Genomic DNA, 72,089 nt, shown 5'->3' on the forward strand with positions numbered 1-72,089 from the left:
AATGGATTGAGTTTTCCCTTTGAAGTTATCTTATCGGATTGAGTCTTTAATGATTTGAGAACACTTGATGTATGTCCTGCCGTGCGTATCTGTGGTGACAATGGGATATCACGTGATTCACTTGATGTATGTTTTGGTGATGAACTTGCGGGTTCCGCCTATGAACCTATGCATAGTGGTTGGCACACATTTTCGTCTTGATTCTCTGGTAGAAACTTTGGGGCACTCTTTGAGGTTCTATGTGTTGGTTGAATTGATGAATCTGAGATTGTGTGATGCATATCGTATAATCATACCCACGGATACTTGAGGTGACATTGGAGTATCTAGGTGACATTAGGGTTTTGGTTGATTTGTGTCTTAAGGTGTTATGCTAGTACGAACTCTAGGGTTGTTTGTGACACTTATAGGAATAGCCCAACGGATTGATTGGAAAGAATAACTTTGAGGTGGTTTCGTACCCTACCATAATCTCTTCGTTTATTCTCCGCTATTAGTGACTTTGGAGTGACTCTTTGTTGCATGTTGAGGGATAGTTATATGATCCAATTATGTTATTATTGTTGAGAGAACTTGCACTAGTGAAAGTATGAACCCTAGGCCTTGTTTCCTAGCATTGCAATACCGTTTGTGCTCACTTTTATCATTATTTACCTTGCTGTTTTTATATTTTCAGATTACAAAAACCTATATCTACCATCCATATTGCACTTGTATCACCATCTCTTCGCCGAACTAGTGCACCTATACAATTTACCATTGTATTGGGTGTGTTGGGAACACAAGAGACTCTTTGTTATTTGGTTGCAGCGTTGCTTGAGAGAGACCATCTTCATCCTACACCTCCCACGGATTGATAAACCTTAGGTCATCCACTTGAGGGAAATTTGCTACTATCCTACAAAGCTCTACACTTGGGGGCCCAACAACGTCTACAAGAAGAAGGTTGCGTCCTAGACATCACCGGCCTCTCCCCGTGCCTCTGCTCCTCTGCTTCCGATCGGGGAGACGGCGAGGAGGAAGAAAGACCCTGGACAGGCGGGCCCCACATCCCACGAGACCCCACCTGGCAGCCACACGCATTGACCCCGCCCCGCCACGTCAGATAAGTGGAAACGGACTTCCGATTTTACGTTTTCAGTGCCTGAAAGCGTACTTTGGTCTTAGTTCTGTTGAAAATGCGCTTTCCTTATGGGAAGGCATATTTTCATTTAACTTCGGCTAAAAATACGTTTCCTCTGTGCAGAAGACGTATTTTCGAAAATGCGCTTTCTGTTTTTCCTGCGCTGGGCTTGTTTGTGATGATTTCATTACAGATAGGTCCCTGGCAGAAAAACAACTATAACTTTTCGACCACAACTCCAAATGAGGTGAATCCAAAGCCCACGTCTTCGTTTTGTCGAGCCCGTTCTTTTGGTTTCATTTTCCCAATAGTTTGACACTGTGAAAATGTCCTTTTTGCCCTTGCCATTAATCAGCCCCCTCCGAGAGAGAACGTTTTTCGGCGATTCTTTCCGCAAGCTTCTCGCACTTTGTCCCGGTGATTTCTTCCACCCTAGGAAAGCCACACCCTCCATTTGCATGATTGCAATGCAGTGACATGGTTTATTCATTGCAACTTGTTTAAAATATTGCATTAGCTATGTATGATTTGTTCATGGCATTTCCCGAAGTATTGTTTTGATCTTGATATTGCCATGATATTGCTTGGAGTTCTAGGAATTATGGTTTGATGATTATGTGGATGACATGTTGCCTTTGGATTATTAGTGGCTGTTATGATTATTTTCATGATGGCATCTGGTATTATTTTGGAGTATTACTTTGGATATCATCTTGCCTTTGGATTATTAGTGGCTAGTGTTAGTTTCATCATGATGCTAGTTGATATTATGTTTCGGAGTATGATGATGGAGATGATGCTTGCATGTGGACCATAGTTGGGTACCTAGTTCTTGATATTTGAGTAGTAGTATTATCGTTCTTGGATTCATCATGATAGTAGTGTTATGCTGTCTTCGGAGTATTTTGATATGACGATATTAAGCTTTGGATTATTTGTTGGATATTGCTATGACTTGGATTATAGGTTGATAGATGATATCGGAGTATTAGTCATTACTATTATATTTTGGGGTTAAATTCCGTCATTAAGTTGGTCAGGTGCCACCGAACCGGGCTTTTTCCAGTGCAACCACATTTGCCTTTTATGGGAAGGCCCAAATGCGGTCTATTGTCGTGCCTCTCGCCGGTGCCTCCAACGAGGGAAGGTTATGGGCGTGCGGTACCCTGGCCTGGTAAGCAGACATAACCTTGTGTGCCCGTTGTTGTTGTTATGGACCCGGGTCCCCGTTTGGGACCATTTATGTTTTGGCCACGACGGTGGTCGTTGTATCTTTGGTAGACCTGGGGCCACCCAAGACTAGCCTAGTGGGGAGTGAGTCGGAGTGGCCGGGAGAGTGTCATGGCAGTAGGTCGGTTTTGTCGGAATGCCGTTGGTCCACCCGAATGGGAGTGCGAGGCCATGGGTTCCGTGGTGTGGGTAAAGTGCGCTACCTCTGCAGAGTGTGTGTGTTTAATATATCGATAGCCACATCCTCGGTCATGGGCATAAGTTCGTACTAGGACACACCGTTCGATCAACACTCACATGACGGAATGACTTATAGGTGATATATATTTATATGTTGATATATGTGAGCAGTAATAGTTTGGTAGGATGTTGATGATGATGTTTGAGACCAAGTGTTGGTCATAGTAGTGATCGACGGAAAGATCACCGTTTGGTTTTGATCACGAGGTGATCGAGAATGTATATTGCTTGGCCGGTTAGCCAAGAGAGATATGGTTATGGAGATCTGAGATGGTGATTTATCAGTATTGTATCAGTTTCATACCATGCTTAGTAGTTGTTGTCGTATCATGGTAGATATTAATTTAAGTAACCTGCTTAATGCTATGTTATTGTCTTGCCTTGATGTTTTTGGTTGTTGTGAGCTTGCAAGTACATTCAATGTACTGACCTGGCGTGTCATGCCAAATTGCAGGTGATGCCATGATTGCTTGATTTCTTGTCGAGGTTGCCGTGCGTGCGAGCTAGATCGTGTCCCAGCCAGAGTCCCTGCGGAGTGGAGTTCACCACCTTCGTCGTTGTTCCGCTGCTAGAAGTATTCCGCTGCTACGAGTTGTTTCGCTGCTAGCATAGAGCAAGTGTAGTATCGCAGGCATAGTGTCCCCGTGCTGATGCGCTTCTTTGTAACATCAGACCCTTGTATTATTATTCTTGTATAAGAGCTGATTTGTTCTATGTCAAGAAGTGACGTATTCCAGAGACTTCTCCTCGATCTCTGGGCTGGAATATGGGGCGTTCCGGTTTCTCTGAGCCGGGGTGCCACATATGAGAAAAAATCATGATAGAAAATGGGCTTTTCATCCTGGGCGGGCCGGAGACGCAGCTGCATGACATTCTTTTGGCCATGCATGACAGAAAAAACCATGGTAGAAGCGAGGGCAAGGAAAATATCTAGGAGTTCCCGGTTACGGTGGGTGGTCGGGGGCTGAGCGATGCGCGTTTCTCTCGTACACATACGCGCGTGTGTGCGAGGCGTTGCGCTCTAACTGAACCCGAGCAAGGCGTTCGCCTACTGAACCCGAGAGAATGCACTGCAGGCTACGCGTTACTGAACCCGAGCGATTGATCGATGCCCGTTAACTGAACCTGATCGTGCGATTCCTTCGTTACTGCTGCTAACTAAGCCGATCGAACATGCTGCCTCTTGATGAACAGTGAGCGTTGTTGGGGGGGGGAGGTTGGATGAACAGTTCCCGATGGGGGGTGGATGAACAGGACCCCGTGGTAGTAGAGACCGTTGCCGCTGGATGAACAGGACCCCGATCGATCGAGCCAATTGGGGGTGGATGAATAGGACCCCGTGGAAGGCTGGATGAACAGGACCCCGTGGAGAGCTGGTTGAACAGTAGCCCGTGGAGGGCTGGATGAACAGTAGCCTGTGGAGGGGTGGTTGAACAGGACCCCCTGGAGAGGGCTGGTTGAACAGTAGCCGGTGGAGGAGCGGTGGAGGCTGGATGAACAGGAGCCCGTGGATGAACAGTCGCAGGTGGAGGCTGGAGGAGGTCGACAGTGGATGAAGAGTAGCCTGTGGAGGCAGTCGATGGTGGAGATGAACATTATCCCATGGAGTCCTGTTTTGCGGTATGCCACACCCCTCCCGATGAACAGGACCCCCGTTTCGACCGTAGCGCTCCAACACAAGTCTGTTTCCTCTGTTTTGCCGTACGCCACACCCCTTCCGACCAACAGGACCCCGTTACGACTGTAGGAGGTCCAAGAGAAGTCTGTTTCCTCCGTTTTGCGGTCCGCCAGACCCCACCGGATGAACAAGATCCCGTTTCGACCGTGGCCTATCGAACACAAGGCTGTTTCCTTCGTTCTACGGTACGCCGAGCCTCGTTTCGATCGGCTGTTCTGTCCAAGCGGTTGCATCCCGATGAACACGACGCATTCCGTTGCCTCCCCATGAACACGACAATGATGATGCAGTTTCTCCGTTCCGACACAGCCATGTACACGAGCCCTGGCCGTAAGTATGCGCGAGTAGGTGTTCGAGACCCCGCCCGTATGTACGTACGTGGCCGTATTTACTTTCTTGCACCCTGGCCGCTGTATGTACGTGTACATGCTACGTGCGCGCCTCTAGTATGACACGTGTGCGCCTCTACTACGACACGTGCCCTTCCTTACACGGCCATGGTTCATCGCTGCAACCTGCAGACAGATCGATCGACTAGTATGTACGTACACGTTCGCGACCAGAATGACAACGCTACGTACGCTTCAACCAGGTGGGTCCCTACTGTCAAGCACTTCCTTGCATGCGAAGATGTAGCTGGTGGGTCCCAACAGTCAAGGGGCGAATCATTTTTTTTGCCCGTAATAGGGACGCACTTCCTTGCATGCGAAGATGTAGCTGATGGGTCCCAACAGTCAGGGGGGAACTTTTTTTGGAGAAATACGGTGGTCCGTCCAGTGGGTCCCTGCTGTCAGGTGGAGGAATAATTATTTTCCGCGTAATAAGGAGGCACTTCCTTGCTGCAGCCGTGGACCCAGCTGTCAGCCTCTCCACGTACAGTACTCTTCCGATGGAAGTCGTTCGTTGACCACATTGACCACACCGCGCCGAGAGCACCAAGGCGGTGGACGACGGCGAGGCCTAGGAAGGGGACGACACGGAGCCGGGGAAGATGCGACAGTGGATGCCCACGTGGAGAGGAGTACGAGGGTTCACTGGTTCGGCTGCGATGTGAGGCTACCATAGCCGCAGAATAACAGGGGGTGTGGGTGAGTAGAGGGATGGCCTGGCCAGCGGTGGGAGTAGTAGGGGCGATGAGGCCTCCGCGGCAGCACAGCTGGCCACGGGAGGCAGGAGCAGGCGGCACGACCGGCGCTGCTTTGGGCGGCTGGAGCAAGAAGACCAGAGTTTGAAGAAGCACTACGGCCGTTGGATGGACAACGTACGGTCACTGCAGCTAGAATCGTTTATATTGACTAAGTTGACAAATCCCTTGGTACGCGTCAACTTAGTAGGCCCGCAGGTCAGCCTCCGAAACGGTGCACCCCAGATGTCAGGGGGAGGAATCATTTTTTGGGCAGCTGGAGCTAGAATATCCAGGATTGAACAAGAAGCATGACATCCGTTGGATGGACATCCAACGGCCACTGCTGCAAGAACCGTGTGTTGACTATAAGTTAACAAAGCCTTGCATACGCGTCAACTTACTTTTTTATTGAGGGGACGCGTCAACTTAGTAGGCCCACAAGTGTGTGGCAGAGAAATTATAGCTCATTTGCGATTTGTAAGATGTACAACCCATTTTTGAATTCTAATGGAATTTACTACATCCCATTTACTGTTTGTTAAAAGTACAGCCCATTTTCTAGCTAGGACAATGATTAATAATTTCAACCAACCACTCAAAACAGAATTCAATAAAATTTGCCACATTTTGATGGGATCAGAAATAATTTTATCCCAAAATTTCTAGTCATATTAAATACAATTTCAATATAAATTTGTATTACGTAAAAATCCAACGAAATATTGCGCGCGCAACAATTAATGAAATTAAATTTTCAAAATCCAACAATAATATTTTATAAACTAATTATGTGTTTGGTGCATTTTTTCATAGTTACTGCCCAGTTTTTATAATTACATCCCATTTATTATTTCTTAAAGCCCATTTTCTTGTTAAGCCTAATGCATCCCTCATAAGAAAGATTTGCAGCCCAGCGGGGCGGAGAATAACAAGTTGACCTTGCGTGGGTATTTCTCAAAAAAAGTACAGATGGGCTAGCCATTTTCAGCTTGAAAACAATTAATATCTGGGCTGGATATCTAGCCTGGGCTAGACGGGCCACAGCCCGCCCAGTTAATACCCTGCTCTCCTCTGAACAACTACGAAATTATCGCTCAAGAAAAACTCTGCAGTGCTCACACCTCAAAAACACAAATACTGCTCGAGCTGCTTGGTCCCAGCTGTCGGCCGCTCCTTGTGCAATTCTCTTGTTTATTGACTACATAGGTCGAAAATGGTGTGGGACCGTGATGTCAGGTGTCGGTGTACAAAAGTAGGGGCTCTCCTTTCGACCCCTTTACTTGTGCACGGGCAGTCAGAGCCGCGCGCCACGGCCACAAATAGCATGGCAAAGGAGGGAAGCCAGAGAGAAGCCGAAGCACGAGACAAACAAGGCAACGCCAAGGCCAAAAACACACAGAAGCAGAGAGGCGAAGTAGGTTCCCCCAGCAAGACCATTGCCGGGGGCAGCCTCAGCGGCCCCGACAAGACCCTTGCCGGGGTGGCTCGTCCTCACCAACAGAGTGAGCCACGACGATCAGCTCGTCGGGAGCCGAACGGCTCGTGCCAGTGTGGGCGAACAGCGGGCCGGTCGCGAACAGGACCCGGGCCGCGGTCCGCGAGCACCAGCATCGCTCTGGCAGTCAGAGCCTGGCGAGCGGCGTTGCTCATGCGCCAGACGACGGACTACACGCCGCCAAATCCAAAGACGGAGCCTGGCCCCCCGCAGGCGGCGCGGGGCCCTCCAGGAGTGTTGTTGTGCCACCCACGGGCGGCGCAGCAACCTCCAAGACACCCACACCGGCGCCCATGGCGCGCTCTTCTCGGGGTGCGCGCGATGAGCAGTGCCACCACGCTGGAGACCCCGGACACCGCCATGGGAAGAACCATGTACATCGTCCGCGGGTCGAAGGAGTCCAGCATGCTCGTCGAAGTGCTGGCGAAAATGGCAAGCAATCGCTGGGCCGTGGTAGAGCTCCTTCTAACGTAGTTAGAAGTCGAAGCGCGCCATGATCCACGCAGCTGTCACCACCACCCACGCCAGCAGAAGCTTTGGCACGCGCACAAGTGCTCCTCGACTTCCCTCCTGCTGCGGAGAAACTCGACGAGTGGAGAGCCACCATTCGGAGCCTCGTCACCGTCGCCAATAAAGACGACCCGCGACCGGCGGGGCCTTCGGGCCGGCGCTCCGTCGAACCACCGCATGCCAGCGGTGGAGGGGCCGGAGGTGCGACAGCCATGGTGCACTCTCCTCCTCCACACTGGACACCGCGGGTGTCGGTCCGTCGCGATGACGCTTGTGATAATATTTCCATAGCGTCGTCCGACCCACGGACCCACCGCGACCAATGCCAAGTTCTTCGAGAGCGAGCTCACGAAGATGCTCGAACCACTATTGAGCGCCATCGGACAAGCGGGCGGGACCCGCTATGGACCACCCAGCACCGTGGGGCTCCGGCGGCCTACCTTACGAGGTGGGCTGCCCAGCCTTTACCCGTGAGCTGCGGCAGTTCCAGTGGCCATCCCACCGCACGTTCAAGCCCGACGTCGGCGAGAAGTACACCAACGCGATGCAGGCTGCCGGAGCTCGCGACGACAAGGTGCTTGCCAATTACTTCCCGTTAGCACTGAAGCCCAATGTCATGTCTTGGTTGATGCACTTGCCGGCGGATTCCATTTCTTCTTGGTCGGATCTGTGCCATGAGTTTGTTGGCGCCTTCACTGGAGGCCACCAAGGTCATGGCTAGGCCAGTGATTTTCATATCATCCCAAGAAGGAAGGGGAAACCCTGCGCAAGTACATCCAGAGATTCAGCCGGGTGTAGTACAACATTCCCGACGTTCATCCCGCAGCCGTGATCAGCGCGTTCCATCAGAACGTGTGCAACCGCAAGATGCGCGAGGAGCTGGCGATGACCAAGGTTAAGGATGTGGCCGAGCTCTATGTTCTGGCCGATAGGTGCGCCAGGGCTGAAGAGGGAAGAAAGTACCCCGGCGAGGATGCCGGCGCGGAAACCGATTCTACTGATGAAGACACCGCCGCCCCGACGAAGAAGGGCCGGCGTGGCAACAGGAAACGCAAAGGCAAGACCGTGCTTGCCATCGAGGGATCCGACAGCACCGGCGCTGCCAAGAAGGCCAAGGCAGATGACCCCAGCAAGGAGATTGCCGGGTGCGCCGCCTTCCGAGCCCTGGCAGCTGCCGACAAGCCAGGAAGCTCTGACAAGCAATACTGCAAGATCCACCGCACCAGGGGCCACGACCTCCAGAACTGCCGATAAGTCGAGCTGCTTGCTGAGAAGCAAAAAGCTGAATACGAGAGGCGGGACAAGGAGAAGGGCCAGGATGGTGCCGAGGGATCCAGCAAGAAGCGTGGCGGCCAGGGAGGCCACCGCGGCAAGGACAACCAGCAAGAGAGGCCCGCCTGGGGCCGTGACAAGAAGCAAGAAGACGAAGATCATGACGAGGACGATGAGTCCGGCGAGCAAGAGTTCCAGAAGGCTACGGAGGCCATGCGCGTCGATGGCGGCGCCTGGCTGCATACTTCTCACCGCCAGCTCAAGCAGTGGGCGTGTGAGATTACAGCAGCGGAGCCGTCGTTCGATGCTCAGAAGCAGCTGAAGTGGTCCAGCACGCCCTCATCTGTAACGCCGAGGACCACCCTGACCGCACAACCGCGGTCGGGTGTTTGCCGTTGTTGGTTTCGCCAACAATACGCAACCTCAAGGTGAACAAGATGTTTGTCGATGGCGGTGCCGGCCTAAACTTGATCTCGCCCGTCATGATCAAAAGGTTGCAAATTCCCGATGGAGACTTCGAGGAAACAGGCACGATTCAAGGGGTCAATCCGGGGAGGAGCCAGCCAAAGGGAAAGGTCACATTGCCCGTGACGTTTGGAGGAGAGTTGAACCACAGGACAGAGAGGATCGTGTTCGATGTGGCCGAGATCCCCTTGCCTTACAACGGGATCCTCGGCCGCTCGGCACTAGCTAAGTTCATGGCGGCGTTGCAATACGCCTACAACATGCTGAAGATGCCTGGGCCGTTGACCATCATCTCCATCCCCTCCAACAAGAAGGACGCACTGATCTGGGCCGACCAACTCTACCGGGAAGCAGTCGCAGCGGCTGCCGCCAAGGCACTTGCTCCTGCCGCTTAAGCCCCGGGAGGGAAGAAGAAGCCTGGCAAGACCTCTCGCACCCACTCCGGCAAGCGCACCTCTTCGGAGTGTTGTGCTACCGTCGAAGACGTGCCAGAGAGCTCCACCGGCAAGAGCAAGAAATCCAGAGCTGAGCCACCGCATACCAAGAAGGTGTCCATTAGGGAGGATGGCACGGGAGGAGCTTTCAACATAAGCTCCGCCCTCGACAGAAAATAGGAAGGCGCGCTCGTCACCTTCCTGCGGGCGAATGTCGACGTGTTTGCATGGCAAGCATCCGACATCCCCGGCGTTCCCAGGGAGGTGATTGAGCACCACCTAGCTGTCTGTCCTCATGCGTGGCCCGTCGAGCAGAAGGCCAGGAAGCAGGCTCTGGAAAGGCAGGAGTTCATCACAGAGGAGATCAGGAAGTTGGAAGCGGCAGGTTTGGTGAGAGGAGTGCTCCATCCGACGTGGTTGGCCAATCTGGTGGTGGTGCGCAAGGCGAATGGGAAGTGGAGGCTGTGTATTGACTACACAGATATCAATAAGGCTTGTCCCAAAGACCCCTTCCCGTTTCCGCGCATCGACCAGATTGTTGACTCCACGGCCGGCTGTGATCTGTTGTTATTCCTCAACGCCGACTCAGGCTACCACCAGATCTTCATGACAAGAGAGGATGAAGAGAAGACATCATTCATCACCCCGTGTGATATGTATTGCTTTTTACGGATGCCTTTCGGGTTGAAGAGTGTTGGCTCAATGTTTGCAAGAGCGGTCCAAATTGGCTTTGAACCCTAGCTCCATAGAAATATGGAAGCATACATGGATGACATAGTGGTCAAAACCAAGGACAGGGCCACTCTTGTACAAGACCTAGAAGAGACGTTTGCCAACCTGCGCAAGATCAACCTCAAGCTGAACCCTGAGAAGTGAGTCTTCGGCGTTCCGTCCGGCAAGCTTCTTGGGTTCTTTGTGTCGTAGCGCGGGATCGAGGAAAACCCAGACAAGATCAAGGCTATCGAGCAGATTGAGGCGCCCAAGCGGATCAAGGATGTGCGTCGGCTCACTGGCTGCGTTGCCGCCATGAGCCGATTCATCTCCAAGTCTGCCGAGCGCGCCCTTCCTTTTTTCAAAATCTTGAAGAAGGCAGGCCCAATGGAGTGGACCCCAGAGGCCGAGGCGGCATTGCAGGATCTGAAGAAGTACCTTTCCTCCAAGGCAATACTGGTTGCGCCTAAACCATAAGAGTCGTTGTTGCTGTATCTAGCGGCAACGAATCAAGTGGTCAGCGCCGCACTGGTGGCCCAGAGGGAGGTCGACGAGGAGGCAGTGTCGACGGCAGGGCCAGCGGATGGCAAGCCAGAGATTCCCTCGGCAGGGCCTGATGCTGGCGAGGCAAGGTCCCCGGCAGAGTCTGACGCCATCGGGGTGGTGCCCGCACGGTCAAGTGAAGTGGTGCAGAAGAAGAAGATGATGCAGCACCCGGTTTACTTTGTCAGCTCCCTCTTGCAGGGGGCTAGGTCGAGGTACTCCGATGTGCAGAAATTGCTCTTCAGCATCCTTATGGCCTCGAGGAAGCTGCGTCATTACTTCCAAGCCCAAGAGATCACCGTCGTCACCCGCCTCCTGTTGCAACGGATACAACACAACCCAGATGCGACCGGAAGGATTGTGGAATGGGCCTTGGAATTGCCAAGCTTTGGGTTGAAGTTTGAAAGTACCTCGACAATCCAGAGCAGAGTCTTGGTGGAGTTCATTGCAGAATGGACCTCAACGCTCGACGAAGAAATCCAGGAGACCGCTCTCCCTGGCAAGGAGGCAAGCCGCAACTGGATCATGTACTTTGATGGGGCCTTCTCCCTGCAAGGCGCCGGTGCCGGTGTGCTGCTTGTCGCACCCACCGGAGAGCACCTCAAGTATGTGATCCAGATGCACTTTCCCAGGGAGATGTCCACAAACAACACTGCTGAATACGAGAGGCTGCTTGCCGGTCTCAGGATCGCGACGAACCTCGGGGTGAAAAAGCTCATTGTCAGGGGTGATTCACAGCTTGTCGTCAGACAAGTTAACAAGGATTATCAGAGTCCATTGATGGAGGCCTACGCAGATGAGGTGAGGAAACTGGAGGAGCGCTTCGACAGTATACAAGCAGCGCCCGTTCCCTGAGCGGAGAACGACATCGCTGACTACCTGTCAAAGCGCGCTGCATTCAAGCTACCTCTGGAACCAGGTACCTTTTTGCTTCGGTTAACTCAACCATCTGTCGAGCCATCAAAAGAGCAGAACAAGCGGAGGAAGTCAGGCCCCGGCAAGTACTTTCCTGCCGAACCCCCGGGGGCTGCCTACAACGGTGTTGCCGCGGATCCTAAGCCCGCCGAAGGACGACTGACTCCGGCAAGGCACCCAGCCCTGGCCGTAGAGACGGCTGCCCCCATGGCGGAAGAGATGCGTTTGGTCCTTGCCGTCGAGCCCCAGGCTCCAGCATGGGCACAGCATACCATCCATTTCCTCCAGACAGGGGAACTTTCTGAGGAGCAGGAAGAAGCAGAAAGAGTAGCCCGTCGGTCTGCCCTGTACCAGTTCGTCGATGACATCCTGTACAGAAGAAGGCCGAACGGTGTGAGATTGAAGTGCATCCCCCGGGAGGAAGGACTGGAGCTGTTGGCAGAGATACATGGAGGCATATGTGGCTCCCACATAGGGTCAATGGCCCTTTCCGGCAACGCATTCCGGCAAGGCTTCTTCTGGCCCACCGCCCTCCAGGATGCAACGGCACTAGTAACCAAGTGTGAAGCGTGCCGGTTCCATTCAAAGAAGCTTCATCAACCAGCCCAAGCCCTTCAAACAATCCCTCTCTCCTGGCCATTTTCGGTCTGGGGGCTCGACATACTGGGCCCCTTCCCCCATGCTGTCGGGGGCTTTGAGTACTTGTACATCGCAATCGACAAGTTCACAAAGTGGCCGGAGGTGGAACCGGTGAGGAAGGTGATAGCACAGTCAGCCGTCAAGTTCTTCAAGGGACTAGTCTGCCGTTTTGGTGTGCCAAACAGAGTCATCAATGATAACGACACGCGGTTCACAAGCCACACCTTCATGCAATACATTCAAGACCTCGGCAGCAATGTCTATTTTGCTTCCGTGGCACACCCCCAGAGCAACAGCCAAGCGGAGAGGGCAAATGCTGAAGTGTTGCGAGGCCTAAGAACGAAGACTTTTGACAGGCTGCACAAGAGCGGAAGGCGCTGGATTGATGAGTTGGCGGTGGTTCTTTGGTCGTTCAGGACGACGCCAAATCGAGCCACCAGCCAGACACCCTTTGCCCTAGTATATGGGGAAGAGGCAGTTCTCCCCATGGAACTCATATACGGGTCACCTCGAGTGCTCGCTTATGATGAGCTTGAGCAAGAGCCGCTGCGGCAAGATGACGCAACGCTCCTTGAGGAAGATCGTCTTCGGGCGGCTGTGAGAGCAGCACGCTACCAGCAGGCCTTGCGCCGCTACCATAGCCGCAAGGTCCATGCCCGAAGCTTTGAGGAAGGCGACCTTGTTCTTCGGCGCGTTCAGTCGGCCAAGAATTCCAACAAGTTGACGCCGAAGTGGGAAGGCCCTTATCGGGTAATACGAGTCACCACGCCTGGCGCAGTCCGCCTGGAGACCGAAGATGCTGTCCCAGTGAGCAACTCTTGGAACATCGAGCATCTTCGCAAGTTTTACCCATAAGGCGCGGCTTGCTGGGCCCCCGGCAAGCCACCTTTTGTACAAGCCTTGCTGGCAAGGCATGTAACCCTTTGTACAAAGCCAGGCGCGGACCCTAAGCACAAATATACGAAGCGCTGCCGCCCTAAGTTATAGCATGCATGCTAGGTCGAGTCTCTTCCTTGGTTAGGGTTGATAGTGGTTAGCGGCGACTAACCCCTAGCCTAGAGGTCGAGTGCGCGTCTCTCTATTCTTTTCTGCCCTCCTTTGGTTCACAGGGCACATGGGCACTTCTGCTGAGCTACTTGGGAGAAAGGGAACGGACCGGCGTCCCGACCCCGGCAAACCAAAGTTGCCGGGGGCTGCAAGTACAAGGATCCAACCGCGGCAAGAGAAGGTTGCCGGGGGCTGCAGATCCAGATAAGTCTTTCATCCTCTCTCATGCATTTCGGTACGGAACTGGGACATGTGAAACCTTGTTTTTTCTCCAGGCTACCATGCTCCCCTTTTTTCTATACCTAAGGATTATCTCCTGGGTCCGGATTTGGTTGTAGCCACGGCGGCAAGGAGATAGAACGAGGAGCCTAAGCCCACTTCATCCCTGCCTCCTCCAAGGGTGCGAGAATGGTCGAGCGAAGTGGGGGGGACGGCAAGGCCTGTTGCCGGGCGAAAACTGTTTATCTTAAATAGTAATAAGGATTCGCTCCTTGTCGTGAGTTTCACCCACGAATGAGAAACCCGGCAAACATCCCTTTTTCATTAAAAACATCCCACCCAGGTATAGTTCATACAGAATGAAAAACATGAGCAAGGGGATTACAAGTTTTAAATTTAACGAAGGCCCGAAGGCTTACAGACTAAAAAAGAGATGACATGCCCGTAATCCCTTTCTTGTCCCTCTCCTCAGGAGGCAGGTCAAGAAGGCGAAAGGGCAAAAGGGGCGCGTAGGTGAGCTACGAGCAGCAGAAAGCACCAAGAGAACACCTCGGTAGCTGCCCAAGGGTGGGCCGGTGATGAGGGTGCCGGTAAAGGAGCTGGAAGACGAGGCGGCAGGTCACCAAACACGCGATGAAGGCGTCAGTGTCCGCGTACTCCGAGTTGACGGCCTTGCCGCCCGCCCTCTTCCTCGTCTGCAGCCTCCCGACGCCAGCCGCCCAAGGAGACGGCCCCGAGAAGTTCAAGGAGCTGGCCCTCCTCCGGAAAAACTCCGCCGAAGGAGCGGCCAGGTGCAGATGCTGCTGCTGCCGCACCCGCCCAAGTGCGGGGCATCTGACGCCTAGTCGGACTCGTCCCCGTCATCTGCCCCGCTGTCCTCCTCGTCACTTTCGCTCCAGGAAGAGCTTCCATCGTCGGAGTCTCCGTCGGAGGAGCTCTCCACGCAGCACTTCAGGCGAGTTCCAAGATCTCCGAAGACCTTGACGGAGAGCAGGCCGTCCTCCATTAATTTCAAGTAGAGGACGAGCCCCGCCGTCAGGCTGTGGATGCGAGCGAACGTCTTCCATCCACAGCGGAGGTACATGATCCGAGGAGCCGGGAAGTCGATGTCGACCCGCGTGCCCCCATTCCCACAGCCCCTCATGTCCAACCTGAGGGTCTGGGACGGGTCGCGCTCCATCTCCCGAGCAAACGGGGCAGGAAGACGAAGACGGCGACACGGAGGCCGGCGCAGCCTGATGAAGAACTCGCGGGGCTGGTCTCCAACGTGGCCCTCCGTCGAGAAAGGCATCATTGGCCTGGGCGAGGCCGGCGTGCCGCCCCGTCCTCCTTTTCCCCGAGCACCACGACCTTTGCCACGGCCTTGCCCACGGCCTCGCCCCCCTTCCGCTCGCGGCCGGCTCCACCACCGCGAGCTCAGGAGGAGGGACGCGTTGTCGAGCGGCGACCCTCGCCGCCATCGTCGAGGGACCGGGGTTCCCTTTCTCCATGGCGAATGAGAGGAAGAAGCAGAAGCAGGAGGAGATAGAAGATAGAAGAGTGTGGGATGCCATCCCCCCTTCCCTCTCCTTATAAAGGGGCGGGGTCGAGGCTCGGCCGCCCCGCTCGGCCAATCCAGCCACCGGAGGCGCAGGGAATCGAGACCGACCCGCTGCCCCAACCAGCGACGGCCCGGTTTCCCGCCTCCACCGCTTGCCACCCCAAGCGCATGGAGGATGCATGGCGAATGTGCAGAACCGAGGGTATGGGTGAAGCGACCTCTCCCCACCCCGTGATCGTGGGGTGTGGACGCCTTGAAGACCGCAACCCGGCCCCACTCAGTGAATGGGCCGCGCCTTTACGCCTCTCCCTCTTCATGGGGAAGGCGCGAGTCGCCCCTATATCACGATATGACGCATGCATGCGGGAATCGCCCCACGCATGACCCCCACGTTACACACGACCCTCCACGTAGCGCATTCAACGCAGGTCGTGGAGAAGCGCAGCGGATGAGAGTTACTGCGGTAAAACTCCGCCCCACCTGCCCGCGCACCGTTCTGGGCCTAGCCTAACAACGTGTCACGCTTATGTGTGGCCCAGGCCCGGGGGCTCCTGTCGGTGTACAAAAGTAGGGGCTCTCCTTTCGACCCCTTTACTTGTGCACGGGCAGTCAGAGCCGCGCGCCACGGCCACACGTAGAATGGAAAAGGAGGGAACCCGGAGAGAAGCTGAAGCACGAGACAAACAAGGCAATGCCAAGGCCAAAAACACAAAGAGGCAGAGAGGCGAAGTAGGTTCCCCCGGCAAGACCCTTGCTGGGGCAGCCTCAGCGGCCCCGGCAAGACCCTTGCTGGGGCGGCTCGTCCTCACCAACAGAGTGAGCCACCCTTGAGCCCACGGGTTCCAACCCAAACACCATCGACCACGTTGGAACTAGGGCTCGGGAGGCACCTCCGTGGTAGCATGCAGATCTTTGTGAAGACAAGGAATATTCAAGATCAGATGAGAACCAGAAGACCGCGACTCTCGGCAGGATCCTTGCCTAGGAGATCCACAAGACCCCCGGCAAGATCCTTGTCGGGGACGACAGCGCTCCACGGCAAGACCCTTGCCAGGCCACCCGGCAAGGCCCTCACCGAGGACGCCAGCAGGGCCACTGATAGGCCCGCACCAGCCAAGTCTCCACCGCCGTTCTCATGCAGCTGCCAGCCCAACCAGTTGGGCAGGCACCTGCGTGGCAACATGCAGCTTCCAGGCCAACTCAGCGAGCGCCTGTGTCGGAGTAAATGGCCACGGGTAGCCTAACCGACTACCCCTGGCTCTTCAAAAAGTTACCAGGCCATTTGAGCCTTCAAGCATTCAAATCATTGGGCCGCCTTCCCTAGGAGCCGACTCTCAGAAGGCGACCCAGCCTCAGAAACCTCCCCCAAGATAATTACGAGATGGCCGACTCCAGGAAGCCGACCATGGAGAATGCCGACTCCCAAGAGCCGGCCACGAAGAGCGCCGACTCCAGGAAGCCGGCCAAGACCGCACCCACCAAAGCTACGCCCACATAACGGTGACAAGACGGGACGTGGCTACAGTGCGGCCCACTACCCCCGAATCCCGAGGTAGGCATGGCAACAGGACGACCGTACGGGTCAGCCATCTCCCGTCCGGCTCGACACTGTAGCCATGCAAGTCTCAACGTCACCCACGACAGACGCCAGTATGGCCCGCGGGCGGCGGGCCCCTTTAGCTAGAGAGAGGCACGAAGGCGGCCCGGCCTCCCCCAGTCGGCCAGGGGCGTAGCCGGCCCCCAGAAGCCGGCTACCCCCTCCCTCGGAACATGCGCCACATTAAGGAGACAAGACGAGGTAAGGCTACAGTGAGAGCCCTCGAGGCGGCACACTGTAGCCACGCTTACCTCGACAAAGCCCTCGTCATCAGGGGCGAGGCTACAGTAAACAGCCACCGACAAGACCCCCAGGCGGTGGGGCCGGCCTGTCGACCAAGAGGCCGGCAGCCGGCGGGACCCACCAGTCGGCAGGCCCCAATGGCCGGCGGAGAAGCCGGCGAGCACAGACACTGACGACTGGGACCCGCGCCCAGCCGGATTACAATTGTACCCCCGAGGGGTAGGCCTATATAAACCCCCCAGGGCACCCATGCAAAGGGTTGGCTTCTTAGAGTTACACACACACCATATAGAGAGGGAAGCGAGAGCTAGACTTTCTCTTCTTCTCCCTTGAACCCCACAGCTCAAGGAGCACTTGTAGCTACTCTTTCTGATCTAGTGATCATGCGGAAACCCCGCAGAGCAGGACTAGGGGTGTTATCTCCACGGAGAGCCCCGAACCTGGGTAAGATTCGCCGGCGAGCATGTCTTCGCCTCATCCTGTTTCCAGGCACCGGCGACGTCTTACTGGCTCCCACAATGATAAGCCACCCGTTGGCATATGTCGCACCTACCACCCGACAGCCTGCGTGGCGACATGCAGATATTCATGAAGGCTCCAGCACCACGCCACCTCAGCTGCCTGCCTTCCTACATGGCGCCACCTGCATCGTTGGCCAAGGCGCGTGTCGAAGCGAGGAGGAGCGGCGACGGACGGGACGGGCCTCGTTCCCGTCCCCAATAAAGCAAGGGGACACCTAAGTGATGCATTAAATGCATCTTGTCCTGTAATATGAGCGATAAGCTCACAGCACTGCAGGCCTTTCCACCTCCTGTGTGCCACTGTGGCAGCTCCTTTCTACTATAAAAGGAGGCCCACGGCATACTGGAGAGGGATTCAGCTCTTTGAAACCACGCATCCACCATAGCTAGTTCGAGAGCCTAAGAACTCTCTAAAATATAGCCGTCAAAGCAGGACTAGGGTATTACGCATCCTCGCGGCCCGAACCTGGGTAAATGAACCTTGTGTTGACTGCTAATCCTGCTCCTCTCACAACCCTGCGCCCCGACAACCGTAGTAGGGATTCTTGTGATCCCATAGGTGTCGTTTCCCACCGACATGAGGAAACCAGGAGGAAGCAAAAAAAAATTATAGTTGTATATAATAAGGAGGCACTTGCGTACGTGCGGCTATGGCCCTGGTGGGTCCCCACTGTCATCCTCTCCAAGTAAAGTCATCTCCTCATTCCTCATGTCCGTTGACCATGTTGACAACGCGAGATGGCGGCGCCACAGCGAGTGCAACAACTCGAAGGACGACGAAGAGGGCCTCGCGGGTCCTATGGATGGTCTGATACAGCGTCAGCTGCTCATTCGGGAAGCCAGGATCATAGGGCCACATGTCCATGACGACATTGTCATTCGCTTGTTCACCGGTGCTCGTTGAGGAGACGGAGATTGCAGCACAGGTCCTCTGCGCTGGGAGCTCTTCCGCCATTAGGGCGTTGAAGTGCGGCCGCACCTTCTCTATGGTGAACACGTCATGAACCGGCTTGGATAGTGGCGCCGGCTCCTAGTCGGAAGCTATGTCCATCGTCTGATTGTCGTCGCTCAGCTCGGCGAGCTTGCTGGCGAGCCAGCATGTCTGGCTGCTGGACCGATCCGCTGCCAAGCACGAGTCTGACTGCCCTGGCCCGCCCAGACCGCCTCCCTCGCCCGTGCTCGCTTTCCGCCCGAAGCGGTCAGCGCCGCCTGCCCCGCTTCCTGGTGCAGGCGATTGCTCCGGCTTCAAACGACACAAGTGCCGCGTCCGTCTGCCGCAAACATTAATGATACACGGTTGCCGAGGCGGCTACTCCGGCGCCACACGTCCGTCCCTCCACTGCCCACCATTGCTATATAAACTGCTGCGCCGGCCATAACCGCACTCATCCGCCTCTGTTCCCTTTCTCCTGTCCACACCAGTACTGCCCACCATGGCTTCCTCGCACTCCAGTGCTCTTCAGGGCGGGCGGACGATGGACCACAAGGAGATGGCAACCATTGCTGCCGACTGGCTGGCCGGCAGGCAGCTAGAGGATGACGACGTCCCAATGGAGAACATGGTAGTCAACGATCCGACGCCAACCCCCTCCTCCGCGCCATCCTCGCCGGTGCATTGCACCATGACCATCGGTGAGGCCCGTGCCCAATACATGGAAACGGTGAGGTAGAAGCGTCAGGAGCAGTTCCGGGAGGCGCAGGCCGACGCCGCCTACAACCACCATCTCCTCCAGGAGCACTTGCAGGCAGAGGAGAGATCGCCACGGAGTGGGCGGAGCAGGAGGCGCTGCTCGACTCATACCGCTCCGCCCGCGAGGGCCACCTCGAGCGCTGGCGGTACCGCATGCAGGTGACGGAGGCTGAGGCCGCCTACAAAGAGGGCGATCAAGCAGGCGAGGCGCTGTTTGGCGAGACCGATTATGAGGCAGAGGACAATGCCGGCTCCGACGAGTCCCCGCTCCGCTGGCGTCGACGAGGCCCTGCTCCGACGAGGCCCCGCGGCGCCAACAATGAGGCAGAGGACACCGCCGGCTTCATCGATGCCCCGCCCCGCTGGCACCGAGGCGGACGACCTCGCCGGCTTCGGTGAGGCCCTACTCCGCCGAGGCCCCTCCCGCCAACAACGAGGCAGAGGACATCGCCGGCTCAGCCGAGGCCCCACCCTGCTCCGCCAAGGCGCCGCCCCGGCGGCAACGAGGGGACGATTTCCCCCACTCCGCCAAGGCGCCGCCCCGGCGGCAACGAGATAGAGGACATCGCCGGCTCCGTCGAGGCCCCGCCCCACTGCCAACAAGGCCGCGCCACACAGAAAATGAGGAAGAGTAGAACACGGTAGGTCGCCGCCGCTCGGGTCCAAGTAAGGCCATCGCTGCTACCCTCCAGTTGAAGCGAAGCTAGGCGGACTGACCATTGACGGCCGATTAGCTTCTTGGCGGCGACGTGGAGTCGGAGAGCTATGTTGGAGAAGGATGCTGCTTCAGTTACTTAACTGCTGGTGCAGCTGGGTCACTAACACGTGGGCCCAACAGGCATCAGGGCCACATGTCAGTTATGCAACTTCACCTGTAGTTAAGTCACTGAAGCTCAGTCCGCTGGAGAAGAAGCTTCTGTTCGGCTGAGCGCACCCCTTTTTAGTTGAAGAATGTATGAAATGTAATGAAATCCGACATGTTTATATGAAATTCAGCCGTGTATGAATGAGTTTAGTTCGATTAGTTTGAATTCGTGTATCACTGGCATTGGATGAACATGCAAAACAATACGTACTAGCATTATTCCCAGGGTGATCACCTCATTTGCAGCAGTTTCACATGTACTCCCTCCGTCCTTTTTAGTCTGCATACAAGTTTTGTCTGTAGTCGAAGTATCTCTACTTTGACCAATCTTATAGAAAAAAGTATGAACATTCACAATGTAAAATCAACAGACTTGAAAGAAATCTAATATGCGAAGTAAAAAGGAACAGAGGGAGTACAAAGAGTTTGAACAGCTTTTTAGCGTTCCTGTACATTGCAATCAAACATTCAAAACAATCGAAGATTATGCATCTCAGCGATTCACATGTCAAAGCCAATATTTACTTCACAACTAAAGAATAAAGAAAAATTGATCGATGCTGCTGATAGCAAAGGGTGTCCCAATCGAAAATATCAAATGCATGTCTTCTTGCTAACATCAATGAGCAAAATTTGACAAGGTTGTCCCATTCCAAAATATCAAATGCGTGTTGTTTTGCATACATCAATGAGAAAACTTTGACAAGGTTTTCCCATTCCAAAATATCAAATGCCTATGATTGTGGAATGGGCAGGGTTTGCCATCAGTTCGGACATTAACATGGCACCTCGTGCTAAATAAACCAGCTGTTCTTTTTGTGCAGTTCCACCAAAATCAACCAAATTCGCGCGTAGCTTGTATGATTTCGCCTTTATATGTTGCAACGCCTTGAACATATCGGCACCTCCTTTCTTGTGGTGGAAATGGATGATTCGATGTATTCATGAACATTTTATGCGGTTCCCATTGAAATCAAGCTGAGCACCCCTGTTTGCACAAATACAAAAAAAGTGATTAGTATAAAGCAAATTGTACTACGAATTGACAGTCTAAACAGGCACCTACATGGTCCATGTAGAGCACACTTCTAATAAAATGGAACTCACCGGAAAGAATCCTAGAACAACATTGTACTTGCGCATCACAGCAAAAAAGATGGAGATCCGTCAGTCCTTCTGAGCTGAAGTTAGTTTGGTCTTATGGGGAGTAATGTAACCATCCTTCAACTGCTCCTTTTGATGAGAGGATAGATAGGGCTTCTTCATCCTGGCATAATCGGAACTAGTCATGTCACGTACTCCATATTCTTCTTCAGAGGAGGATGATCCTGTTGTGCAAAGACAAGAGGACAACTAAATGCTAGCATCCCTGTTTGCTTGCAAAAAAAGGAAAGGAAATATTTAAAACAGCACAGATGAAGCACTTCTCAAGGACAATACCACTTTCTCATGGCAGTACCTAAACAGTAGCACAACACCAATAGAGATGACAAAGCTCAATCATATGGATGAAATCCGTGGGCGAGTACCAACCTTTGTCACGAGGTTTATTGTGTAGAGCATACAGATCAAGCACTACTCCGTAACCATCTGTTGTTATCTATTGTGGTTGCCATGCTTACTATATACTCCTCGATTAGTTTAATGTTTCCAACATCTTCTTGTGCAGTTCCACTAAAATATATGGTATCTTCAAAGAAGATCCATGTTTGCACAAGTAGAGATAATTACATATTACATTAAGAGTGGCATAAAATCAGTGGAAAAACAATTGCTCGTTCCAGCCATAGCAATAAATTAAGATGCAAAACTATATAATTACTTGTGTCATCACAGTTCCAGTGCTTCACTACAGCACCGGTAGTTGATTTTTGTTTTTCTTCCGCTTGTTCTTCCCCTTCATCACTTGGTTCAATAACAAACAAGCTTCGCCTTCAATGTGAGATTTGGCATGTCAATGAGGGAGCACAAGTATAGCACTAAACAACGACATTAATTTTCTGATGAAAGTGGCAAAATACAAGCCAACAGTTGTGAAATATCCTTATCTTACCTCAATGGGATATTACGGTGCACATACAGATTGGAAGTCTCGTCTCGATTTGTGCCGTTCACTAAAATCAAGCAACATTACCGTACAAGTAGCACAACATATGAAAGCACACTGCACAATCATGTGAAAGAAGGATAGTACTGACCTCTCATGACGCGGAATTCAAACAACTCACAAGAAGAAGATCTGAACCAAATTTGCCAACACGGATAGGAAGTAAGATCTCCTCTTGTGCAGTTCCACTAATATCAAGCAATCAAGCAACGTTGTCGGTGTGACATTTTGGTTGAACTGCACAAAACACTCTTAAAACAAAAGTGTTTTGTGCAGTGCAACAAAAGGTCACAATAGCAACAAGGTGAAATAGATAACCCTGTTTACACAGAGGTGCAAAGGAAACAACTAGTGGTCAATAATGGTGGATGACACAGAAGCCAATAAAAAGAAGCATCTAACTTATCTAAATGGGAAAGAAAGCAAGACAGTAGCATTTCTCAAACGGTGGCATTGATCCATATTAACGAAGAGAGTATATTACCAATAAAATTTGTTAAACATGTAATTTGCTTTTAATTGTGGCATTGCATCAATTTTCCAGCGGCATTATTAGAGGGTGTTTGTTTACAGGGACTTTTTGGTGTAGGGACTAAAAAAAGCCCTTTCAGTCCCATCTAAACCAAACATGAGGGACTTTTAGGGACTAACAGTGGGCATTTGGGACTGAAGAAAGAAGACCCCGAGGGAGAGTCTTTTTGGGACTTTTTCCAACAGTTGCCCCTGCCCCGCATTGCAGCTTATCTCTATTAGTTCATTACTAGGGGCAACATGGTCTTTTAGCATGTCATTTAATAACCTCTAGTGCATGTTTAGTCCCTGGAACCAAGCAGGTAGGGACTAGGGACTTTTTAGTTGGGAATAAAAAAAGTCCTAGGACTTTTTAATCAAATAGGGCCTTAGATTAACAACAGCTAAAGAGTTGCACGGGACAGTGGACGCACCAGCACCATGTGCATCTACCGATGTATGAAGGGGTGATGCAGTCTATTGCAACAAAGAACAAACAACCAAGGAGCATATTTGTGTAGGTCCCAGTTTTGTTATCTTTAGACACCTTCCCCTATGTGAACGGACTCTACAACCTTGTCCCCCAAAGCAAAAATATCAGTTCGTTACAGATGTGTGTACTGTGTTTTTCATTGTTTTCCCTTTTTGACCAACGTAGGTGCTGGATAGCCAGTCTGTACTAGTACTTTCCCCCCTTCCTTTCCTGTTTGAACCACGTCCTAGATTCATGCTATACAACTTTCCCCACTACTTTCCCCCATTCCTTTCCTCTTTGAATCACGTCCTAGATTCTTGCTATACAACTTTCCCCACTACTTTCCTGTTTGACCCAACACCTAGATTCGAGTGCAGAAGCGAAAAAAGCCCACATGCAGCTAGAGCAATGCATGTGGAATAAGTAAATTATACCTTAAAGTTCTTGGGGTGTGGTTCAGTGGGCGATCGGAGGCTGTTCTGCGCACACTATGTACGGCGACGAGGAAGAAGGGGTCGGAGGCCCTCCCGCGCCGCCGCTGGGTGAAAGAGAACAGGTGCGCCGGTAGTGGATTCCCTCCCTCGCCGACGGCGACAGCGTTAAGCCTCCTTCCCTTGCCATCGGACGGATCCTGCCGGCACTTTGACCGGCAGTGAGGGGAGAGAGAGAGGCCAACAAAGTCTTGTTTGATGAGAGAGTGTGAAGAGAGCAACTACAAGCGCCGAGTCTCCAGCGTGTATATATATAATGGAGAGTGAGTGGAAGAGTGCAAACCCTAGAAAACAAGCGCCGAGGCTGCAACGTATATGTGATGAGGTGATTATACGGTCATTACGAGATTGTATAGCTCCGTATCCATCCATTTTGACCAGTAAAAGGATTCTCCTGGCACCGCCCCAGGTCACTTTCTCCCTCTGTCATGCGGGGCCTACCTATCATTGGGTGGAAGAAAGAACTCGAACAAAAACAAAATTATGCTCAAGTGTGGTTATCGAACCCGAGACCTCAAGTTTGATGAGCGAACAGGCTAACCAGCTACACCAGCCTCACGTTATGTTTAATGAGAGGAAAATAACCTTTTATACATTCCTGCATTCGTGTGACAAGCATGCCGTGTTTTTTTTTGCATGGGAGTCATTGGGATTTAAATCATAATCGTGTAATTTGGCTTTGGTGTAGTACAAAAAAAATGCAGCCTTAGTCATCTAATTTTCGTAAGATGACTTAACACCTAGACGGAGGGGGTACTACTCCGAAGTCCAGGTTTGATGGAATATTCGTCACCTCTTCTCTTATTGTATGTACTCCATTTGTATCTCACTTCCTCTAGCTTCGCACTCGCACGATATTCCTCTTCTATGAACCTGTGTGTGTGTGTGTGTGTGTGTTTAAGAGCATGTGTGTGTTAGAGAGAGCGACACATCGATCTACTCCTACAGAGAGATGGTGTGTACTGTACGATTTAGTCGCGAGAGTCGGTGCATCCTCTCGTTTCCGGGCGTCCGGTCGGAACAGCGGACAACTGCCACGCCCGCTCCTGACCAGCCTAACCCACCCAAAGCCCCTCCATCGCCCGCGCGCGCTTCTCGCCCGAAATGGTCAGGGCCGCTCCAAAGAAACGGTGCCGCATTCATGCCCGGGCAGAGCGGACACGACCTCTCACTGACACCTGCGTTGAAGGGAGAAGCGGATTCAAGAGTGATGGTTGCTTCGTCCGTCCAACTTACTGTTGGGTCTATGTGATTTGACGGCTCATTGGTCATTATTACTGAGGTGGTACGACTGCTGGATGTCCCACGCTTTCGACGGAAAGGAGGTACTACTAGATTACAATTTTCTCCATTCTTACAGCAGAGGAGTGCGAAAGCAGTGAAAACATGTAGGCTCAGTGATTACATGGCCCACCTCACACTATCACCATATTTTCTGGACACCATACGACACCTAACTCTTTACATAGTACTAGTATAGTACGTACTGTAATTTCTCAGTGAGATAAACTTGTACAATGCTATGAAGCTTCCAGCTTCTGTTTCATGTATCTTGCATCCAAGGTTGCCTGTTGCAACATTTCATCAAATACAAAGGAGCCTAACATGCATGCTATTGCATCTCAATGATTTACAGATCATAGCCAATATGTACTCCCTCCGTTCCAAAATAAATGTCTCAACTTTATGCAAACTTTAGTACAAAGTTGTACTACTACTAAAGTTGACACTTATTTTGGAATAGAGACAACTAAAGAAAAAAATGATCCATGCAGTCCCTAGCCCTTGGACCGTAAACCCTAACCAAGCTTTAATTTGCTGGCAACGTTGCAGGTTCTGAAGAAATGAAGTTTGCAACCCTTTGACCATCGGGTCATTTTGTGCAGTTTCACAAAAATCAAGATGAGCATCCCTGTGGCAAAGAAATTGAAGAAGCGTAATTAGAATAAGATTACTGGGACTAGTTGATGAGACATAAACTCATCACAAATACAGTACGTAGAAGCCGGTAGAGGTATGTGCGGGGCAATGAAGTAGAGAAATATCCACATGGAGTGATGTGGGTGGCTGGAGTAGTGGTGCAAGCTGGTTGTAAAGGAAGTTGTACCCGAGGGACGTCGGGACGTAGCTCAACCTAGAGGAGGGCGGCGGGAACTGCCCACGTCGCGGCAGTGACCAAGGGACGAAGGCAACCTCACTGGCTTTGTGAGAGAGAATGGCGGGGACCCCTGATCGGGACGTGCCGACAGTGGGTTTTCGCCGTCGGCGATGGTGACTGCATCTACACTAAGCATCCACCCCTTCCCCCGGCAGACGTGATCCGCCCGGATGTTAGAGATGTGGCCACAGTCATTTTGTGTGAGAGAGTGTGAAGAGAGCAACCCCAGCAAGGAACCGTGTAGGCTCGTCCTGGCTATGTATACAGTGGAGTGGTTTCCTTTTCTCTCCATATGAACCTATTTATATTGCATATGTGCCACTGAAGAAAAAAAAACTTTATTCATCAATGACGCGGCACCGTTCATGCATGGTTCCCGACCCTCCATTATTTTTTAGGCTGGTCATAGTGGGGAGTAACTTATACTAGTGTCATGCATATGACACTAGTCTAAGTTACTACCTTCATAGTGAAAAGTAACATAGTATTAGTGTCATAGAGGACTTCATTTATTAGCTTGTAGACTCATCATATCTTGGAAACCGCTATGTTACAGTAACATATTATGTTACCACTCCTCATTAACTACATGCCACATAAGCAAAATTTTCCTGGAGTGCGCTATGTTACTAGCTAAGTTACTCCCACTATGACTAGCCTAAGTGAGTAACTACTACTAGACGCGTCAAATTATCACGTGGGCTACATCATCTTACAGAAATAAGCTCCACCGTGTCATGTGTGTGTTTGGGGAAGACGCAAAAGACGCAAAGAGTGCTACTAGTACACTACGTGCGTGGGTGCGTGCACCTCTTCTCTTCGAGCATGGTTGTTAAAAGTATAGCCCACCACTGTACTACCACGCGGTTATTATATATGGGCAAAGAGTATAGGCGGTAATAATGACTAATAAGCCGTGAAATCATGAGGCCCACCTTTCTCTATGTTTGACCAAGGAAGCAGCCATCTTTTCACTCCTCGTTGAATATCCATCCGCTGCTACCTCCGCGAATAAATAAAAATCCGCTTCTACCTCCGTAGCATGGTTAATAATATAGCCATGTCAATCATGACATAGAAATATCATTCACTGATACAATAGGGCTGGAACTAAGGCTGGTGAGTTTTTTTACTTTGTCTCTTTCTCTTTTTGTCTCATTTACTCATTTTACATAGGAGCACGTGTAGAGGATGGCTATTCCTTTCGATGGGACTTCTTCATGGGGTATAAGACTAAGCAGCTCCGAATTATGCCTGCTGCCCACCACTATGAATCATGCCATCTATGATAGGGAGTAGTCCCATTGCATCAATGAGGTCCACTAGGTCTAGCACGTCCTATAAGAAGAGACTGTCACGCAAAACATACATCTTGTTGCCTTCTTCCTCGTACAGTACGTACGACTGGTACGTACTACTAGTACTACTACTACTCGTTCTCCTATAAACCTTGCGCTTGGCATCTCCAAAAAATAACCTTGCGATTGGCTCTTCGCCTCTTCGGGAAGTCGAGCAATAATGGTACTGCAGTATATATCATTCTGGCTATATGAGACCGTCGGATTTGGGGTTTCGGCGAAACCCTTAAGGTTCGAACTCTGGGGTGCACGCGAAGTTCTTTCCCTCCTACCGATCTACTCCCTAGCTCACCAAGGTCTCACGGATGAACTCGACGAACTCGCAACACAGAGAGACACGGGATTTATACTGGTTCAGGCCACCAGTGTGGTGTAATACCCTACTCCAGTGTGTGGTGGTGGATTGCCTCTTGGGCTGAAGAAGGACAGTACAAGGGGAAGAACAGCCTCCTGAGGTTGAGGTGTTCTTGTGCTCTGTGGGCTTGTGGATGAGAACTCGATCTGTTCCCCTTAGTTCCAACTGCCTCTACTGTGGTGGCTAGCTCTACTTATATAGGCCATGGTCCTCTCCCCAAATATTGAGTGGGAAGGGAGCCAACAACGGCGGGTGAATTTGAAAGGGGACAGCTAGTACAAGCTATCCTGACAAAACTGGTCTTCGCCTACTAATGGCTCTGGTGGTGACGCCGTCTTGGGCCCTACGGTGACCTCCGTCTTGCCGTCCTGCTGGCCTTGGTCTTCTTGCACCGATATGGAAACCTTTGCCTGATGCCTCGGTACTCTGCGCCTGCGCTTGCTTCCTTAGCACCAAAGAGGAAACAAGGACGCTGCACGCGCTAGCACCCGCCTGGTGCCAAGCGTCATGGCTCACGTCACGAGAGCCTCGTGAGGTTTGCCCCGCCTTGATATCGTCGCTCCTCGTGAGCCTGCCTGGCTAGGCCGCTCCTGAGGAGGTCTTGCATTGTCCGCCCCGCGAGGCTTGGCCCCTCGCGAGGGTCTTGATTGCCTTGTCGATGAAGATGGGCCGTACAGGCCCGCTAGCATAGCCACGCCGTGGGCTGCAGGCAGGCAAGTCTGGGGACCCCCGTTCTCAGAACGCCGACAGTAGCCCCCGGGCCCAAGGTGTGCTCGGGCTTGGCTTCGCGGCGCAGCCAAGGGTCAAGTACGAAGCGCGTGACATCCGGAGTCCTGCCTAGCCTACTATAGCCCGGTTCACTGGAGTCCTATTAGCCCAGTGCTACAGCCCGGATTCGCACGCTGCTGACCGACATGCTCGATGTTGATTCATGTATGGCTGTCCCCGTAAGCTAGTGCCACTTTGGGTTCACGACTAGTCATGTTGGCCCAGGTTCTCTGTCATATGGATGCTAGCGACACTATCATATACGTGAGCCAAAAGGCGCAAAGGGTCCTGGGCCATGGTAAGGAGACACCCATGGGAATACCGTGCGTGAGGCCGCAAAGTGATATGAGGTGTTACCGGCTAGATCGATGTGACTTGGAATCGGGGTCCTGACAGCTTTGCTGCGGGCCCCCAAAGCCCGCGGCCTTAGTCGACGCGTGGCGGTTGATTGGACGTGGGCGTCTCCACTTCCCCACGCTGCCTTAGAATCCGCCTGGCTACGCGGCCCCCGTGACCTACACAATTATTCCTCCGTTGTCTGCGCCTTGCTTCCCCAATTTCTCTGCTTCCTCGAGACTCTGTTTCTCTTCTCCAATTTGACCTGCCCTCTGCCCGCTTCGCTGTCATGGTGCCGAAACAAGCAGACAAGGGGAAGAAGCCCCTGTCTCCGCCAAGCGCGCCTCTGGCCGTTGAGCCGGTGCTGGGCCGATCCCGGCTGCTCAACGACGAGGCCATGGACAAGGTGCATCCAATGCTTGCTTCCAGCTTCGACGAGTGGGGAGAGACGGTGGCTTGGCCCGCGTCTCGTACTCGCATGGCTCGGGCAGCCACTGAAGTCCCAATCTTCATAGATGCCCTCTGGGCCGGCCTGATTCCTCCCTTCTCCGCCTTCTTTAATGCGGTGCTCGAGCATTATCAGATCCACATGCTGCATCTTGACCCTCAATCGGTGACCCTTCTTGTTGTCTTCGTCTTTGTGTGCGAAGCCATGGTGGGTATCGCTCCTTCGGTGGCCCTCCTCTACCATTTCTTCTCACTACATCTGACTGACCCTCGTCAGAGCTCGGGGTGCGTGAGCTTCCAGGCCGTGGCCGCAACGGCGGGCGCGGGGATTGACTTTGAGCTTCCTCCATCCACGAACGAGTTCCGGACACGATGGGCGTTTGTCGATGCCGGTGTGCTCAGCCCTCTGCTCCATGCCCCGACGGGGCCTGCTGTTCCAAACTCCGGTTGGGGCCATAAGAAGCTCACGAGCCCCCCCCCCCTCGCCCCTGTCTGGGCCAGGCTGAGGAGGTTGAAGGACCGCGGTGTGACTGCGGCTATGGTGGTGAAGGAGTTCGTCAAGCGCCGAGTCGCTCCGCTTCAGCACCATTCCCGCCCAATGTGGGCCTTGCTCAGCAGTTAGGACCACATGAGGTTTCAAGAGGAAGGGCTTCCTCTTAAGACGCGGGAGACAGTGCTTATGGTCCTGACGGGAACCCCTCTGCCGGACGACATGCCCAGGAAGAGCTGTTTGCTGTACCGTTGCAAGAACAAGGATGAGTTTTCCGCGAGCATGCCCTCCTTTGATGAGTGGGGCCTGCGTCCGATCGGCCTGGTGGGCCCCGCGAGAACCCTGTCGACGTGGTCCCGTTCCTCGTCACCGGTGAGGGTGTAGGAGGGCGAGCTCCGACGGAGGCCGACGGCCCCAGCGCTGAAGAGCACATGTCGCGCGGAGATCCGGGAGCGTCGTCCTCGGGAGCTCGCGATCCCTCCCCTGGGGTGTCGGTCACTGAGGCGACGCAACATGCAGTTCCCGAGGTCAAAGCCCCCGAAGCCTCGGGAGGTCGTAGCGAGACGGCGCCCGACTGTTCGCCGCAGCCAGGCACCCCTGAAGTTGTCTCTCCAAGCTCTTCTTTGGCACCGCCTCGCACCAGCCGTCACATCCAGCGCTCCGGTCGGCGTTGCATGGACTTCGAGGAGCTGCGCAAGAGGAAAGGATCTCCAAGCGGCAACAGCATCTTCGGGCCGTTGAAGCGGCGAAAGTACTTTGCTATCGACGAGTAAGTACTGCACCTTGTGATTTCTTGATTGCTACTTTCCTTCCTGACGCTAGCTCTTTAGGACCCCTTCTGCCAGGGCCATTGGGCCCCTCGTGAAGCAATCCTCGCCTTCCTCGGCACCCCCGCTGGCCTTGTGCACCCCGAGCCTGTACGCTGCGCCCGGAACTGGGTGGGCAAAGGGGGTGCACTCGCCTTCATGGGGCCCTGAATCTGTGGCTTCGCTGCCCTTCCTGCACGGTCTGGCTTGGAGCCTGGCGGGCGTTCCCCGATCTCCTCCTCTGGTTATGGACAGCAACTAGTTGACTTCGTCCTTTGGCTCCTCCTCAAGCAGCGGGCCGCATCCGGCCGGAACTTCTCGCGAGGTCGGGCCGGTGTCTGGTGCGACACCAGCCCCCAGCCCCCTGCCGAGAGGCGGTGCGCCACTTGACGTCCCGCCTGCAGCCCCCGAGGTGGAGGACGAGGTGGGCCGTGCTTTCGAGTCTGAGCGCGGGCGAAGCGTCGTTCGCCATGAGCTCTTCCGAGAGGCGATGGGCGCGATGAGCCGACTCGGTGAAGAACTTGCGGGCGTCGACTCGCGCCTTGAGGCTGAGGGTCTGCGGCTGGTGGAGGAACGGCGTAAGCTGAGGGTGGCCATCAACCTTGGCCGCTATCAGTGTGGTCTTGACAATGCGAAGGCTGAGGAGTCCCTCAAGGTTTCCCGCGAAGCTTGCTCTCGAGCTTTGGAGGAGGCTCGCGAGGCCGACCGCCATCGCGAGGCTGCGGAGAAACGCGCGTGGGAGCTCCAGCCTGGAGTGCGTCCCTCAAGCAGCAGGTGGATGCACGCAGAGCCGCCCTTGCGTCACTGAGGGGGACGCCCGCTGAGGAAGAAGAGGTCCGGAGGCGTGAGGAAGCGCTGGCTCTGGAAGCCGTGGAGCGCAGTCTTGAGCTCGAGCAACTGGAGACGAGGGAGCGTCAAGTTGCTCAGGCGGAAGATGCCGTCGGGGCTCGTGAGGCCAGGGTCCAAGAGGAAGTCGACCTCCGGGTGGCCGAGGTTCGCGCAGACCTGGAGGGTAGGTATGACTTGAAGTTGAAGCTCGCAGGAACGCAGGATGCGGGCAGGGCCGCTGGCCTCAGGCCCAGGTTGGACGAGGCGGAGAGGCGTGGCGAGGCCACGGCTGCCGCCCTGGTCATGGTGTAGGCGGACATGGCCTCCGCCCGCGCTGAGCCGCTTTCTCTCCGAAAATGGGTTGATGATGCCAAGGCCGTCGCGCGGCAAAACAGGGAGGAAGTGCTCCAACGGCGGACGTTCGAGTGCGAGCACGCCCCCATGCTTTAGGATCTCCGGAACATGGCTAATACCGCCCTGGGCTACATCTGCGACGAGAATGCACCGCCTCCTCACTCAAATGACTACGCCACCCACCTAACCTTCTTCACCGATGTGGTGACGTGCCTGGAAGCCCGGTCTGACAGGACTCGCCGGCTCGTGGAGGAGAGAAGCCGGGGTCTGCTCGGGCACGCGTTCTCTCGCGTCTTTAGCCACCTCAGGAACACCTTTCCTGACTTCGACTTCGACGCCGCCATTGCCCCCGTGCCGCAGGCCGTCCGGGGTGACCTGGCGCGGTGGGTGGAGGACAACATGGATGCGTTGGTAAGAGCCTTTACTTTTGAGGACAACGCGGTGGTAGTCGCCGCCGACGGAGGCGACGTGGTCGACGATGGGGATGCCGGCGCTGGTGATGGCGGCGGCGGCGCCAACGACGACGTCAGCAACGCGAGCGGCGCGTCCGAAGATAACGCGGAGGACGCGGCGGGCGACATATCTGGGTAATTCCTCGTCCCTTTACTGCTTCACCCTTTATGCAAAAACTTGGGCGTGGCCCCTAAAGATTGTGAGAGCATTTTGGGAGGGGGAGCCCCTCATGTAAATGAATCATGATTTCTATCTCTCTGCGCTGAATCAAGGGTGTGTTTTGGCCTGCCATGTGTGTGATGGCAAGTACTGCCGCTGCAGTTTACCTTAGCTGGGGCAGACCCTGAATCGTATTGTGAGGTCGAGAGTCGCCACGGGGCTCCTGGAGGGTCTGCTGACCTACCCGAGAGTGCCTCGTGAGGTTCCTGTGCTAATCAGCGCGCGCGACCCGCGAGGGGGAGGCGGCGAGCGTGAGCTCGAGAACAAGGCAAGTACCAGACGGCAAGAAATCTCTTTGAACGAGAAAATGCACCCCCCGCACGCATCGACAAAAGCTTAACATCAACTTAAATCCAAATCCAGAAAGCAAGGTCACGGAAGAAAAGATCCAAAGCAAATGGCCGCGTCTGGCGCCTAGTCTAGTCTTCAGGTCTTCAAGTCTTCTCACCAGCACGGAGCTAAGTGCTGCCACTAGGCGTGGGAGGGAGCCCCAGGGCCTGAGGCCGGCACCCCTGAGACCCCGGGGCGTGTACAGCCCCACTCATTATTACGTGAGAGTGTCACGGGCGGCGAGCTTCACACGCACTGGGCCATCTTCACAGGAACCGGCCTTGCTTCATATCGCCAGACGAGGGCCCCGCCTTGCGCCTCCCTCGACTACCTTTGAGCCGACCGGCAACCTGGACGACACAAAGGGGAAAGGGGACGCCAGCGGTGCCCCCGGCGACCACGGGTCCTCTACCGGGGGAAGGCTCGCCGGCACCTCCCCGGCAGAGGGCCTACCTCCGGGCGTTGCCTAGCTTCGCGTGACGTGGGGATGGGCCTTGCTCCTGGATCCCTCCTTGCGCCCCCCAGCGTGATCCCCCCGGCGGAAGGGATGCTGCTGCGCCGGGGTCGGCGACTGATGCCGTGACCTGATTCACTTGCAGCCCATGGTTAGCGTAAGCCTGCTCCTGAGAAGTTAGAGGTACCCTGTAGTCGTTGTCGCCAGCGCGATCGTTGCGGTTCTTCGTTGGTTCTTGCAAGGCTTCAACTTCCAGCGCCCCTTCTTCCCAATCTTCCCCGAGGAACGAGCCCGGGTCGTCCTCCGGTGCGTACCCCTGGTCCATCATGCGGGGCGCGTAGGCTTCCGGGGCTGTGACCCTGAACACCTCGCCGTAGTGCCCCACACTCCATGTTGCCCCGCCATGCGCGGCGTCCTGAGGATGGTAGCACGGCATCCCACTAGAACCATGAGAGGCGACGCTTGTACTCATGCTCATTGCGGGTGGCATGGGGGCGGCGGAGCCCCCGGTGCCGCCGGCCGTGCTGGTGTCGACGAAGCCCCAGGCGCACCCGATGGCGCGTGGTTGCGGCGAGGCCCGCCGTGAGACCCCGGCATGGCTTGAGAAGGAAGCTGATAGCAGAAGGGTGGCACTCCTGATGCCGCCGCATGTAGCAGCTCGGCAACGCGCTCCAGCAGTGCATCCCGGCCGCTCTCCATCAGCCGGCACCGCAGCAGCTCTCGCGCCACCGTGAGTGCTGCCCGCATGTTTGCCTGCTCCCGCCATGAATGCGGCGCTGTTGCTGCAGCGTGGCTTGCTGCCCTTCCAGCGGCTCGTACTTGTCGTGGTGTGAGGGTGGACGACGCCTGGCCGCGCCGCCCGCGCCCCGCAGCATTGGACGGTGCTCACGGCGCCTGGGGCGCGGGGTCGAGGTCTTCATGGGCAGGTGTCACCACTCGGGCCGGCCAAGCTGCCCAGCGGTCGGAATCAGCCCTTGGGTTGCCGGACATTGTGGCCACGGAGCGTTGGCAATTCGATCGGCGGAGAAGAAGCTCCGGCACACCCCTACCTGGCGCACCAAATGCCGGATGTGGGGTTCCGGCGAAACCCTTAAGGTTCAAACTCTGGGTGCGCGCGAAGTTCTTTCCCTCCTACCGATCTACTCCCTAGCTCACCAAGATCTGGCAGACGAACTAGGCGAACTCGCAACACAGAGAGACACGGGATTTATACTGGTTCAGGCCACCATTGTGGTGTAATACCCTACTCCAGTGTGTGGTGGTGGATTGCCTCTTGGGCTGATGAAGGATAGTACAAGGGGAAGAACAGCCTCCTGAGGTTGAGGTGTTCTTGTTCTCTGTGGGCTCGTGGATGAGAACTCGATATGTTCCCCTTAGTTCCACCTGCCTCTACTGTGGTGGCTAGCTCTACTTATATAGGCCCTAGTCCTCTCCCCAAATATTGAGCGGGAAGGGAGCCAACAACGGCGGGCGAATTTGAAAGGGGACAACTAGTACAAGCTATCCTGACAAAAGTGGTCTTCTCCTGCTAAAGGCTCTGGTGGTGACGCCGTCTTGGGCCCTACGGTGACCTCCGTCTTGCTGTCCTACTGGCCTTGGTCTTGTTGCACCGATATGGAAACCTTTGCCTGATGCCTCGGTACTCCGCGCCTGTGTTTGCTTCCTTAGCACCAAAGAGGAAACAAGGGCGCTGCACGCGCTGGCGCCCGCCCGGCGCCCGCCTGGTGCCGAGCGTCATGGCTCACGTAACGAGAGCCTCATGAGGTTTGCCCCGCCTTGATATCTCCGCTCCTCGTGAGCCTGCCTGGCTAGGCCGCTCCTGAGGAGGTCTTGCGTTGTCCGCCCCGCGAGGCTTGGCCCCTCGCGAGGGTCTTGATTGCCTTGTCGATGGAGATGGGCCGTATAGGCCCGCGAGCATAGCCATGCCGTGGGCCGCAGGCAGGCAAGTCTGGGGACCCCCGTTCCCAGAACGCCGACAGAGACCGAATGAATTGCTGCACCTCCACCACATGGGCAAGGGTCGAGGGGCAAGGGAGCGTGCGTACTATTATGTTCGTTTCAATATGGACTACATACAGAGCAAAATGAGTGAATCTACACTCTAAAATACGTCTATATACATCAGTGTTTGGAGTATGTACTAGTAGTTCATATTGAAATCTACTAAAGGACATATATTCCAAACAATATGATAATCTCTCTAACCAAGGTAGGGACGAGGAGTAAACGGAGGGAGTAGTAAAATTTTCTCCTCGTCCTGCGAGCCACCGTGCGCGTGGGCGAGGGAGCGGGCATAAGGCGTAGTAATCAAGCTTCACCTCGTCCTGCGAGCCACCGCGCCCGTGGGCGGCGGAGATGGCATACTAAGCAAGGTTCTCCTCGTTTTGCGAGTTGACGGGACACATCAAAAGTAATACATACGGAGCATCTCGAGTGTATAGAGCCTTGCCTCTAAGGTAGGCCCCACATGGTTTGCCTCTTTTTTAACATAACGCGTCAAGTCGCAATTTTTTTGTTCACCTGTGGTAGACGATCCTCCATCAAGTGGACAACCAGTACACGTGTCAAATTACCACGTGGGTTGCCTTTTCGTACAGAGATGAGCTCCACGGTGTAACCGCGCAGGTGTGGTTGGGAAAGAGACGGGAGTACGTGCGCCGTGCATGCACCACTTCTCTTCGTGCACATCCCCCACCTACGTGGGTGTGTGTGAGAGAGGTACAAACCTAGACAGATAGCATGTGCTTTCGTGAGTGTTTTTTGTTTTGGGGGGTGGGGTGATTTCGTGAATGTATTTGTGGGAATATGTGTCGGTGACATCTCAAACAAAAATTTGACACATGCAATGTGTGTGAAATAGAGGCCTATCTATATCATATAGAGGGGGCGATCCACGAGAAGAGAGGGAGGGGTCATAGATATCGATAGAGTCAAAGAGAGGATCAAGTGGGTGGGTGCGAGATCGATGAAGAGAGCCATCGAAATTGTGTGTGTGCAAGTCAAAGATATAGGGCGACTGGCCTACCGGAACGTCAGAGGGCACAGGGCAAGTTTGTGTGTGGCAGGGAGACATGACTAGAGCGCTCGATGTATCGGTGTGTCGGGGGGGAGGCAGAGGCCTACCTAGAGAGGTAGAACAACTCGTATATGTGTTGAGAAGGAGGGACCCAGCTATGTCTTGAGGGAGATCGGTCGACATCCATACATAACTGAAGGACAGGAAATAGGAGAGAGAGAGAGAGAGGGAGGGAGAGGGGTAGAGTGCTGGATGGGTGATGGAATTGCTTCTCGAAGATGGTGGGTAAGGTCTACTAGACAAACTGAGGGTAGAACTGCAATATTATCAGTAAGAGTGGGGATGTGTTTCTGTGTGTGCCTGTGCGTGATAGATGTGTCGGGACGCATGGATGCACGATGAAGGGGAACCATGTGTTTGGTAAGCAAACCTAACTAGATTGGTAGATCAATTATTGTTTGTCGGGGGAAGGGATAGACATAACTAATGAGGTAGATCGATCGACACGTGGGGGAAAATGAGTTATAAGGACCTAGCTAGCTATATGTATAGTGGGAGATCCGTCAGTGTACATCCATTTGTTAGAGGCAAATAAGGCCCAGCGGGACGGATAGACAGAGAGAATGGAGCTACTAGGAGGTGGTGCGAGAGGCCGAGCTACTAGCTAGATAGGGGGGAGTGTGCGATGGTGATATCGATGAAAAGAGGGGCGAGAGTTTACACGTGTGTGGGACCGTATGAGAGACACGAGGCATGGACACTGAAAAGAGGAGATGGAAGGTGCGTGTGTATGTTGTAGGCAGACATCGCTGGAGAGGTTTATCAATTGGCGTGTGTCGGAAAGGAGTTGTGGAGACTGTGGGAGAACGACCTAAAGAAAAAAAAGAATGTGTGCAATGGATAGAATGTTGAGGGAGTGGGAGGGCGAGGAGGGCATGTGCATGCACGAGAGAAAGTTAGAGGATTCTGTGGGTGTAAGAGACTAACGAAGATCATAATTTGATATGAAAGTGGATTCATATATTTGAATAAGAGATCATAGTGTTATAAACATATGCAGGCATGAATATACCGGTGATACGCGTGCCGTGGTTTTGCACATGTTATACCATAATGTGATAATGCATGGCATTTGCAACTCACAGCTAAATGTCGAACAATCTAAACCATACAATACATCGAACAGTCTCAAATTTTATTTGAATTTGTGATAATGTGTGGCGTTTGCAGCTTACAACTAAATAACGAACAATCTAAACAATACTATATATCGAACAATCTCACATTTTATTGGAATTTGTGGTAATGTGTGGTGTTTGCAACTCACATCTAAATACTTGTAGGCGTAGGGGGCAGGGCACCATACATTATGTGATAAACACATTATACATATGAGACATGGTTTAGATTATGAAGATCTAGCTAGAGCTTGAAATGTACTATGATAGGAAATCAACATAAAGTGGATTCAAAAAATCGAGTTCGAGTTCATATAGTAAACATAGTTCATATCTAACTCGACAGTAATCATGTGGTGTGTTGTGAACATAATACACAAACGATGGTTTAACTTGACAATAATGATGATTGTAGATCTTATTAAAATAGAGAAATGAATTCAAATGGTTTGACTTCACAACAATCATTATTGGAGATCTTATTCAAATAGAGAAACGAATTCAAATTTAGTTCATATTGAAGCGGTAGTATATATGTGTGGAATGCACTAAAACGTTCATTTGAGTAGCAGGTTGCATGCATTATACACGTAGCGGAATATTTTAATTGAACATAACATGAATTCAAAGTTTTGAATGGCATTTGTAGTGCGAATTGATTATGTACAGTACACGGGACTAGACTCTCTTGTGTGGTGCAAATTGATTTCTTTTTGTTTTTTCATCGACAGAAGTGCAAATTAATTTGGTACAGTACACGTTAGGCTTGTCCGGAAATTTCAAGCCGCACGTTGTTACCCTGAAATATTTAAGATATATATTTGTCTCGTTGTGCTCCGAAAACTCCCTCCATCTCAACCTGTGCCTTGCTATCCCAAAATTACAATGCGCGCGAAAACTCCCACCTCCTGCGAAATCCCAACATGTGAAATGCCCGTGATACCCCTGAACCAAAAGAACCGCCTAGCACAAATCGGTGGGGGTACTTTCATAACTTACCCCACATTTCGGACAAGCGCGTCCCTAAGCCATGGTTCCCCACTCCCTTCCCATCAGCCCACCCATTCGTACACCGAGGCCGCGAAAACACGCGAAGCCCCACACCCTCCTCTGTCCGCCACCCAGCCGGAGCCTCTTCCCTGATGACGTGGTCCACAGCAACACCTCGACGTCCCTCATCCACCGTACCGGATGAGGATCCATCGTAGATCTCGTCGTCCCGTCGGTTCAGCCACCCCGTCCTCCACCTCCATGGAGCTGCCTCGACGTTCCCCTCATCTTTCGCGCCACCTCCATTCCCACACCGACGTCTTCACCTGCACCACTGGAAGAGCAACATCATCACCGTTTCCTCGGATGAAGCTGAGGCCTAATCGGCGCCACCAAAGAGGTTGTACACTAATCGCCGCATTTTCTTCTTGATTCGATCTCACAGTGCTGCCGGCGCTCGGTCCCGAGCCAACATGGCGCGGCTCCATCCACGGCGGCGTCGCCGGCCCACTTCCTCCACGACGCCGCTCCCTCGGTGGCGACGTCCACATCAGTAGGAGCTGCTGCTGCTTTAGCTCTCGCTCGCGCTGATGCTCTGCTCTTGCTCTCGGTCCCCTGCGTGGTCTTTTCTTGCCCTTGCTCACGCTGCTCCTCTCACTCTTGCTCTTGCTTGCGATGCTGCTCCGATTTAGCTACACTTCAGTCAACTGAATCGACTGTTGGGTCAGTCGATTTTCAGGGGGTGGGGGGGCTCGCCGGAGTTAAGGAAGAACCAGCCGCAGCGGGGAGGGGGCTCGCTAGAGAGGTACCCCACTATCTATCTTAGGGTTCAGGGTGGGGGCGGTGGTCGCCGACGGTGGTGGGGCGGTGGCATGGGGATCACCGGAGAAAAAGCTCGGCATGGGGGGCCTAGAGGGATGGCCGGGGTGGCGGCTGGCCGACGGTGGGGAGTGTTTTTGGGGCGGGCTGGGCGGCACACCACCGGCCGCGGGCGGCAGCTTGGCCGGTGGTGGCTGGCAGCTCAGGGGGTGGAGATTGAAGATGAACTACTACACGACCAGCTACCCCGGCTCTCGCACGCGTTGCTGCTACTGCTTTTCTGCTACTAGTGCACTCAGTTTTGACAATATAATTCAGTTTTTACAGCAAAATTCAGTTCCGACAGTTAAGTTCAGTTTCGACAGTTAAATTCAGTTTCGACAGTTAAGTTTAGAGATGAGCGACTGATGTATTTTACATCTAGCACTTGATGGTTATGTATTTTACGTCATCTATTGGAGATGCCACTACTAAGGAAAACCCTAGTACTAGCGTGGGTTTAATGCCCACTAGTAGCGCGGGCTGCCGCGCTACTAATAAGGCGCTACAGCTATTACTTAGCAGTAGCGCGTGCGACACGCGCTACTGCTAAGACACATAGCCGCAGCGCTTGTTCTCTCCCGCGCTGCTGCTAATCTAGCTAGTAGCAGCGTGTTTACTATCCATCGCTACTAGTATTCATTTTTTTATTTTTAGTGTATTTATACGCCGTTATACAAATTTTGGTACAATGCCAATTATGAGGTTTATATCATTATGTCCATAACAGTGTGTCAAATGAAGGTGGATTAGGTTCAAGTGGAGGCAATATGTGGTGCGTGTCAAAAGTATACTACTAATCCAAACTTGATCTAGTTTGGACTACTAGTACTTTCGATGTGCACCACATGTTGCCTCCACTTGAATCTAATCCGCCAGCACAAGCTATTTAATCATCGTCATAGTCATTACCACCCACAGTATTTATTTAATCACCATAGTCATAGTGGAGCACATCATCATCTTCAAACTCATTCTAGCTAGCTAATCACCACCAACACTAGATGCGGTAGCTATCTAATCACCACCAACACTAGCTAATAATAATCATCATAGTCATTACCACCAACACTAGCTATTTAATCATCATAGTCATAGTGTAGCACATCATCATCTTCAAACTCATTTCTAGCTAGCTAATCACTCCTGCTGCTCTCTCTCATGTAAAATAACATAAAACATGTGTAGCACTCCTCCTTCATCAAGTTGGAGCATGCAGATGAACCTGTCTCCTAATCGTGGGCTGCGCTTCTGATTGCTTCCCCCTAGTACTTCTCTGCACTCCTCCTTCACAGTTTTGGTCCAGTCTTTCACTATTAAGCATTCCTCGCTATTAGAAATCCTGAATGCACTAAAGTGCATTGTAGGATATCTTGGCCGTAAGCTAACAATACTCATGGTACCTTTAGTCTCGATCCCATGAGGCACAACATTCATCAGGAGTCCCTGTTGAAGAACATAGTATAGTAACATACTTAGCAATGAAGTTTAGCTTAAAAAATAATGTATGCAAAAGATGCACTGAGGACAAATAGTAAAAATCTTACCATCTTTCCTAAATAGATGTGACCGTAGTTCAGTACGAACACTATTGGTCGCACGTTTTCAGTACTAACATTTCTAAGTGCAGGAAGAAAGTTTGTCTTGACAGTATGAAGATCCTCAAGCCATGAAACATAATGACTTATCTCCTCGCAGTTTAGTTCAGCCCCGGGACTGTAGTAGGTTATGTCTACCAAGCGCTGGACATGTTTGCTTGAACGGAAATAAGCTGAAAATAGAAATTAGTTGTTAACTATTTTTGAATAAACAATATCAAAGACATAAATATGGTTGAGAAACTCACATAATGGTATAACTGGAGGCGTCTGCACATCGACCCAGATGTCGATATTACCGTCAATATCATCTTTAGGATGAATATCAAAGGTGATAACCATATCAGGCTCAAATGCATAAGTCTTGCATATTGCTCGCCAAGTTTTGCATCCAAAATAGGTGTAGTCGTTTGCGTTTTATAATTTTGCGTGGAAAATACAACCATGCTCGGTCTTCAAGTAAACTTTCTTTACCTCCATAGTACGACTGAAACCTATCTTATCCAAGACAAAAACTCTTGCATGGCAGGGGATACACTAGTAGAATAGTAAAAAAATTAAATTATAAGTTGAAGCAAATGAAGCAGATGTCATGCTTAATTACGAAAAAAGACTTACCGTTGTGACTGACTATATCCACTTCGAAGTTCTTGTCCAACTTGATGCTGAAGTGCCTATCATCATCTAGGAAGATTCCGTCGCACAGGCCGCACTCGTCTTCGCAGTATTTGCAAATACCGAAATCCTTTTCGTCGTCAGACATTTCCTATGTTCATAGTTGAAACATTAATTGAAAATCGATCGAAGACAACTACCAGGATACTCAACACACAAATCCGGGGCACTCGATATTTCCTACATATTCTGGCACAAGTCATGCCAAAATTCACGGAAAAATCCGGCATGACCTTTGCTAAAATAGGACATATCGAGCGCCTGAAATTTGCCGGAACGGAAATGAATCAACACTCCGGCAAAACATAGGCCACTCGGAGGTGTAACCTGCAAACATGACCGGCCACTTGGGCAAGCACATATCCTATTTGAGCATCACAAGATTTACATTTCAAAATATCTTATAGGACTCATATTGACATGAGCATTCAATAAGAAAAACCAAATCGTAAAATAAATAAGTATTCAAATTAGCATTCATTCAATAAGCAAAAGTAAATCATCTCATGCGTCTGTACATCGTCGAATATTAGCACTAATACATCCCGAATAGTATCATACATATAACATGACTAATACAACTAAAACCCTAGCGCATGACGGGTATCGGCGCGGGCAGTGGACACCCACAGAGAAGGAACCATCACAGGATCATTGCTCCAGTGAGATCCCTAGAGAACCTGCCAGGTATTGGAGAACCTATGCTCCAACGCAAACAAGTAGCGACGGACGTGCGCGTCCTCCTCACTGACACGGTGATGCACCACCTCCGCGGGGTCCTCGAGCCTCTAGACCATCACTGGCCCACGCGACCGCCACCAAAGAAGGTTCGGGTCAACGACAGGCTGGCTCCTCACCAACCTGCCCCCCCCGGTAGGTAGCGCCTCCCAGTACCACCCCGGCGGAGCCTAGTCCCGGACATGGCCCATCTGGTGACGCAAGTGTCCTCTGCCGACTCGACGACGAGGATGCAGGATAGGCATCGTCGACGTCGATGCGGGAAACATTGCTTTGACTAAAAAAATAAAAACAAGTTCTTACTAACTAGTTCTATTAATTCAACTAGTTCTTACTAAAAATAAACTTACTATAAATAAAAATAAACTAGTACCTAATTAGTACCTAGTTCTTACTAACTAATTAGTACCTAGGAACTACTGCCCTAATTACCATCTAATTTGATGAACCTACGGGTGGAAAGTGGTAGCGGATATTCCAATTATCCAACTTAAAAGTAAAATAAGTGGTCAAATTTTACTCGTTTTATTATGCATTACAATAGTGTTTATTCATCATCTAAGAAAACATCCGAGCCGCATCCGTATCCGATTCATTTCCACCCATAGATGAACCCTAACTAATTTGATGCAACTAAAATTTGAAGAACCCTAGCTAGGCAGAGGTAGGGGAGGGAGAGGAGCAGGCGTGCTCACCTCGGGTGCCTGCGGCGAGAGAGGGGCAGGCGGAGTCGAGGTCGGGGTCGGAGCTCGGGCGCGCGGTAGAGGGCGGCGTCGAGGTCGGGGTCGGGGGCGGCGTCGAGGTCGGGGCGGCATCGAGGTCGGGGTCGGGGGCGACGTCGAATCCGGGGCCGGGGGCGGCGTCGAGGGTGTGCGGAGAGCGACGGGAGAGCGCGCGGCGGCCGACGGGCGACGGCGGCGGCGACAGCGGAGGACTTGGATTTGGGGGAAGTGGCCGTGGGGAAGAACGACCGCGCGGTTAAGTCAGAAGTAGCAGTAGCGCGTTCCAGGAAGTGCGCTACTACTAAGCTAGCTACAGCGTTTTCCTCGATAAGCGCTACTGCTATTCCTTTCTCTTTTTCCCCTTTTTCATTTATTTTTCTTCACATTTTATTTTTTTCCTTTCACCTTCTTCTATTTCTTTCATTTTCATTTACTTTTCTATTTGCTTTCCATTTAATTTTATTTCCTTTAGCAGTAGCGCATTTCATCGTAAACGTGCTGCTACAAAGCAAGTAGCGGTAGCGCGGTTCTACGTAGATCGCTACTACTATGTGTAGCCTATCGGCTAAGCCGTGGGAATTTTAGTAGTAGCGCTTTTATCTTCAGGCGCACAACTGCTACAATTGTATCTGTAGCGCCGTTTACACTAGCGCGCTACTACTACTTAGCACCAGTGTGCTTTGTTAACACGCGCTACAGCTAAAGTTTTGTGTATAAGGTTTTCCCTAGTAGTGTGGTATTAGAATTCCACTCAGGTTAACGTTGTCTCTCTTGTCCTGCTTCAGCCTCGGCGTCGTACAACTCACCGGAGCTGCTCCAATGACGAAACCCACCATCACAGCGGAGCCGTACCCCGGGCTCTATCTCAAGATGCCTAAGATCTTCTTCCCCTCCTCTGATAGCCAAGTTAGCCGGATCATCCTCACCGACCAACCTAATCACACTGAGATCGACATGGCTTCGTCAAAGAGGTTGTACACTTGTTGCATCTCTTTTTTACTCTACATGTTATATATATTGTCCACTGAGCACACGTAGTAACGTGATATACGATTAGTTTCTCCTACTATATGACAAGCAGTGAGGTACCAGGCAACTTAGCTATCCGTGATGGACTCTCTTGAACGCCATCATTATTTATCTCTGTGCGTTTGAGCTGTGCATTTGTCGATGGGCCTGGGAGTTGAGCTAGTAGGGAAGTGGCCTGGGTCCAAAGTAGTAGAAGTAGCACAAAAACATTTTTTGAGTGTAGGCTTTTCCTTGCTCAAGCCTGCCTACTAGAATCACCAGTGCTTGAAAGGAAAAGTGAAGGAAAGCCATAGGAATTGGAAAGTTTCCTATGGTACTACTATTCATGCATTTGTTCAAAGGAATGGAGCAAAGGAAAACTGTAGGATTTGTTCCTTTAGTGTCTCCTTGAAAGAAAAACCGTAGGAATTTTAGTATCCACTTGTCCTCCTTTTCATATTCCTATTCATGAAGCACAAGACTAAGAGATAGTAGCATAATAGCATTATAACCGTACATTTTCTTGTGGTTTGACTTAATCTCACCATGCTTCTTTGCATCCTGTGATCTTCCAATTCTTGTGAACCAAACACCCAGATTGGTAGAAATCCTGTGTTTTTAAATTCTCTGTTTTGCACGTGCATTCCTATCATATTGTTGTGTATTTCCTATCCCTGCGTTGTTAGAATCCTCCAATTCAAACGAGCCCTTACAAAATTACTTCTCTTACAGATAGTTGTCAAAGAAAACCTTGTGTAGTTTGTCCCGCTCCTGCTGTGCCATCGTCCACCCTAGCTCAGGTGCTCCAGCGACATAAGGGTCCAGCACAGCAGGGATCCAGCCTCCAGACTGTCTTTTGCCGCCTCAGATCTTCTTCCCCGCCGCCGGCAGCCATGACAACTGCATTACCATCATCAACCAAGCAGATGACCTCGAGGACTACACGAGTCCGCAAGAGAGGTCACACTCTTTCGTGTCTGCTTACGTTATGCATCGCTGAATATTACATACTACTTATCGTCCTGTTCACCGATTAGACTCTGAGTCAGCTCCAAACTAATGGTCAAACTTGAGTTTTTAAATGGTTGTGGAGTACATATCGGGGCCGCAACCAATAGTATCTATCTACTATCTGGTTAATCTCTGGTGTCTACTATGAGTTTCATGTTGGGTGGGAAACAAACAATAAAGAAGCCATTATTTGTATTTTTAGCTGAAGCCATTATCTGCCTGCTATCATTGGTTTTGGGTCTATCCACAGGTTGCTACCATCACTATGGATTTCTGCATGCACTCCTTACATAATCTCACTATGTTTTATTCCTATGCATGTCAATTGTTGTACACAATGGAACTGAACATGTAGAGCAAAAGAGACGAGCCTTGCGTGGCAATAAAATTTCATGCAAACGTCACTCCATGGTAGGCGCAAATGCAGCCCCCCTCCACCCATTTCGGATTGTAATCGCGAGGAAGATATCTGTTCTAAGGGGGATTCAGAAGGAGAAGACAACTCCTATTTACCCCCTGAGGTATTCGCTCTAACTTGGCATGCTGATGTTGGTTATATCATGCATATGGCGCCTTCCATTGCTTACTTTATATATCAAATATGTCATCTTCTTAGTTTAGACATGCTTTGTGTGAATGCCATCTGTTTAGTTTATTCATCGTTTATGTAAATTATGCTATGCCATCTTGTTTAGCCAGGCGTCATATATGTGAATTTTGCAATGCCATCCTGCTTAGCCAGTCATCTTATATGTGAATTATATCAGGCCATCCTTTTTTTCCGTTACGTATTACATTTGTCAACAATGTTAGTACATTCAACTACTCTCCATGTGCATCAGCCATTTGACACGGCGATGGAAAATTCTGGAGTGAAAACAAGGTCTTCAGAGCAGACTATGCTATCCGACGAAGTGCATATCTCGCTGGTTACGGATAGCTCCTTAGAGGAGGATTCAGAGACAGATGACCAGTCCTATTCCCCCCCCCCCCCGAGGTGTATGCTCTAACTTGGCAGGGTTATGTTTCTCATATCGTGCGTATGGTGTCTTGCATTGCTATGTCATTTGATTAGTTTAGACATGCGTTGTGTGAATGCCACCAACTTAGTGTCTAATTACCATATATGTGAATTATGCATTGCCATCTTGTTGCAAGACATTATATATGTGAATTATGCAATGCTATCTTGTTGAAAGGCATTATATATGTGAATTATGCAATGCCATGTTGTTTAGCCCATCATCATGTATGTGAATTATATCATGCTATCATTTTTTTGTATTACGTGTTCCATTTGTCGACAACGTTTGTATATTCAACTACTCTTCCTGTGCATCAGCCATTTGAAGCAGTGATGGAAGTATCTGGAGTGAAAACAAGGTATTCAGAGCAGACAATGCTACCTGCTGAAGCGGACATCTTGCTGGTTATAGAGAGCTCCTCAGAGGAGGATTCAGAGACTGATGACCAGTCCTATTTCCCTCCAGAGGGGGGTCCTTCCCACATGACCCAGAAATCGTCGGGGATATGCCCTCCTGGCACACACGCTCGACAAATGAGGTCGTCTGCGACCGGCGAGCACTCAAATACAAAAATACGAACAATAGTGCTAAAAATACAATTATACTGGCGAAATCATTTCTGGTCGTAAGTACATCCCACACAGTCAGTCACCGCTAAACGTTTCCATTCGTATATACATCCCACACAGTCACTCCAAGGAAAACGTTTGCGCAAGGTGGCACAACGTAAACAGTTTTGCAAGATAAATTGTCGTGTGTGATTGTTCATTGATCCAACATGGTTTATTCCTAGAAACTGCGTGTGTTGCCTGAGGTCATCGTCCATGGTATTTTCTCAATAACCGTTTGCAATAGGAAAACCCAATTAGCAAGCTAATTGGCCAATTAGCAGGCCCTATTATTAATAATCCATTTACTAATCTAATTGACATTCATATTAAGCACATAATATATTCCATTTCCATATTAAGAAAGCAGGATTTCATAATTGAAATGTAACGACCAAACCTCGAAGGATTTGAGTCTCTGTGCTTACTGTGCTAGTCCCTGGATCGAACTCGCTAGCACACACAGTATAGATGAATACCAGAATAGCAAGTGCATCATTTATTACAATGTATGATCCATACTATATAAAATAAAACAATCTGCATAGCACTTGGCTAGCTTTATTCAATCAAACAGCGGAAAGTAGCAGAAAATAACAATGAGTCTCATCATAGCCCACTGGCGATGCTAAGTGCAGACTCACGACCCTAACGGTACCTTACACTTCGTCTGAATATCCTGCAACAAGAGACGTTGCAGCCATATAGGTCAATACTTTGAATGTATTGCCAAGTTACACAGGAGTAATAATATAGCAGACCTACATGTATATGCATAGTATAACAAAAGAAGGCTTGAGGGTTTATTTTTGCAGAAAGCTGATTTTATCCTAATAACTGCCTAATAGTCAAATTGTTTTTACATCCTTTTATTACTATAATTATATACACAAGGTTGAGTTGGCAAAATCAACTCCAACCTACCCTTTATTAAGTTGCCCAACAAATTTATTAAGTGTCACATCTGTCAAGATCATCCAACAACTGTAATGGCATAGTGGCTCAAAATTACCCATAACTGGGGGCACGGCTAATCATGATTAGTTTTAATACTCTGCAGAGTTTTGCACACTTTACCCACTAGACTCAACCCGAAGATTGAGACGAAGTCTTTCAGAAGCAGTCACCTCCACCCCCGGCAACCGGTACACCTACTCATATCTACATCTTCTAGCTTACCTGGGCGAGGATCCCACAACCTACTCAACTAAGCCAGAGCCCATTTAGCTAGTGGTTGTGCATGGAAGCTACTAGTCACTAAGTCTGTCTGATCTTTTTGAGCCTGGGCGGCCGTCCACTTACATTCAGAGGGTATAAACCATGATGTTCTTGAAACCACCCTTCAATACCAATTCCGCCCAGAGGTGAATTAAGTCCTTAATTACTACTCAATTTGTTATATTTATAGTCCTCACATAAGCTAAATGAATACATGAACCACCCCCGTTTACAAAGCATAGCAAGCTACAACTACCACGATTTGCAAAACACGGGAAGATAGCTCAACAGCATAGCAAAATTTATATATTAATCCTATACATGCATATATTCATAGTGTGATATAACTACATGCATAGAAAACAATAGGTAAAGGATGATCAACATGTAACTTGCCTTGGTTCTGGTTCAAAAAGTCACACTCCTGACAATAGCTCGTGTTGCACTCCGGACAATCTACACATTTCACACAATTCAACATATCAATCACCGGAACACAAAAAGAACCAAAACAAAACCAACAGCAAGGAAACCATTTTTAAAACTCAACAACAGAAGCTTAACAGCACCTAAATTGCACTACGGTCACAATGCAAAAAGAATCACTAAATTTCGTTAAACGGTTGGGAAGTTACGGCCTCCGGAAGATTTGATTCAAATTCAAACGAATTCAAATTTGAACGGTGCAAACATGCGCAAAGTTGGTACTGTGATAATGTGCTGATTTTTGTGAGTGCATAGGAAAAAGAATTACCTAAATTGGACTTATAGACTAAAAGATATAGCTAAAAGAATTTTGGATGAAAATCTGTGAAAAAACAAAAAGAAACAGAAAACTCCTGGACACTGTAGCAACTCCTGTGCGTGCCGTGTAGCTAACTGCCACGTGGCAACACGCGATTGGACGAAAGTGATCCTTCGCGCGTGTGCTCACCGGAATAGAGGAAAAACGGCGGCGGCTCCGGGCGTCGGCGGCGGCGCTTCTCCGGCGGTGCTCCGGCGAAAGTGAAGTGGCGGATGGGTTCAGCGACGAGTGGCGGAGGCGGACTGTGCCGGCGGCGGTGAGGACCTGAACGCGGCGGATCCGGCGGCGGCGGTCGAGCTCGTTCCTCTCCCTCTGCTGCATTTATGGCCACGAGAAGTAGTCAGCGAGAGCAGCGTCGAGAGAGGGTTCGAACGGTGACAAGTGGAGCGGCCGGGGCGACCTTACGGCGGTGATCGGTGGACCTTCTCTGCGAGATCCAAAACGCCCGACAGGCGCGTGTGGACGAGGGGCGATGGGGAAAGGGCTTTGGAAGGTTTCCCCTAGGGCTTTTCATCGCGTGCGGTGTCCCTGGGGAGCACGGGGTCGGACAGGGGCGCAGATCGACTCGGGTGCGGCCTCGGTGTGCGTGTGCGTCCGACCGGAGGAAGGAGATAGGTGCAGGGCCCGTTGGACAGAGAGAGAGAGAAGCGGCGGCGGGTCGGGTGCGGTGCTTCGGCGGCTGGAGGCGCGGGAGACTGGGCCGCGGGCAGTGCAGGGTTAGCTGGGCCGCGGGGTTGGCTGCTGGGCCGCGCAGTGCTGCGTTTTTTTCTTATGAATAAACCACAACAGATAAAAACAAACTAAAATAAAACAACATAATAAAACCTAAATAAAAATACTTAGACACATAGTCAAAATAGCCCTACAGCTATAAACTACAGGAACACTAGTTCCAACACAAATGCAATTTTTGAAAATAGTTTTTATGCAATAGGCAACACATAACAGCAATAAAACACTCAAATAAAATATTTTGGAGATTGCAAAAATTACCAGAACATATTAGATGAACTGGAAATAATATTCTGCACATTATGAACATTTTTAAACAGGGGAGAAGTCACGTTATCTCCACTCCAATAAATTGCCTTTGTTGCATAATGATTTGAATATTTCAGAAAAAAGCAAATAATGCAATAAAAATATGATATGCATATGAATGATCTAATAGCATCCTAATTTAGGAAAATTGGGATGTTACAAACCTACCCCCTTAAGATGAATCTCGTCCTCGAGATTCGGGCTGATTAGCAAATAGGTGTGGGTGATCGTGCCTGAGATCTTCCTCTCGTTCCCAGGTAGCTTCCTCCTCGGTGTGATGATCCCACTGAACCTTGCATAACTTAATTGTCTTGGTGCGAGTAACTCTCTCTGCTGTCTCCAGAATCTTAACAGGTTTCTCCTCGTATGTCAAATCACTCTCCAACTGAATTGCCTCAAGTGGCACCGTGTCCCTCAATGGAACATCCATCATCTCTGCATGACACTTCTTCAACTGAGATACATGAAACGCATTATGAACTCCTGACAAGGATTCTGGCAACTCCAGCTGATAAGCTACCTCTCCTCTACGCTCCAAGATCTTGTAAGGCCCCACAAAGCGTGGTGCTAACGTACCTTTAATTCCAAACCTCTTAATTCCCCGAAGTGGTGAAACTCGAAGATATGCACGGTCTCCTACATCATATGTCACCTCCTTACGTTTTGTATCTGCATAACTCTTCTGTCTGGACTGTGCTATCTTCAGCCTATCACGAATCAACTTGACCTTCTCCTTAGCATCTCCGATCAAGTCTGGTCCAAAGAACTGACGCTCTCCAACCTCATCCCACATCAGCGGTGTCCTGCACTTCCTTCCATACAATACCTCAAATGGTGCCATCTCCAGACTAGCTTGATAACTGTTATTATATGAGAACTCTGCATAAGGTAAATTATCATCCCAACTGGACCCATAGTCCAAAGCACAAGCTCTCAACATATCCTCCAAAATCTGGTTTACCCTCTCTGTCTGCCCAACAGTCTGCGGATGGAAAGCTGTACAGAACTCCAGCCTGGTGCCCAAGGATGCATGCAACTGACACCAAAATTTAGATGTGAACTGAGTACCTTTACCAGACACTACCTTCCTTGGAACTCCATGCAGACAAACAATCTTAGACATATAAATCTTTGCTAGTTGAGCACTGGTATAAATAGTCTTTACCGGGATGAAGTGAGCAACTTTAGTTAAACGATCAACAACTACCCAAATAGAAACATAACTTGACCGAGTCCTGGGTAAACCTATAATGAAATCCATACCAATCTCATCCCACTTCCAATCAGGTTTAGGCAATGGCTGTAACAAACCTGCTGGTCTCTGATGTTCTGCTTTAACCCTCTGGCACACATCACATGTTGCAATATATCCAGCAATTTCCCTCTTCAGGCTAGGCCACCAAAATCTTTCCCTCAAATCCAAATACATCTTAGTATTACCTGGGTGAATAGAATAAGGTGAATCATGCGCCTCCTGAAGAATCAACTTCCTGATATCTACATCCTAAGGTACACAAATACGCTTCTCAAACCATATGGCTCCATGTTCATCCTCATGGAAACCTTCTGCCTTACCTTTAACCATATTCTCTTTTATCTCAGCAATCTCCTTATCACCCTTTTGAGCTTCTCTGATCTTGTCAAGCAAAGTAGGCTTTACCTAAAGTGTTGCTAAATATCCCTTAGGAACCATCTCCAACCTGAGATTCCTGAACTGCTCACATAACTCCGATGGCATATCATCAATATTAATTGCATTAGCATGGCTCCTACGACTCAATGCATCAGCAACAACATTAGCCTTACCAGGATGATACTGCACATTCAAATCATAATCCTTAATAAGCTCCAACCATCTCCTCTGCCTGAGGTTCAGATCCTTCTGACTAAAAATATACTTCAAGCTCTTATGATCAGTAAATATATCACAATGATTACCAATAAGATATGGCCTCCAAGTTTTCAATGCATGCACAACTGAAACTAACTCCAAATCATGTGTAGGATAATTAAGCTCATGATTCTTAAGCTGACGTGAAGCATATGAAACAACTTTACCTTCCTGCATCAAAACACTCCCAAGTCCTTAACGAGAAGCATCACAATATACCTGGAAGTCCTTACGTATATCCGGCAGAGTTAAGACTGGGGCTATAACTAAACGCTGCTTCAATTCCTGAAAGCTGGCTTCACATTCATCAGTCCAAACAAACTTCTTCTCCTTCTTCAACAATTCAGTCATAGGCTTTGCAATCTTGGAAAAGTTCTCAATAAACCTCCTGTAATAACCTGCAAGGCCCAAAAAGCTGCGAATCTCTCCAACTGTCGTGGGTGTCTCCCACTCTGTAACTACAGCAACCTTAGATGGATCAACTGCAAGTCTGTTACCTGACACAACATGTCCAAGGAAAGCTACCTCATCCAGCCAAAACTCACATTTACTGAACTTGGCATACAACTGATGTTCCCTCAATTTCTCCAATACCAAACGCAGATGCACCTCATGCTCTTGCTTATTCTTGGAGAACACCAATATATCATCAATGAAAACAACCACAATTTATCCAAGAACTCCATAAACACCTTGTTCATCATATTCATGAAGTATGCAGGAGCATTAGTCAATCCAAATGACATAACAGTATATTCATACAACCCAGACCTCGTAGTAAAAGCAGTCTTTGGAATATCTTGCTCACGAATCTTTAATTGATGATAATCAGAACGGAGATCAATCTTAGAAAACACAGTAGCTCCCTCCAACTGGTCAAACAGATCATTTATCATAGGCAAAGGATACTTATTCTTAATGGTTACCTCATTCAGAGAACGATAATCAACACACATCCTCAAGGTCCCATCCTTCTTCTCCACAAACAAAACTGGAGCTCCCCAAGGTGATGAACTTGGGCGAATAAATCCTTGTGCCTACAATTCTCTTATCTGCTTCTTCAATTCCTCCAACTCTTGAGGAGGCATTCTATACGGTCTCTTTGCAATAGGTCCAGTGCCCGGTATTAAATCAATAAGAAACTCAATATCTGTATCTGGTGGCATACCTGGCAACTCCTCTGGATAATCTTTCACAACTGGCACCTCTTCCAGGCTACCCCAGAGTTCATCTTCACCTGATTATGCTTATACTTACACACATATTTGATCCTCTTCCCTCCTGGTGCACTGAGAATAATAGATCGACTAGCATAATCAATACGACCTTTATATAACTGCAACCAATCCATACCCAAAATAATATCCAGGCCTTGTGACTTTAATATAATCAAATCCGTAGGAAACTCATGCTTCCCAATAGACAAAGTCAACTGATGACAACCAACACCTGCTATCATCTCAGCTCCTGGGGAACTCACACTAATAGGCATACTAAGGGTTTTGGTTGGCAAGAATAGATGAGTTATAGATATAATAGGGCCAAAGACTATGTATATATAAATATATTCTACCCATATGCATAATATGATCAAGCCAACAAAACACAACAACGAATAACACCAACAAACAGACAAACAATAGACAATATGATAATATTATATATATAGTTGAATAACTTTGACACTAAGCAATTTAACAAACAACTACCAATCAAGCAAACAATCTAGTATCTTCATACCACGAAAGTGGGCATAATCAGATACGCTAACACGATAACGTTGCAATATAAAACAAACATGAATGGTGGTCTCAGCACTAGTTCCTACTTAACTGTTCAAGATACTTGAGGGGGTTAACTAATAAACAGTAAGAAGTATACCTAGTTTATAAAATAATTTTCACTCCTATGGCTTTTTTAATCCATTTTCTAGGGTCACGTCCTACAGTCAACATGCTGCTCTGATACCATCTGTAACGACCAAACCTCGAAGGATTTGAGTCTCTGTGCTTACCGTGCTAGTCCCTGGATCGAACTCGCTAGCACACAAAGTATAGATGAATACCAGAATAGCAAGTGCATCATTTATTACAACGTATGATCCAGAGTATATAAAATAAAACAATCCGCATAGAACTTGGCTAGCTTTATTCAATCAAACAGCAGAAAGTAGCAGAAAATAACGATGAGTCCCATCATAGCCCACTGGCGATGCTGAGTGCAGACTCGCGATCCTAACGGTACCTTACTCTTTGTCTGAATATCCTGCAACAAGAGACGTTGCAGCCATATAGGTCAATACTTTGAATGTATTGGCAAGATACACAGGAGTAATAATATAGCAGACCTACATGTATATGCATAGTATAACAAAAGAAGGCTTGAGGGTTTATTTTTGCAGAAAGCTGATTTTATCCTAATAACCGCCTAATAGTCAAATTTTTATTTACTTCCTTTTATTACCACAATTATATACACAAGGTTGAGTTGGAAAAATTAACTCCAACCAACCCTTCATTAAGTTGCCCAACAAATTTATTAAGTGTCACATCTGTCAAGATCATCCAACAACTGTAATGGCATAGTGGCTCAAAATTACCCATAACCGGGGGCACGGCTAATCATGATTAGTTTTAATACTCTACAGAGTTTTGCACACTTTACCCACTAGACTCAACCCGAAGATTGAGACGAAGTCTTTCAGAAGCAGTCACCTCCACCCCCGGCAACCGGTACACCTACTCATATCTACATCTGCTAGCTTACCTGGGCGAGGATCCCACAACCTACTCAACTAAGCCAGAGCCCATTTAGCTAGTGGTTACACATGGAAGCTACTAGTCACTAAGTCTGTCTGATCTTTTTGAGCCTGGGCGGCTGTCCACTTACATTCAGAGGGTATAAACCATGATGTTCTTGAAACCACCCTTCAATACCAATTCCGCCCAGAGGTGAATTAAGTCCTTAATTACTACTCAATTTGTTATATTTATAGTCCTCACATAAGCTCAATGAATACACGAACCACCCCCGTCTACAAAGCATAGCAAGCTACAACTACCACGATTTGCAAAACACGGGAAGATAGCTCAACAGCATAGCAAAATTTATATATTAATCCTATACATGCATATATTCATAGTGTGATATAACTACATGCATAGAAAACAATAGGTAAAGGATGATCAACATGTAACTTGCCTTGGTTCTGGTTCAAAAAGTCACACTCCTGACAATAGCTCGTGTTGCACTCCGGACAATCTACATGTTTCACACAATTCAACATATCAATCACCGGAACACGAAAAGAACCAAAACAAAACCAACAGCAAGGAAACCATTTTTAAAACTCAACAACAGAAGCTTAACAGCACCTAAATTGCACTACGGTCACAATGCAAAAAGAATCACTAAATTTCGTTAAACGGTTGGGAAGTTACGGCCTCCGGAAGATTTGATTCAAATTCAAACGAATTCAAATTTGAACAGTGCAAACATGCGCAAAGTTGGTACTGTGATAATGTGCTGATTTTTGTGAGTGCATAGGAAAAAGAATTACCTAAATTGGACTTATAGACTAAAAGATATAGCTAAAAGAATTTTGGATGAAAATCTGTGAAAAACAAAAAGAAACAGAAAACTCCTGGACACTGTAGCAACTCCTGTGCGTGCCGTGTAGCTAACTGCCACGTGGCAACACGCGATTGGCCGAAAGTGATCCTTCGCGCGTGTGCTCACCGGAACAGAGGAAAAACGGCGGAGGCTCCGGGCGTCGGCGGCGGCGCTTCTCCGGCGGTGCTCCGGCGAAAGTGAAGTGGCGGTTGGGTTCAGCGACGAGTGGCAGAGGTGGACTGTGCCGGCAGCGGTGAGGACCTGAACGCGGTGGCTCCGGCGGCGGCGATCGAGCTTGTTCCTCTCCCTCTGCTGCGTTTATGGCCACGAGAAGGAATCAGCGAGAGCGGCGTCGAGAGAGGGTTCGAACGGTGACAAGTGGAGTGGCCGGGGCGTCCTTACGGTGGCGGTCGGCGGACCTTCTCTGCGAGATCCAAAACGCCCGACAGGCGCGTGTGGACGAGGGGCGATGGGGAAAGGGCTTCAGAAGGTTTCCCCTAGGGCTTTTCCTCACGTGCGGTGTCCTTGGGGAGCACGGGAGGCTGGGCCGCGGGCAGTGCGGGGTTAGCTGGGCCGTGGGGTTGGCTACTGGGCCGCGCAGTGCTCAGCGCTACGCGCTGTGCTGCGTTTTTTTCATATGAATAAACCACAACAGATAAAAACAAACTAAAATAAAACAACAGAATAAAACCTAAATAAAAATACTTAGACACACAGTCAAAATAGCCCTACAGCTATAAACTACAGGAACACTAGTTCCAACACTAATGCAATTTTCGAAAATAGTTTTTGTGCAGTAGGCAACACATAACAACAACAAAACACTCAAATAAAATATTTTGGAGATTGCAAAAATTACCAGAACATATTAGATGAACTGGAAATAATATTCTGCACATTATGAACATTATTAAATAGGGGAGAAGTCAAGTTATCTCCACTCCAATAAATTGCCTTTGTTGCATAATGATTTGAATATTTCAGAAAAAAGCAAATAATGCAATAAAAATATGATATGCATATGAATGATCTAATAACATTCTAATTTAGGAAAGTTGGGATGTTACATGAAATACATCGGAGTACAACATGATATAGCTTCAGCACTCAGCTACCCCATTACACAACTTCACCAGCAGCAAGTTTCACATGCAACATCTAGAACCTTTCGAAATTAGCATCATAGACGATACATAGAGAGATGCATCTCATCTGGAAAACTGCTGAAGCGGAAGGCGAATATTGAGCATTCATTCATGTAGAAGGTCTTTGCAACTTTAGGCTAGTGCCTGTGGATGATTGACCGTCCATCCTTCGACCTCTTCAGGAACACTTCAATATTGAACCGTGGGGTATGAAAACTTTCCTCGCCTCCTGACCATAGAGGTGGTTTGAGAGGTAATCATCAGTGAAGCCTGAAAACAAGGATGCGCATAAATATCTTCTCTATATTGGAAATGGGGCAAAGGAATAAAAAAGGGAAGGTATAATAGTTAGTACCATCTTGTAAACCTCAGTGCTTCCCATTGTTTCCCTGCAACACATATAAGGTAGTTAGTCATTAGGTTAAGTAAGGGTTCACATGCTATCAGTAAAATATGCTGATGATAAATAAGCACATTGCAGATTCATCAGATTAATTCAAGCCACATGGAAAACCCATTTATCCAAACCAAGCATGATTAAGAACTAGGAAATATATCACTTGTATATGTTTCTCATGTATTAAGTGCAGCCAAATTTGATTTATTCCTCACATGGTATACAATAACAGAATGCAGCCACAACAATTGAACATCGCATTGCAGAATTGAACCAAGCAGTTAACTAAACACCACAACAAATGAACCAAACTTTAAATGAGCACCACATTGCACAATATAACATACTCCTAATAGAAGATCAGACAGTTAACCAAACCAAGCATGCTTAACAACTTGGAAATATTGCACCCTGAAGAACTGAACATCACATTTGATGAATTGAACCACGCAGTTAACTGAACACCATATTGCACGACATATAGAACATATACACTATAGCAGAAGATTGCATGGTAAAAGTAGATAGCACAATTCACTAGAATTTGTTAAGGAAAGGCAGTAGCTAGCAAACTGAAAATGGGTCCTTGTAGTGAGCTAATAAGACAAGCTACTCCTCATTGTCGGAGATATCGATGACGATTGGCTCCTTGGACATGGAAGAGGGTGAGGCCTCCGCATCATGGGTGCCCTCGTTGTAGTGGTGAGTTGCCTGAGCTGCTCCAAGCACTAACCTGCTGGCTCTCGAGATGAGGTAAGCACGTGCACGGTGAGAAAACACCTCATAGTCTTCGTCGAAGGCACCGACGGTGGCCTCGAGAAAACACCACGAACTGTCGCTTCAATCAGCCAACCGCGTCGCGACGTCAGCGCGTGAGGCGTCAACGGTGGCCTCGATGACGAGGTGCTCCTCCAAGATCTGGTGGTCGGCACGAATGGCAGCCATCGCGACCTCATCCGCTCGTGCGACCGCGATTTGCTTCTCCGCTGCCAAATGCTCCTTGAGATCCTGGCTATACTGTGTGCACCATGGCTTAGGGCGGCGCTTATTTGGTGGAGGGGTCGGTGATTTGGGTGGAAGGTGTTGCGCTCGCGCCGGCGGTCGGGGCATGTGGGATGTGGAAGGAGGACGAGGATGGGGGCCGGGTGTGGATTACCTACCTGGATAGGCGAGGCCGAGCAGCGTGAAGGAGGGTCGTCGGCGAGGAGGTGGTGCTGCAAGCAAGGAGTGAAGGTTTCAACTTGGAAAGGAAGGCGGAAACAAGGGAATGTGGCTTTTGGTAAGGAGGAGGGGCGGGGAGGAAGATATTTCGGCGGAAGCCGAAAATTTGGAATCGTTTCAGCAAAAACACTGGCGCGCAAAGTGTCATCAGACACGGTCCCTTATTCAGAGCAGGCTATGAACTGTAGTCGTCGCACCTTCTCGCGTAAGCTGTATGCGTACTATACTCCAACGGTGCTCCAAGGTATTTTGTGCTGCATCTCACATGGTTGGTTATAATAAACTGGGTGGGATCTACTTGATTTTCCGTCTTCATTTGAAATACATAATGGGGTCACAGCGGCCATGGACGGTGTTTGAATTGCTAGACCTTTTATCTTCAGTGAACATGCAACTATATGTGTGTCATAAAAGAATTGGAATTATTCAGGGTTCGTTTGGACATTTTTATGCATTAAGTGAGTTTTCAATGCATTTATGTGCATAATTCAAATTTTAACAACATGTACATGCTCTAGTGCATATAAATTGGTTGAAAAATCAAATATTTGTCCTTGGGTGCATGCTTAGGTCCCATGCAAGAAATGGGAATGAATGTCAAACACCCTGCCACCGTCACTTGGCCGCAAACATTGAGATACCTGGTTTTTGAATTCTTGCAAATTCAAAACTCGTCTGAAATTCATGAAACTTGGCATGTTATGATGGAGCGGCATCAACATGTCATGGTAATTTTTTTGTCCCATTTGGGGCAGGTTTGGGTATATGCTTCTCACAAACCAGAGCTTCTCACAACAAGCATGATTGTTTCGGTAGGGAACGCCCCACCATTGGGGACGAAACGATATCCATGGCCTCTTATTGCTTTAAAAAAATCTCGTGTAACCATAAAAAAATAGGAGTGTTGTGTTACTTTCTGTGATTTTTTGGGGTTTGTTTTGACATTTTTTATGCATTAAGTGAGTTTTCAATGCATTTATGTGCATAATTCAAATTTGAACTACATGCACATGCTCAAGTGCATATAAATTGGTTGAAAATCAAATCTTTGTCCTTGGGTGCATGCTTAGGTCCCATGCAAGAAATGGGAATGAATGTCAAACACCCTGCCACCGTCACTCGGCCGCAAACATTGAGATACCTTGTTTTTAAATTCTAGTAAATCCAAAACTCGTCTGAAATTAATGAAACTTGCCATGCTATCATGGAGTGGCATCAACATTCCGTGGTAAATTTTTTGTCCCATTTGGGGCAGGTTTGGGTATATGCTTCTCACAAACCAGAGATTCTCACAACAAGCATGATGGTTTCAGTAGGGAATGCCGCACCTTTGGGGACGAAACGATATCCATTGCCTCTATTGCTTTCAAAAAATTTCTCATGTCAACATAGAACAACAGGAGTGTTGTATTATTTTTTGTGATATTTCGGGGTTCATTTGGACATTTTTATGCATTAAGTGAGTTTTCAATGCATTTATGTGCATAATTCAAATTTGAACCACATGCACATGCTCCAGTGCAAATAAATTTGTTGAAAAATCAAATCTTTGTCCTTGGGTGCATGCTTAGGTCCCATGCCAGAAATGGGAATGAATGTCAGACACCCTGCCACCGTCACTCGGCCACAAACATTGACCTGGTTTTTAAATTCTAGTAAATCCAAAACACGTCTAAAATTCATGAAACTTGGCATGCTATCATGGAGCGGCATCAACATGTCATGGTAAATTTTTTGTCCCATTTGGGGCAGGTTTGGGTATATGCCTCTCACAAACCAGAGCTTCTCACAACAAGCATGATGGTTTCGGAGGGAATGCCCCACCTTTGGGGACGAAACGATATCCTTTGCCTCTTATTGCTTTTAAAATATTTCTCATGTCAATATAGAACAACAGGAATGTTGTGTTATTTTTTGTAATTTTTCGGGGTTCGTTTGGACATTTTTATGCATTAATTGAGTTCTAAATGCATTTATGTGCATAATTCAAATTTGAACTACATGCACATGCTCCAGTGCATATAAATAGGTTGAAAAATCAAATCTTTGTCCTTGGGTGCATGCTTAGGTCCCATGCAAGAAATGGGAATGGATGTCAAACACTCTGCCACCGTCACTCGGCCGCAAACTTTGAGATACCTGGTATTTAAATTCTAGTAAATCCAAAACTCGTCTGAAATTCATGAAAACTTGGGATGCTATAAAGGAGCGTCATCAAAATGCGGTGGTAAATTTTTTGTCCCATTTGAAGCAGGTTTGGGTATATGCTTCTCACAAACCAGAGCTTCTCACAACAAGCATGAGGGTTTCGGTAGGGAACGCCGCACCTTTGTGGACGAAACAATATCCATTGCCTCATTTTGCTTTCGAAATTTTTCTCATGTCAACGTAGAACAACAGGAGTGTTGTATTATTTTTTGTGATTTTCCGGGTTTCATTTGGACATTTTTATGCATTAAGTGAGTTTTCAATGCATTTATGTGCATAATTCAAATTTGAACTACATGCACATGCTCCAGTGCATATAAATTGGTTGAAAATCAAATCTTTGTCCTTGGGTGCATGCATAGGTCCCATGCTAGAAATGGGAATGAATGTCAGACACCCTGCCACTGTTACTCGGCCGCAAACATTGAGATACCTGGTTTTTAAATTCTAGTAAATCCAAAACTCGTCTGAAATTCATGAAACTTGGCATGCTATCATGGAGCAGCATCAACATGCCGTGGTAAATTTTTTGTCCCATTTGGGGCAGGTTTGGGTATATGCTTCTCACAAACAAGAGCTTCTCACAACAAGCATGATGGTTTTGGAGGGAACGCCCCACCTTTGGGGACGAAACGGTATCCATTGCCTCTTATTGCTTTTAAAATATTTCTCATGTCAACATAGAACAACAGGAGTGTTGTGTTATTTTTGTAATTTTTCAGGGTTCGTTTGGACATTTTATGCATTAACTGAGTTCTCAATGCATTTATGTGCATAATTCAAATTTGAACTACATGCACATGCTCCAGTTCATATAAATTGGTTGAAAATCAAATCTTTGTCCTTGGGTGCATGCTTCGGTCCCATGCAAGAAATGGGAATGAATGTCAAACACTCTGCCACCGTCACTCGGCCGCACACATTGAGATACCTGGTTTTTAAATTCTAGTAAATCCGAAACTCGTCTGAAATTCATGAAACTTGGCATGCCATCATGGAGCGGCATCAACAGGTCGTGGTAAATTTTTTGTCCCATTTGGGGCAGGTTTGGGTATATGCTTCTCACAAACCAGAGCTTCTCACAACAAGCATGAGGGTTTCGTGAGGGAACGTCCCACCTTAGGGGACGAAACGAAATCCATTGCCTCTTATTGCTCTCATAAAATTTCTCGTGTCAACGTAGAACAACAAGAGTGTTGGGTCAATTTTTGCGATTTTTGGGGTTTGTTGGGAAATTTTTATGCATTAGCTAAGTTCTCAATGTATTTATGAGCATAATTCAAATTTGAACTACATGCACATGCTCCAGTGCATATAAGTTGGTTGAAAAATCAAATCTTTGTCCTTGAGTGCATGCTTCGGTCCCATGCAAGAAATGAGAATGAATTTCAAACACCAGGGCACCGTTGATTGCCGACAAAACATTGAGATACTTTGTTTTTAAATTCTACTAAATCCAAAACTCTTCTGAAATTCATGAAACTTGGCATGCTATCATGGAGCGGCATCAACATGTCGTGGTAAAATTTTTGTCCCATTTGGGGCAGGTTTGGGTATATGCTTCTCAGAAACCAGAGCTTCTCACAACAATCAGGATGGTTTCGGTAGGGAACGTCCCACCTTTGGGGAGGAAATGATATCCATTGCTTCCTATTGCTTTCAAATTTTTTTCTTGTGTCAACAAAGAACAACAGGAGTGTTGTGTCAATTTTTGTGATTTTTCGGGGTTCGTTTGGGCAATTTTAGGCATTAACTGAGTTTTCAATGCATTTATGTGCATAATTCAAATTTGAACTACATGCACATGCTCCAGTGCATATAAATTGGTTGAAAACTCAAATCTGTGTCCTTGGGTGCATGCTTAGGTCCCATGCAAGAAATGTGAATGAATTTCAAACACCAGGGCACCGATGATTGCCGGCAAAACATTGACATACTTTATTTTTAAATTATAGTAAATTCCAAACTCGTCTGAAATTCATGAAACTTGGCATGCTATCATGGAGCAGCATCAACATGTCGTGGTAATTTTTTTGTACCATTTGGGGTAGGTTTGGGTATATGCTATTCGCAAACCAGAGCTTCTCACAGCAAGCATGAGGGTTTTGCGAGGGAACGTCCCACCTTTGGGGACGAAACGATATCCATTGCCTTTTATTGCTCTCAAAAATTTTCTTGGGTGCATGCTTAATTAGGTCCCACGCAAGAAATGGGAATGAATTTCAAACACCAGGGCACTGTTGATTGCCGGCAAATCATTGAGATGCCTGGTTTTTAAATTCTAGTAAATCCAATACCCGTTCGATGCGCGGGTTCACCGGGAAGCGTGCGAGATGCTCAACGCAGGATTTGTGCATCTCTTCAACGCAAGATTTGTGCATCTCTTCAACGCAAACGGTTCAGTGAAGCAGTAAAGCAACAGAAAATAAACCAAAAACTATACGTGCTACCACACACCCCGTGTGCCGTGCGAGCAGGCGTGAGTTGACGGGACGCATGCGAGCAGTCCGCCGTGTAGGCATACAGGGAGGCATGCGTGCAGGTGTGTGTATTGACAGGGAGGCGTGCGAGTAGCTGTGTGAAATGATGGTAGGAATGGCTGACGTCCGCTGTGCAGGCTCATCGGGAGGCGAAACAAATTTTGACCGCAGCCTGCCTCGCTCCCACTGGTCCGTATTAATTGCGCGCCCGAGCCGCCAGCCATAATAGACGGCCGCACCCCCGGTACACAGTGGTCACCAACGTCTGGACTCTAGAGTGTATGACGATGCCGCGGAAGCACACCATCAGAGGGAGTGGCGACAACGGGGCTGATGAAGCACCCACACAACGCGTGAAGCTGGCCACAGAGGTTTCCGTCGCCGCCGACGAGGTCTCGCGTGGGCAGCAGCACGACCTTGACTTCGTCGGCGCTGTCATGCCCCCCCAAGCCGGAGCCGGAGGTCAACAGCAACTCCGGCAACAACTGCGACTCTGACGGAAAACCGGTTAGTCATCTATATACCCATTTGTGCGGCAAACATATTAAGTGTTTTCTCTGGTTAATCCCCCCACCCCTCCCCTCTAAAAATTTTCTGGAATACAAATCATATGGTTACGTTCTCTTAGTCCATGAAATCAGAGTAATTAATGTCCGTTAGATGCACGTAGTGTATTGATTGTTTGAATGTTATCCGTATAGAGTTAGTGACTAATTGTTTGTTCTGTACAAATGATTTTTGCTAATAATCTGACTAGGGTTAGCCTGTGTGATAATAATTCCTGTCCAGATCTTGAGAAATGATTTGGATGTCCATCATATATGTTTGTGCTTTTTTTCTTCCTGGTCTTGAGAATTGATTTCGAATGTCCTACATGTTATGCCATTTTTTCTTTCAGATTCGTATGTACACAGATGAGGCTCCGACCAGCACCGCCGCCGGATGTAGATCTTGGACCCGGCTGTGCGGCCAGAAGCGCCCCCTGGACCTGAGGAACCAGTAGAATCTCCGGCGGACTGCATCAGCGATCTCCCGGACGGAATCCTTGGGGAGATCATCTCCCTTCTCCCCACCAAAGATGGCTGCCGCACGCAAGTCCTCGCATCTCGGTGGCGCACTCTGTGGTGCACCGCGCCTCTTAATATCGACTGTCGTCAGCTATCTGTCGATGATGATTCTGAACTCCCCGGAGCCATCATCTCCCCCCACGAGGGCTCCGTTCAACGCATCTACATCAAGGCATGCTACCTGCTGGACATACCCTGCACGGTGGCCGCCTGGCTGACATCCCGTCAATTCGATAAACTCCAGCAGCTTGATTTCTACCATGACTATGTATGTAACATACCATGAACCGATGTATCTGTGCCCTCACCACCGATGTCAATCACGTGGTTTTCCTCCTCTCTCCAAACCACCACCTTTGGCCGGTGCCATCTAGCAGACAATCTGGTATAAATGCTTCAACTCCCACTGCTAAAAAAACTTGCGCTTGTGGTTGTTGATCTGTCGGAGGCTGCACTGCACAGCATCATCCATTCCAGCTGCCCTGCCCTGGAGTACTTGCTGCTTGTTTTTCCAATGGAAATTCGCATCCCTTGTCTCAAAATAAAGTAGCCCCACCTTTTAAGCATGGGAATTTGTTTTTCTGGAGATGATCTCATCATCGAAGATGCCCCTTCACTTCAAAGGTTGCTCCTTGATTCTGGTATAGTACCTTCGTAAATAACTATAGTCTCTGCGCCTAAACTTGAGACCTTGGGTGCAATTCGTGATCCTTTTAGATGGTTCAAGATGGTGTTTGGCTCCACACTTATTGAGGTACTGTATATTATTCACGTAAACTTTTGTAATCTGCCTTTTTGATTTGTGCGCATAAGTTAAGTATCATCCTGGAGTACACTTTTGGTACTAATATTATGTTCTATGCTCAATGAAGATCTTGTCCATCCTATCAGTGGTGGTGGATTTCTTCAAGACCTTACATATACGTATGTGGTGTTTTGATCTGAACATGATTATTGGCTTGCTGCAATGCTTTCCATGTCTGGAGAATTTGTATATAAGGTGATGATTTCACGCACATTGAAAGCCCATATATAATGTACTATAATTAATTGTTGAGCTATCACTCTTTCAACATAATCTTTTTAGACATTAACTGTTTCCAATCTTCATCTCTATTTAGGCACTAACACATGGAGAAAAAGGTATAACCAATCGATGGTTCAAGAAGCACCGGGATTTTCTCAGATCCATGACATTCGTTTGAAGATAGTAACACTGGAAGGATATGCATCCAACAATGCAAACACTAGCTTTGTCACATTCTTCATGTTGAATGCGAGGGCACTATTGTCCGTGAGGATTAAGTTGTTCGACAAGAAATTTCTTACGGCTGCAAGTGTTGAACAACATAAAAAGAAGTTTTAGGTGGACCTAAGGGCGTCTGATCGTGCTCGGCTTCTATTTACAACAGCTTGTCATCATGTACCAATAGAATTTCTGGCCGGGAATCTTGATTTTATGGATCAGACCGATCCATTTGATTGTGACTGTTGAAAACTTTGGTTGACTTAGATGTCATTGTCATGTTCAATCTGTATTTTGTCTAAACATGATGAACAATTAATCCTTGTGCTTTTGTACTGTTTGTAAGTTGGAGATAGATATTGTTTCCCTTTTCAACTCGGTTTTGACCCATATTTTCTTTCATACTGGGTCAATGGCTTGCCATTTCTTTAATTAAGACATAAATATTATCAGCATTCACAACATAGGGAAAGAACATCACTCTCGGGGGTCCTCGAGATCTTTGTTCATTACAGAAGCCGCAAGTTCTTAGCGCCCACCAGCACCCACAAACTTATTTTCAGCTAGCACACCAAATGGCCTGTAATTCTTAATAAGAAAAGTAGCATGGTAGTGACAGATTTGGATTTGTCATTTGGGACCCACGAGGAAAAAGCCTATCCAGGGCGGTGCCGACTCGACAGCAAACATTGAGAAACAAGGTTTTAAAATTACTGTAAATCAAAAACTCGCCCCAAAATCATGAAACTTGGCATGGTGTTATGACATAGCAGCAACATGTTGTGGTAAAAAATTAGTCCAATTTGGGACAAGTTTTGGTACAAACTTCTTACAAACTGGAGCTTCTCCTAAAAAGGGTCATGGTTCCAAGAGGGGCCTTGTCACCTATGTGTGCGGAACGACATACGCTGTCTCTTCCTGCCTTGATTTATTTTACAGAGGCAGCATGCAACTATATATAGTAGTGTCGTCCTAAAAATATGAAATTATTCACGGTTTGTTTTGCCTTTTTATACATTATTTGAGTTTCCTTGGCATTTTAGAACGTACTTTCGTGTGTGCAAAGGTCATGTGTGTACTAGCCACATATGTAATTTGATGTTCAATCTATTTATGGAATCAATTCCTTATAAGTTATAAGTACATATGTTGTTGTTCTGTGTGCAATGACATCGCACACGGACCATACTAGGGAACCTGTCGGTGATGATTTCATCAATCTCTTACAATTGTATACCACCAAGCATTTGCCATTAACACACACGACTTATTAGCAGTAATCGTCTGTGTTATTATCGATCTTCGCACACATTTCTGATTACAGACCTGTTTGCCGTGTATCACACACATCTTGTTATATTGAACCATTTTTGTTCTTTTGGCTCAAAGCAAACAGTTCATCCGACTGAACCGCATGCCGTATATCGCACACACCTTGATTTGGCTGACCGTTTCTTTTGTGTTGCCTAATCACAAACAGTTCATCCGAGTGAACCGTATGCTGTATATCGCACACACCTTCATCTGGCTGCCCGTTTCTTTTGTTCCTCATCACCACAAACAGTTCATTGAACTGAACCATATGCCCTACATCGCACACGCAACTAAAATCTGAACTGTGTTTGATGCATCCTCCATCACAAACGTTTTGCACCTTTTTTGATGGTTTTTTTACATCACCGTTTGCGATTAGTGCATCGCACACAGTTTCGTGAAAGGGTCTCTGATTGTAGTGTCGCGTTACCAGCATCCTGCAGTAGTGTCTGCTTATTTGCTTACTATATAAATCATATATTTGAATTATATCATGCCATCATGTTTACATACACATCATCTATCTGAATTATGGCATGGCAACCTATTTAATAAAGACATCATATAGTTATATCATCTTATCCTGTTTAGTGTTTACAGTCATCATATTTTGAATTATCTCATTCTATCCGTGAATTATATCATGATATCATGTTTCCATAGGCGGCATGTATGTGAATTATGGCATGCCAACCTATTTAATAAACACATTATATAGGTATATCATGTCATCCTGTTTACATAGTCATCATATTTTGAACTATGTCTTTCCATCTTTTTTAGTTAGCCATCATAATGTGAAATTGTGTCATGCTATCCTGTTTAGTTAGCCATCATATATGTAAAATTGTGTCATGCTATCCTGTTTGGCTAGACAACATAAATGTGAATTATTTCATGCCCTCTTTTATTCCCCACTATCCATTGCACCTGTCTATCATACAATGTCTGTACATTCAATTACTTTTCTTGTTTATCAGCCATTTGAATTGGAGAGGGTGATGGTAGTATCTAAGGGAGTAACAACACGGTCTTCAAAAAGATAGTGCTACCAGTTGATTCAGATAGAACCACGGTTGTACTTGCCCAAGAACCAGCCCCACTACACATAACCCAGACTCTCGCAGATTGTACCCCTACCCAATTGGACAAAGAACCAGCTGTCGGTGTCAAAACCGGCGGATCTCGGGTAGGGTGTCCCGAACTGTGCGTCTAGGATCGATGGTAACAGGAGACGGGGGACACAATGTTTACCCAGGTTTGGGCCCTCTCTATGGAGGTAATACCCTACTTCCTGCTTGATTGATCTCGATGAATATGAGTGTTACAAGAGTTGATCTACCACGAGATCGTAATGGCTAAACCCTAGAAGTCTAGCCTATGAGTATATGGTAATGAATCTGTCCTATCCGGACTATGCTCTCCAGTTTATATAGACACCGGAGAGATCTAGGGTTACATGAGGTCGGTTACATAGGAGGGAATCTTCATAATAGGTCGCGTAGCTTGCCTTCCACGCTAAGTAGAGTCCAATCCGGACACGGGTATTGTCTTCGGCCTTTGTATCTTCACAGCCCATCAGTCCGGCCCATGGATAACAGGCCGGATGCCTGAGGACCCCTTAGTCCAGGACTCCCTCAGTAGCCCCTGAACCTGGCTTCAATGACGAGGAGTCCGGCGCGCAGATTGTCTTCGGCATTGCAAGGCGGGTTCCCCTTCTTCCGAACTCCAAGATAGTCTTCGGACGCGATGATTGTATCCGGACCTATTACACACCATGCACAACCGCCGAGAGAATATATATACTTTACACGAGTTCCATCCGCTAACAACTTTCTGCATTACGTCCCTTCGGTCATAATTTCGAACCGTTTGTCCCACGTTTCAAGACACGGTCGCTATTGGCACGTCTTGTCGAAGCAGAGATCGTGTCCCCATATTGCGGGACTCTCATCAATGCGGGCATGGGTAACCCAACCGTGCCGTTTGCACAGCCTTTGGGAATAGGCGAACCTTAAGGCGAGCGAGGAGGCGTTTAATGTTTGCTGCCTTTATAAGAGGATAAGGATCCCCTCTTCCTCTTCTCATGCTTTCTCTCCATCTCCGCCTTCCCGATCTCGAGCTCCAGTGCCCAAGTTTTCATATCCTTTCCACTCAAGAAACCATGTCCGGATCCGGTGGTCAGGGCAAGTGGATGGTCTCCTCCGTCAAGGAGGAGGACATTACTGAGCTCCGGGGGGCCGGATATTTGGCGAAGGGAATTGCCCACCACTTGCCGGCCGAGGGACAAATCGTCCCCGCGCCGGAGCCCAACGAGAGGGTAGTATTCCTCCCTCATTTCTTCCGCGGGCTTGGGTTTCCACTCCACCCTTTCGTCCGCGGGCTAATGTATTACTACGGGGTAGATATCCATGATCTGTCCCCGAATTCCTTCCTCAACATCTCGGCGTTTATCATCGTGTGCGAGGCCTTCCTCCGCATCCAACCCCACTTTGGGCTGTGGCTCAAAGTCTTCAACGTGAAGCCGAAGGTGGTGGATGGCCAGCACGCGGAGTGCGGAGGGGCAATGGTGAGTAAATTGTCCAATGTCTCCTGGCCCAAAGGAACCTTTGTGGATACGGTAAAGGAGTGGCAGAAGCCATGGTTCTACATCACAGAACCACGCGGCACCACCTGGGCCGCAGCTGCCGAATTCCGCTCCGGCGCTCCTATTCGACTCACCTCTTGGGTCGAGAAGAGTCCGGACTAGTGTTCCCCTGTCGAGCTGATAGCGCCGCAGATGCGTGTTCAGAGCATGGTAACCAAGAGCATCAAGCTCGTTGATGTGATCCAGGTGATGTTAGTTTGCCGGATCCTTCCGTGCCAGCACCGAAGCCGCCCGCTGTGGGAGTTCAATCCGAAGAAGTGACAGACCCTGGTGAGGCTCTTCGAGACTACGCACGAAGGCGCATGGAAATTGGTCTTCAAGGGCAATGAGAAACCACCGGCCACGGATTCAGACCGTGGTCACGATTGTTCACACCCCGCCAGCAAGGTATGTTATTTCGACCGTATCCTCAACCTAATTGTTTCGAGGATGATGTCTGAGCTTTTGTTATTGCTCTTTCAGGACTGGATGGAGAGGGGGAAGCGGATCCAGTGTCCGGCTCCACTGCCTGAAGAACCAGTCATCCCGCGTCTGGCGAAGATGCTGGTGCCGGCGCCATATAAGGCGCCAGAGAAGAAGGCCAAGAAGAAGGCAAAAGGAGCCAAGAGTGGCCTCTGCCGCAAGGGTACTTCGAACGTGGCGTCCGAAGACGACGAAACTCATTCCTCTGTCCCTGAGGACAATGACGGGGAAGAGGAGGAGGAGGAAGAAAACAATCCTCCCCCTGAGGAGACGAAGAAAAAGAGGGCGGCTCCAGCGCATCTACAGGCGGAGATGCCCAAAAAGGGGAAGGGCGTTCCGGCGGTCAACACCGCGTGGGACGTCAACAGTAGTCCGGAATGATGCCCCGGCACTAAGCCCCAGGCCGCATCGTAAGTGATATGTCTTATTTATGTGCACATCCAGCCCTTTCTCTCCATTATCTTGATGTAGTTAACTGTAACATTGCAGTCCAGCCCGCGACCTAATCCAGCGATCCTCGTTTGGAAGTTCGTTGGCTCCGTCGGATATGGCGAGCCAGTCGCCACCGCCTGCTTATTCCCCCGGGGCCGGGGACAACACCAAAGTGCTGTCCTGGAGGGCCGATCCAAACCAGGGGGAGCCCAGGACGCTGTCCGGGAGGCGCCACGAGGCGAAGCCTCCGCTTCCGGACACATGGAGTCTCGATCCCCATGGGGACTGGTGAAGAGGGCCGCACCCAGCTTGTCCCTCAGCCGAATACGATTCCGGAGACCCATATGGCTCCGGAGTCAGGCGGGCAGCCCTCTTCGAAGGAGGGGGGTGCGCCACCTCCGCCGGTGGTCCCTGTCCATCCAGGGGCGCCGGATAACCTGATGGAGGCGCTACGAGGCGCCTCCGTTATGGACGAGCACTGTGTTCTTTTGAGCGCGGTGATCGAGAAGGCTCAGTCCGCCAAGAGTGGACTGGACGAAGCCTGCAACAACCTGTTGACAGGTTTCGAGGTAAGTGACAGAGAAAAAACCCCTATAGATAGTAGCCCCTGAGACACTGTCCGGTGCTCTAAGAGGAACCGGACAGAGGATCAATCCTCTAGTGTAGGAGACTAACGTGATATGTGTGCATGAGCAGGCGTCGCTGTTGGCCGCGACCTCACATGCTGCCGAAGTCACTGAACTGAAGCAGAGGCTGGAGCAGACCGAGAACGAGCTCGGCGAGGTTAGAGTGCGGCTGCAGGAGAAGCAAGGTAAGTAACGTCTTGCTGTGTGTTCGGAGAGCGGAGACGCTGTGTATGGACTGTAATGTCAAAATGTATGCAGGGGCCGCGACCGAGGTCGAGGCCCTAAGGAAGGCCCTGGGCGAGGCCGAGGAGAAGGTTGTCCAGCAGCAAGCCTCCCGTAAGAAGCTCAAGGCCCGTGTCAAGGAAATCCAGCAGGAGCTCCAAGATGCAGTGAAAAAATGTGAGACCTTGGAGAATGATGCGTCGGCTCAGGAGGCCGAACTCACCAAGGCACGTCAGGGCGCGGAAACCGCGCGGAATGAGGCCCAGGCCGTCATCCAGGAGATCCAGGAGGCCAGGAAGATCACGGCGGGTAAGGCTTTTAAGATGCAAAGCAAGTATGCGGAGAGGCAGTACCTTTTACTAACCCGGGTTCGGAGTTCCCCAGGAGCTTTTGCGGATCTACCATGCAGCGTATCAGACGCTGCAGCGTTCTACCGAGCCGAAGGAGGAGGTTCTACGGAGAAGCTATTCTGGTCGCAGTATGCGACGTCAGAGCATCCTGTGTCCTTCACCGATCAGCTGAAGCAGCTGGTGGAGCTGCACAGGGTGGCCGAACTAGCCATGAAGGATTTGACAATCCGGCTATGGCCAGCCGAAGCTATACCCGGCAACTACTTCGGACTTGTGAGGCGGCTAGTGGAAGCCTGTCCGTGGCTGGACGTCGTCAAGCGCTCTGCATGTATTGAAGGCGCCCGTATGGCCTTCGCTCGCTGCAAGATGTGGTGGGCGAAGATGAACGCTGTTGAAGTGTCCAGCGGGCCGCCGGAGGGCAAGGAGCACTGCACACCCGAGAAATATTTTGCGGATGTCATAGAAGGGTCTCGACTTGTGGCAGCTCAATGTTCGCAGGACGTTATTTTCGAATGAATACATTTGTGTTGTCCGTTGCCTTGTATTATAAAGACAAAGCTTTGTTTTGTAATGTAATTTCGTTATGCTTTAAATTGTTTCCTCCTGTGCGGCCTTGTTATATGCAATCTGAAGGTTGGCCACTCGTCGGCTTCTGCCCTCACGTAATTAGTACGGAGGTGTTCGGGATGGGATCTAAACAATCTTGATCCAATTATATGGTCCTTGAAGGAGTTGTTTAGCGCAACGAACAAGGCAATCAGACTATACGGCTTAAACACCCTCACTTAGCCATAGGAGGTTTATAATTAAGCAAGTGCGCAGCCCCTGGTCCAAGCAAGGGTGACGTGAGCATCTGATCGGGAAGTGCCGATCCTTCTCATGACGCAGAAAAAATCTCCAATGATTTTGTAACCCTCGAACAGCTGACCGGCTCTCGCCGTATCATGACAGTCAATTTTCGGCTTTCTCTACTAAGGTGCTCATCCGGTCAAGGCCAGGGCACAATCGCAGTAATTCTCCCTTTACTACCCTAGCCGACAGAGCGGAACGTAGGATAGCAAGCATAGGAGCCGGGCAACCCAACTATTGACCAAAGACATGATTCAGAGCCAATGCATATAATGCTAAATTCGGGGTGCCGAACTTATATATAAGAAGTGTTCGGACTTTGTTGTCGTATTGTGGGGTGATAAGCAGCCCCTGGCGAATATGAAACGTACAAAAGAGTACCGATGT

The sequence above is a fragment of the Aegilops tauschii genome, chromosome 1 (genome assembly GCF_002575655.3).
Source record: "Aegilops tauschii subsp. strangulata cultivar AL8/78 chromosome 1, Aet v6.0, whole genome shotgun sequence".
NCBI lineage: Eukaryota > Viridiplantae > Streptophyta > Magnoliopsida > Poales > Poaceae > Aegilops > Aegilops tauschii.